Source organism: Zea mays, chromosome 10 (genome assembly GCF_902167145.1).
Source record: "Zea mays cultivar B73 chromosome 10, Zm-B73-REFERENCE-NAM-5.0, whole genome shotgun sequence".
NCBI classification, from domain to species: Eukaryota; Viridiplantae; Streptophyta; class Magnoliopsida; order Poales; family Poaceae; genus Zea; species Zea mays.
Window position 1 is genome coordinate 139,529,912 of NC_050105.1, and position 71,507 is coordinate 139,601,418.

Below are 71,507 nucleotides of genomic sequence, written 5' to 3' on the forward strand. Positions count from 1 at the left end.
TGTCCGGTGCACGCCACGTCAGCCGACCGTTGGCGCCTGTAGCAGTCGACCGTTGGATCCGACCGTTGCCGTCTGCCCGTTGGCACACCGGACAGTCCGGTGCACACCGGACAGTCCGGTGCTACAGCCAGAGAGCGCCTGTCTGCGGCCTCTCTGCGCAGACTGTCCGGTGCCTCACCGGACAGTCCGGTGCACACCGGACACCAATGTCCGGTGCGCCACCAGGCGCTGGCTGACAGCCCTTATCTTGGAATTCTTCGCTGATTTCTTCAGGCTTCTTTGTTCTTGAGTATTGGACTCCTATGCATCTTTTTTTGTCTTCTTTTGAGGTGTTGCATCCTCATTGCCTTGGTCCAATTCTCTTCGCATCTTGTGAACTACAAACACAAACACTAGAAAACTTATTAGTTCACGGATTGTGTTGTTCATCAAACACCAAAACTCAATTAGCCAAATGGCCCGGGGTCCATTTTCCTTACAATCTCCCCCTTTTTGGTGATTGATGACAACACAACCAAAGCAAGCAAATAATACAAGTATTTGAATGAAAATATGCATTTTACTTGCTAAGATGCATGATTGTCCCTACAATGTGAAATTATGGACTTAAGCCTCCCCCTAACTCCATAATTCACTTACTTCCTATTTTTGGACCAAATAACCAAAACCACTTAAAAAACCATTTGTAGATATAAAATTTAAAATTGGTGGTGTTTGGTGTTTGATATAGTTTTCATTGCTTTGGTCCCTAAACTTCTCCCCCTTTGGCATCAACCACCGAAAAGGAAGACATTAAAAGCATGTAGGAAGTAAATAAAAGCTTGCCCTCAACAAGAATTGTATCAAAAGATATCACTAGAAGGATATTAAATTAAGCCATGTGAATGATACCACTTGTAGGAGTCCTTAAAAGATTACTCCCCCTAAATTAGTATTCTCCTTTAGAAAGAGTTTTTCTCCCCCTTTAGAGATGAAGAAATACTCCCCCTGACAGAGATGCTCTACTTAGGAAAAAGCATGTGAAAAATTAGAGGTGCAAGACATGATTTGAAAAGACTAACTTCCCTTATGCATAGGTAACAGAATATGAGTTAACTACTTATGCATTTTTGCAACATGGAAGCATATGATATGAAATATAGTCTAATCAAAATTAGGAGAAGACATGTAAATGATACTGAATGTAGTCTCAAAAGATACCAATTGAAGATCAATGGCGAGCTTGAGAGACATGAGAGTTCTTGGAGATTTTGCAGTGGAAGATTGTTGTCTTTCTCCGGGGACTTCATTTTCCTTACAATGAGACTATCACATGAAATAGACTTGAAAAGGTGTTAGTCTCAAAGTGTTAGATTATAGAGTAACCTCCCCCTAAAGGTGTGCATACAAGTTTTGAATACTTGTAGGAGACATGCACTTTGATTTGATATCAAGAGAGGCAAATTATCCATAATCCAAACTTTGGCACATATAAGTTAAATGATACACTTTGTAGGAATCAAAATTTTCAATTATTGCATCATTTACTATAGAGTGATATAAAAGCTATGTGCCGTGCTTTAACTAAACATTTTAAGCCATGTAGGTTTGCTTAAGTATATGAATTTAAAAACTAGCAATCCTACCATATGATTTACCTAGTATGCATGATTTTGAACAAAAGTACATAACAAATGTAATACTAGACAAGAAAGGTAAACTAGATAAAAGATAAATAGATACGCATATCTAAAAACGAGAAATACAATGAAACTAGTTACCTTAGTCATGGGTGGGAAATTTGGGTCCAAAGTTTTCACTAACCCACTTGGCAATAAACTTGATCCAATATGATGTATCCCATGATATACATCCCAATTTTGCCAAGTCTCCAAATTTCCCGAAGACCTTCGGTCCACTCACTTCCCTTTTGGGATCCAAACCTTTTTGGTGCTTTTCATGGTTGAAATTATTTCCTTTGGCACCCAGATGCGTTTGGCCCCCTTTCCTTTGTTGCCTTGCTTGTTGGCCTTGATTGCTATCACCTTTCCATTCTTTTTCTTCTTGATCAAATATGGTGTAGCATCCTTTTTGTTCACCTTTTTGATGTAGGTGCTGGAGATTTTGCTTGATGGCTTTTGCTTGAGCTTTTGCCTTTGATTATCCCTGATCATCATCTTGCATTGGAAAGACTTGTGGCCTTCCATGTGGTATAGCCTACAAATCACAGTTTCTCCCTCTACAGGCTTGTTCACTCCCGCAGTGGTGTTATCCTGTGGAGGTCGGATTTGTTTGGCTTTGCCTTTCTTGTCATACAAAGCCTTTCCAAGGCGAGCCACTTCTTGCTTTAATTGTTCATTTTCCTTTGCAACCTCATCCGAACATTTCTCTACAACAATATTCTCAACAACGACTTGGTTGCAGGAGTTAGAATCATCAATTAAATCAAAGCAGGAAGTAGAAGCATCTTTCTTAATTATTTCAGGTATTTCAACTAAAGATGCTGCAGGGGTACTGATAGTCGCCTAGAGGGGGGGTGAATAGGGCGAAGCTGAAATTTACAAATATAAACACAACTACAAGCCGGGTTAGCGTTAGAAATATAAACGAGTCCGAGAGAGAGGGTGCAAAACAAATCCCAAGCGAATAAGCAAGTGAGACACGGAGATTTGTTTTACCGAGGTTCGGTTCTTGCAAACCTACTCCCCGTTGAGGAGGCCACAAAGGCCGGGTCTCTTTCAACCCTTCCCTCTCTCAAACGGTCCCTCGGACCGAGTGAGCTTCTCTTCTCAAATCAAAGCCGGGAACAAAACTTCCCCGCAAGGGCCACCACACAATTGGTGCCTCTTGCCTTGATTACAATGGAGTTGTGATCTCAAGAACAAGTGAGAAAGAAAAGAAGCAATCCAAGCGCAAGAGCTCAAATGAACACGGCAAATCACTCTCACTAGTCACTAGGGCTTAGTGTGGAATTGGAGAGGATTTGATCTCTTTAGTGTGTCTAGAATTGAATGCTAGAGCTCTTGTAGTAGTTGAGAAGTAGAAAACTTGGATGCAATGAATGGTGGGGTGGTTGGGGTATTTATAGCCTTAACCACCAAACTTGACCGTTGGCTGGAGGCGTCTGCTCGATGGCGCACCGGACAGTCCGGTGCACACCGGACAGTCCGGTGCCCCTGCCACGTCATCACTGCCGTTGGATTCTGACCGTTGGAGCTTCTGACTTGTGGGCCCGCCTGGGTGTCCGGTGCACACCGGACATGTACTGTTTGATGTCCGGTGCACCAGTATGGGCGTGCCTGACGTCTGCGCGCGCTGCGCGCGCATTAAATGCACCGCAGGGAGCCGTTGGCGCCGCAGGGAGCCGTTGCTCCGCTGGCACACCGGACAGTCCGGTGCACACCGGACAGTCCGGTGAATTTTAGTGGAGCGGCTGCCGCGCGAACCCGAGGCTGGCGAGTTCAGGAGGCCGAGCTTCCTTGGAGCACCGGACATGTCCGATGCACACCGGACAGTCCGGTGAATTATAGCGCGCCGGCTTCCGAGAAATCCCGAGGGCGAAGAGTTTGAGTCTGAGTCCCCTGGTGCACCGGACAGGTACTGTTCACTGTCCGGTGGCACACCGGACAGTCCGGTGCGCCAGACCAGGGGTGCCTTCGGTTGCCCCTTTGCTCCTTTATTGAATCCAAAACTTGGTTATTTTATTGGCTGAGTGTGAACCTTTTACACCTGTATAATATATACACTTGGGCAAACTAGTTAGTCCAAAGATTTGTGTTGGGCAATTCAACCACCAAAAGTATTTAGGAACTAGGTGTAAGCCTAATTCCCTTTCAATCTCCCCCTTTTTGGTGATTGATGCCAACACAAACCAAAGCAAATGGAGAAGTGCATAATTGAACTAGTTTGCATAATGTAAGTGTAAAGGTTGCTTGGAATTGAGCCAATGTAACTACTTACAAGATATGCATGGAATGTTTCTTTCTTATGTAACATTTTGGACCACGTTTGCACCACATGTTTTGTTTTTGCAAAATTTTTGTAAATTCATTTCAAAGATCTTTTGCAAGTAGTCAAAGGTAAATGAATAAGAGTTTGTAAAGCATTTTCAAGATTTGAAATTTTCTCCCCCTGTTTCAAAAGCTTTTTCTTTGACTTAACAAAACTCCCCCTAAAAGAGATCCACCTCTTAGTGTTCAAGAGGGTTTCTACTTTCTCCCCCTTTTGAACACAATAGGATACCAAATGATAAATACTTTTGGAAAGCACTAAGTTTTTGAATTTGGTGGTGGTGGTGCGGTCCTTTTGCTTTGGGCTCATTTCTCCCCCTTTTTGGCATGAATCGCCAAAAACGGAACCATTAGAGCCCTTGAAGTAAGTTCTTCCTCTTTGGTCATAAATGAATGAGTTAAGATTATACCAAAGACGAAGTCCGGTCCTTTTGCTTTTGAGCTTTTACTCTCTCCCCCAAGGATGAAGTCCTTTTCTTTGATGCTCATTTCTCCCCAAGGAATAGAGAGTTGCTCGGAGTGATGGCGAAGCATGAGTTACGGAGTGGAAGCCTTTGTCTTCGCCGAAGACTCCAATTCCCTTTCAATATACCTATGACTTGGTTTGAAATAGACTTGAAAACATATTAGTCATAGTACATAAAAGAGATATAATCAAAGGTATTCAAAAGAGCTATGTGTGCAAGCTAGCAAAAGAAATTTCTAGAATCAAGAATATTGAGCTCATGCCTAAGTCTGGTAAAAGATTGTTCATCAAGAGGCTTGGTAAAGATATCGGCTAATTGATCTTTAGTGTTAATGTAAGAAATCTCGATATCTCCCTTTTGTTGGTGATCCCTAAGAAAATGATACCGAATGGCTATGTGCTTAGTGCGGCTGTGCTCGACGGGATTGTCGGCCATTTTGATTGCACTCTCATTATCACATAGCAAAGGGACTTTGGTTAATTTGTAACCGTAGTCCCGCAGGGTTTGCCTCATCCAAAGCAATTGCGCGCAACAATGTCCTGCGGCAATGTACTCGGCTTCGGCGGTGGAAAGAGCGACCGAATTTTGCTTCTTTGAAGCCCAAGACACCAAGGATCTTCCCAAGAACTGGCAAGTCCCCGATGTGCTCTTCCTATTAATTTTGCACCCCGCCCAATCGGCATCCGAATAACCAATCAAATCAAATGTGGATCCCCGAGGGTACCAAAGCCCAAACTTAGGTGTGTAAGCCAAATATCTCAAGATTCGTTTTACGGCCGTAAGGTGTAATTCCTTAGGGTCGGATTGAAATCTTGCACACATGCAAACGGAAAGCATAATGTCCGGTCGAGATGCACATAAATAAAGCAATGAACCAATCATCGACCGGTATACCTTTTGATCCACGGACTTACCTCCCGTGTCGAGGTCGAGATGCCCATTAGTTCCCATGGGTGTCTTGATGGGTTTGGCATCCTTCATCCCAAACTTGGTTAGAATGTCTTGAGTGTACTTCGTTTGGCTAATGAAGGTGCCCTCTTGGAGTTGCTTGACTTGGAATCCCAGAAAATACTTCAACTCCCCCATCATTGACATCTCGAATTTCTGTGTCATGATCCTACTAAACTCTTCACATGTAGACTCGTTAGTAGACCCAAATATAATATCATCAACATAAATTTGGCATACAAACAAGTCATTTTTAAGAATTTTAGTAAAGAGTGTAGGATCGGCTTTTCCGACTTTGAAGCCATTAGCAATAAGGAAATCTCTAAGGCATTCATACCATGCTCTTGGGGCTTGCTTGAGCCCATAAAGCGCCTTAGAGAGCCTATAAACATGGTTAGGATACTCACTGTCTTCAAAGCCGGGAGGTTGCTCAACATAGACCTCTTCCTTGATCGGTCCATTGAGGAAGGCACTTTTCACGTCCATTTGATAGAGCTTAAAGCCATGGTAAGTAGCATAGGCCAATAATATGCGAATTGACTCAAGCCTAGCTACGGGTGCATAGGTTTCACCGAAATCCAAACCTTCGACTTGTGAATACCCTTTGGCCACGAGTCGAGCTTTGTTCCTTGTCACCACACCATGCTCATCTTGCTTGTTGCGGAAGACCCATTTGGTTCCTACAACATTTTGGTTAGGACGTGGAACTAAATGCCATACCTCATTTCTGGTGAAGTTGTTGAGCTCCTCTTGCATCGCCACCACCCAATCCGAGTCTTGAAGTGCTTCCTCTACCCTGTGTGGCTCAATAGAGGAAACAAAAGAGTAATGTTCACAAAAATGAGCAACCCGAGATCGAGTAGTTACCCCCTTATGAATGTCTCCGAGGATAGTGTCGACGGGGTGATCTCGTTGGATTGCTTGGTGGACTCTTGGGTGTGGCGGCCTTGGTTCTTCCTCATCCTCCTTTTCTTGATTATTTTCATCTCCCCCTTGATCATTGCCATTATCTTGAGGTGGCTCATCTTCTTGATTTTGCCCTTCATCAACTTGAGCCTCATCCTCATTTTGAGTTGGTGGAGAAGCTTGCATGGAGGAGGATGGTTGATCTTGTGCATTTGGAGGCTCTTCGGATTCCTTAGGACACACATCCCCAATGGACATGTTCCTTAGCGCGATGCATGGAGCCTCTTCATTACCTATCTCATCAAGATCAACTTGCTCTACTTGAGAGCCGTTAGTTTCATCAAACACAACGTCACATGAGACTTCAACTAGTCCAGTGGACTTGTTAAAGACCCTATATGCCCTTGTGTTTGAGTCATAACCAAGTAAAAAGCCTTCTACAGTTTTAGGAGCAAATTTAGATTTTCTACCTCTTTTAATAAGAATAAAGCATTTGCTACCAAAAACTCTAAAATATGAAATGTTGGGCTTTTTACCGGTTAGGAGTTCATATGATGTCTTCCTGAGGATTCGGTGAAGATATAACCGGTTGATGGCGTAGCAGGCGGTGTTGACCGCTTCGGCCCAAAACCGGTCCGGTGTCTTGTACTCATCAAGCATGGTTCGTGCCATGTCCAATAGAGTTCGATTCTTCCTCTCCACTACACCATTTTGTTGTGGAGTGTAGGGAGAAGAGAACTCATGCTTGATGCCCTCCTCCTCAAGGAAGCCTTCGATTTGTGAGTTCTTGAACTCCGTCCCATTGTCGCTTCTTATTTTCTTGATCCTTAAGCTGAACTCATTTTGAGCCCGTCTCAAGAATCCCTTTAAAGTCTCTTGGGTTTGAGATTTTTCCTGTAAAAAGAATACCCAAGTGAAGCGAGAATAATCATCCACTATTACAAGACAATACTTACTCCCGCCGATGCTTATGTAAGCAATCGGGCCGAATAGATCCATGTGGAGTAGCTCAAGCGGCCTGTCGGTCGTCATGATGTTCTTGTGTGGATGATGGACTCCAACTTGCTTCCCTGCTTGACATGCGCTACAAATCCTGTTTTTCTCAAAATGAACATTTGTTAATCCTAAAATGTGTTCTCCCTTTAGAAGCTTATGAAGATTCTTCATCCCAACATGGGCTAGTCGGCGGTGCCAGAGCCAACCCATGTTAGTCTTAGCAATTAAGCATGTGTCGAGCTCAGCTCTATTAAAATCTACTAAGTATAGCTGACCCTCTAACACACCCTTAAATGCTATTGAATCATCACTTCTTCTAAAGACAGTGACACCTACATCAGTGAATAGACAGTTGTAGCCCATTTGACATAATTGAGAAACAGAAAGCAAGTTGTAATCTAAAGAATCTACAAGAAAAACATTGGAAATAGAATGGTCAGGAGATATAGCAATTTTACCCAATCCTTTGACCAAACCTTGATTTCCATCCCCGAATGTGATAGCTCGTTGGGGATCTTGATTTTTCTCATATGAGGAGAACATCCTTTTCTCCCCGGTCATGTGGTTTGTGCACCCGCTGTCGAGTATCCAACTTGAGCCTCCGGATGCATAAACCTACAAAACAATTTTAGTTCTTGACTTTAGGTACCCAAATGGTTTTGGGTCCTTTGGCATTAGACACAAGAACTTTGGGTACCCAAACACAAGTCCTTGACCCCTTGTGCTTGCCCCCAACATATTTGGCAACTACTTTGCCGGATTTGCTAGTAAGCACATAAGATGCATCAAAAGTTTTAAATGAAATGGCATGATCATTTGATGCATTAGGAATTTTCTTCTTAGGCAACTTAGCATGGGTTGGTTGCCTAGAACTAGATGTCTCACCCTTATACATATAAGCATGATTAGGGCCAGAGTGAGACTTCCTAGAATGAATCTTTCTAATTTTGCTCTCAGGATAGCCGGCAGGGTACAAAATGTAACCCTCGTTATCCTGAGGCATGGGAGCCTTGCCCTTAACAAAGTTAGATAAGTTCTTTGGAGGGGCATTAAGTTTGATATTGTCTCCCCTTTGGAAGCCAATGCCATCCTTGATGCCAGGGCGTCTCCCATTATAGAGCATACTTCTAGCAAATTTAAATTTTTCATTTTCTAAGTTATGCTCGGCAATTTTAGCATCTAATTTTGCTATATGATCATTTTGTTGTTTAATTAAAGCCATATGATCATGAATAGCATCAATATCAACATTTCTACATCTAGTACAAATAGTGACATGCTCAATGGTAGATGTAGATGGTTTGCAAGAATTAAGTTCAACAATCTTAGCACGAAGTATATCATTCTTATCTCTAAGATCGGCAATTGTAATTTTGCAAACATCAAAATTTTTAGCCTTAGCAATCAAATTTTCATTCTCTAATCTAAGGCTAGCAAGAGAAATGTTTAATTCTTCAATCCTAGCAAGCAAATCATCATTACTATCTCTAGAATTGGGAATTGAAACATTACAAACATGTGAATCAACCTTAGCATTTAAACTAGCATTTTCATGTCTAAGGTTGTCAATCATCTCACGGCAAGTGCTTAGCTCACTAGACAATTTTTCACATTTTTCTACTTCTAGAGCATAAGCCTTTTTAACCTTAACATGTTTCTTGTTTTCTTTAATTAGACAATCCTCTTGGGAGTCCAAAAGGTCATCCTTTTCATGAATAGCACTAACTAATTCATTTAATTTTTCTTTTTGAGCTATGTTAAGGTTGGCAAAAAGGGAACGCAAATTATCCTCCTCATCACTAGCATTATCATCACTAGAAGATTCATATTTAGTGGAGGAGTTGGTTTTAACCTTCTTCTTTTTGCCGTCCTTTGCCATGAGGCACTTGTGGCCGATGTTGGGGAAGAGGAGTCCCTTGGTGACGGCGATGTTGGCGGCGTCCTCGTCGTCGGAGGAGTCGCTTGAGCTTTCGTGGGAATCCCATTCCCGACAAACATGGGCATCGCCGCCCTTCTTCTTGTAGTACCTTTTCTTCTCCTTTCTTCTCCCCTTCTTGTCGTCGCCTCGGTCACTGTCACTAGATATAGGACATTTAGCAATAAAATGACCGGGCTTACCACACTTGTAGCAAACCTTCTTGGAGCGGGACTTGTAGTCCTTCCCCCTCCTTTGCTTTAGGATTTGGCGGAAGCTCTTGATGACGAGCGCCATTTCCTCATTGTCGAGCTTGGAGGCATCTATTGGTTGTCTACTTGGTGTAGACTCCTCCTTCTTCTCCTCCGTTGCCTTGAATGCAACGGGTTGGGCTTCGGATGGGTCGCCAAGCTCGTTGACTTTCCTCGAGCCTTCTATCATGCACTCAAAACTTACAAAATGCCCGATAACTTCCTCGGGGGTCATTTTAGTATATCTAGGATTACCACGAATCAATTGAACTTGAGTGGGATTAAGAAAAATGAGAGATCTTAAAATAACATTTACCACTTCGTGGTCGTCCCACTTCTTGCTCCCGAGGTTGCGTACTTGGTTCACCAAAGTCTTGAGCCGGTTGTACATGTGTTGTGGCTCCTCCCCTTTTTGAAGCCGGAACCGACCGAGCTCCCCCTCGATCGTTTCCCGCTTGGTGATCTTGGTGAGCTCATCTCCCTCGTGCGCAGTTTTGAGCACATCCCAAACCTCCTTGGCGCTCTTCAATCCTTGCACTTTGTTATACTCTTCTTTGCTTAAAGAGGCGAGGAGTATCGTCGTTGCTTGAGAGTTGAAGTGCTCGATTTGGGCCACCTCATCCTCATCATAGTTTTCATCCCCTACGGATGGTACCTGCGCACCAAACTCAACAACATCCCATATGCTTTTGTGGAGCGAGATTAGATGAAATCGCATTAAATCGCTCCACCTAGCGTAATCTTCACCATCAAAAGTTGGTGGTTTGCCTAGTGGGACGGAAAGTAAAGGTGTATGTTTGGAAATGCGAGGGTAGCGTAGGGGGATCTTACTATACTTCTTGCGCTCTTGGCGCTTAGAAGTGACGGAGGGCGCATCGGAGTCGGAGGTAGAAGTTGATGAAGTGTCGGTCTCGTAGTAGACCACCTTCCTCATTCTCTTGTGCTTGTCGCCTTTCCGATTCGGCTTGTGGGAAGAAGATTTTTCCTTCTTCTCTTTGTGGTGAGAAGAGGATTTCTTCTCCTTCCCTTTGTTGGAGGAGCTCTTCTTCTTCTCCCTCCTTTTGGTGCGGGACTCTTCCGATGAAGTACTTCCTTGGCTTGTAGTGGGCTTTTCGCCGGTCTCCATCTCCTTCTTGGCGTGATCTCCCGACATCACTTCGAGCGGTTAGGCTCTAATGAAGCACCGGGCTCTGATACCAATTGATAGTCGCCTAGAGGGGGGGTGAATAGGGCGAAGCTGAAATTTACAAATATAAACACAACTACAAGCCGGGTTAGCGTTAGAAATATAAACGAGTCCGAGAGAGAGGGTGCAAAACAAATCCCAAGCGAATAAGCAAGTGAGACACGGAGATTTGTTTTACCGAGGTTCGGTTCTTGCAAACCTACTCCCCGTTGAGGAGGCCACAAAGGCCGGGTCTCTTTCAACCCTTCCCTCTCTCAAACGGTCCCTCGGACCGAGTGAGCTTCTCTTCTCAAATCAAAGCCGGGAACAAAACTTCCCCGCAAGGGCCACCACACAATTGGTGCCTCTTGCCTTGATTACAATGGAGTTGTGATCTCAAGAACAAGTGAGAAAGAAAAGAAGCAATCCAAGCGCAAGAGCTCAAATGAACACGGCAAATCACTCTCACTAGTCACTAGGGCTTAGTGTGGAATTGGAGAGGATTTGATCTCTTTAGTGTGTCTAGAATTGAATGCTAGAGCTCTTGTAGTAGTTGAGAAGTAGAAAACTTGGATGCAATGAATGGTGGGGTGGTTGGGGTATTTATAGCCTTAACCACCAAACTTGACCGTTGGCTGGAGGCGTCTGCTCGATGGCGCACCGGACAGTCCGGTGCACACCGGACAGTCCGGTGCCCCTGCCACGTCATCACTGCCGTTGGATTCTGACCGTTGGAGCTTCTGACTTGTGGGCCCGCCTGGGTGTCCGGTGCACACCGGACATGTACTGTTTGATGTCCGGTGCACCAGTATGGGCGTGCCTGACGTCTGCGCGCGCTGCGCGCGCATTAAATGCACCGCAGGGAGCCGTTGGCGCCGCAGGGAGCCGTTGCTCCGCTGGCACACCGGACAGTCCGGTGCACACCGGACAGTCCGGTGAATTTTAGTGGAGCGGCTGCCGCGCGAACCCGAGGCTGGCGAGTTCAGGAGGCCGAGCTTCCTTGGAGCACCGGACATGTCCGATGCACACCGGACAGTCCGGTGAATTATAGCGCGCCGGCTTCCGAGAAATCCCGAGGGCGAAGAGTTTGAGTCTGAGTCCCCTGGTGCACCGGACAGGTACTGTTCACTGTCCGGTGGCACACCGGACAGTCCGGTGCGCCAGACCAGGGGTGCCTTCGGTTGCCCCTTTGCTCCTTTATTGAATCCAAAACTTGGTTATTTTATTGGCTGAGTGTGAACCTTTTACACCTGTATAATATATACACTTGGGCAAACTAGTTAGTCCAAAGATTTGTGTTGGGCAATTCAACCACCAAAAGTATTTAGGAACTAGGTGTAAGCCTAATTCCCTTTCAGGTACTACCAATGTTTTCTAGCTTAGTAGTTAGCTCATTATTGTGTATGCTAAGAATTTCCATTTTCTCTAGCAAATTTTCAATAGCTTCTTGGGAGCTAGCTAACTTAGCCTTAAGTTTTTCATTCTTTTTAATAAGGCTATCATCGGTAGCAGTGGATGGAGCACTAGATTCTAATAGCTCAATTTTAGTTGACAGCTCACTATTTAAGTTTGCAAAAGTTTCAAATTTTTCTAGCAAACCTTTATAATCATTTTGGGAGCTAATCAACTTATTTTTCAAAGTTTTAAGTTGAGCTTTTTGCTTAGTGCAAACATCCTGGAAAAATTCTACGGCTTCCGCGAGCTCATCTACAGAGGGCTTTCCCTCACCTTCATCATCACTACTACTTTCATCACTAGAGGATGGAATGCTTTTGTTACCTCTTGCCATAAGGCATTTGTGTGATGACCGTGATGAGCGTGATGAGGACCGGTGGCTGCGCGTCCTTGGAGGTTCATCTTCACTTGAAGAGTCATCCCAAGTTCTAACACTTGTTAGCGCCTTGCCTTTGCTCCTCTCCTTTTTGGGTTCGGCCATAGTTGGACAGTTGTCCCTGAAGTGGCCCTTCTCCCCACATGCGAAGCATCCTCTCTTCCTTTGCTTTTTCCTGTCAATGTTAAAGAGAAGATCTTCGACCTGCAGGGGCACACCCATTAGATTAATCTTGCGGATCATCCCCATTACCTTTCCGACGCGTCGGATTGTTTCTTCGTCCTCGGAGGATGATGTGCATGGTTGATTATCTTCATCATCATCAATTTCTTCTTCTTCCTCTTCTTCACTTGAGGAACTTGGAGTGGGAGCCTTCTTTTTTCCCTTCCTTTCATCACATGCAAAAGCATATGGCCTTGAGGAAGTTGGCTCCTCTCCCCGACACATTTTTCGCGACATCTCAAAAGCCGCGATTTTTCCAATTACAATGGTTGGGGTCATGTTACTCAAGTCCTCCATGTTGTGAAGGATAGTGATGATGCTCCCATATTTTCGTTGTGGTAGTAGGGAGATAATCTTCCTCACAATGTCCGCATCACCTAGCTTATTAATGCCAATAGAATTGAGCTCATTGATAATTAGATTCAAACGAGAATACATGTCTCTAACAAGCTCATCATCTTTCATAGCAAAAGAATTATACTCATTTAAGACTAGGCAATGTTTTTGCTCACGGACATTGGATGTGCCGTCATGGAGCTCATGCAATTTTAGCCAAATCTCATTAGCAGTTTTCAAGGTAAATACTTGATTAAAAATATCCATGCTAAGAGATTCATACAAGCAATTTTTGGCTCTAGCATTTAAGTGAATTTCTTTTTCCTCACTCGTGGTTGGTTTCTCAGGATTCTTGAGGGGTTTCATCCCGTCACGAGTGACTCTCCAAACACCTAGATCAACGGCCTCTAGGTAGCAAGCCATTCTAGCACTATAATATGGGAAGTTAGTGTCGTCGAAGTGTGGTGGCCTATGGGTATCCATCCCTTCCTCTAAAAAGCGTCGGCTCTTTTAGCGGTGAAGCTAAAAACGTTTCAAATGAGCCAAACCAGGCTCTGATACCACTTGTAGGAAACGGGTGACGCCTAAGAGGGGGGGGGTGAATTAGGACTTCTAAAACTTTCGCTAAACTAGGCCACAATTAAATCCCTAGAGCAAAACCTATGCAAATAATCAAAACTAGAATGTGCAAACTTGGTTTTGTCTAAGTGTTGCTATCTCTACCGCAAAGGCTAAGTTTCAATCTACACTAAATAGGTATGACAATAAGATTGAAACTTAAATGCTTAATATAAATGCGGAATGTAAAGAGCTAAGTAGAGAAGCAAACTCTCGTGGATGACGCCGGTATTTTTACCGAGGTATCCGGAACCACGCAAGGTTCCGACTAATCCTCGTTGGTGCCCCTACGCAAAGGGAAGCCCATGCGAGGGCCAAGCACCACGGTCGAGTAACTCCGTAGAGAGCCACGGGCCTTCTCCACGCGCAAGTGGTGCTCCGCTTCCGGCTCCTCTCGGACGCTCCCCGCCGTCTCCACTATCGAGCTTCCGGCCGAAACGCCGCGGGCCTCGTTCCCTCCGGTACACGGTGGCGGCCGTGACACAAACGCGGTTGTCACGGTCTCGCAAGACTCTCGCCCCACTCGGTACAATTACAACGACTCACACAAGAGCCGAGGGGTTGTGTGGTTTTACAAAACTCACTCAACTAACTAGGGTTCACCTAGAGCAAGCGCTAAAGCGGTGTAACTAACCTAAGCACTTCGCAAAGCACCTACGCTAATCACCGAGTGATTCTATTAAGCACTTGGGTGTTTGAGCTCTTGGAAATATGCACTATGTGTCTTGGTATGTTGCTTGGGCTCCCACACATGAGAATGGCCGGTTGGGGTGGTATTTATAGCCTCCACACCCCCAACTAGCCGTTGGACAGAAAGCAGCAGCTTTCTGTCGTCGGGTGCACCGGACAGTCCGGTGCACCACCGGACACTGCACAGTAGATGTCCGGTGCACGCCACGTCAGCCGACCGTTGGCGCCTGTAGCAGTCGACCGTTGGATCCGACCGTTGCCGTCTGCCCGTTGGCACACCGGACAGTCCGGTGCACACCGGACAGTCCGGTGCTACAGCCAGAGAGCGCCTGTCTGCGGCCTCTCTGCGCAGACTGTCCGGTGCCTCACCGGACAGTCCGGTGCACACCGGACACCAATGTCCGGTGCGCCACCAGGCGCTGGCTGACAGCCCTTATCTTGGAATTCTTCGCTGATTTCTTCGGGCTTCTTTGTTCTTGAGTATTGGACTCCTATGCATCTTTTTTTGTCTTCTTTTGAGGTGTTGCATCCTCATTGCCTTGGTCCAATTCTCTTCGCATCTTGTGAACTACAAACACAAACACTAGAAAACTTATTAGTTCACGGATTGTGTTGTTCATCAAACACCAAAACTCAATTAGCCAAATGGCCCAGGGTCCATTTTCCTTACAGAAAGAAGTCAAGCCGGAGCAACTCCAATCCGACAGGCACCCACACCAGGTGTTAGTCCAAGAAGGGCGAGAGAATGCGAGTATCTTAACAGCACTTGACCCGCCGAAAACGACACACCACCACCACCAACTCCGTAGCATATGCGACTGCTGCCACGCTACGTGCCTTAGTTGTATAATATCTCAGACGTGGACTCCTCATCGCCAAATAACCTAAGTGTGGCAGGCGCCGCCATGTCCTCCTCGACGGCATGCACGAAGAAAGGACAGGAGCATGACCGACTCGCCCCGTACCCGCGTCGACGAGCGCCAGTCGGCTCGCGAATGCGACCGTGGGCGGGGGCAGCAGGTTGGGGGAGGAAGAACACGACCAAGGCCAGAAAGACGAATGGGACGTCCAACAATGACGAAAACGATGGTGCACACATGATGTGAAACGTCTTTGTCGACGTGCAATAGCCACTGCGCGAGTCGGTGTTGGGACTGGTGTCGAACGAATACGGGAATGAGGCGCCTGCTCTTACGCCCTCTGCCGAGAATGGGATTGCGCGAAGGTGGAGGCACGAGGGAAGAGAGAAAATAAGTAGAATGGCGAACGATGTGGTGACAACTGAGCCGAGGACCATCATTATCGTGCGGAGGTATAGATGGCCAAATGAACCGTGTCTGACGAGCCGGCCCGAGGCACGACCCATTTAATAGTGACTGGGCAAACCCGGCACGAGTGTCGTGCCGTGCTTGGACCGTAGCCTCGGCCCGTAGTGCTGGCCCGACACGATTATTTTTTTATTTTACAAAAAATCATATATACATATGTACAATTTATATTCAATATTATAAACCCCTGAGCATGATGTTCTACTTGTTAGACATATTTTTAACATTTTATGCTGAGTTGGTTTTGTAAAAAGAAAACGCAAGACGACCGTTGAAACTGGTGTTTTAAGTATAGTAGAGATTATAGAGTAGACGATATCACAGTAAAAGTTAATAATAATTATAATTTTTTTGAATAAGATGCGTACGTCAATTTTAAGTTAAAAAAGTCAAACAAATTATAAATTGTAACGGAGGGAGTATTTAATACTTGTAATTGCATCCAAATTCCAAATATCTAATGGGATACGGACAAACTTTTAGTCAGGAACCATGAGACTGTCTCTAACAAAGTCCTCTATATTCATCCTCTATATCTGTCCTTTACAGTCTCTTCTAAAAGATTTCATCCTCTATATCTCATTTCTCTCCAACAACGTCCTCTAAATCAAGTCCTCTATACTCAAATACCTATATTAAAGATATTTTTTAATTTTATTTTTTGTATATACGTATTTATCATACTCTCAAATGTATTGTACATATTTTAGTTTTACTAAACCGGTTATTTAAAGTAGTCACATGGATAGAGGACCGTTTAGAGAAACTCTATATATAAAGAATACAACAACGTCCTCTAAATTTAAAGAACCGTTTAGAGGACGTTGCTGGAGAGCGTAGAGGACCATTTGGTCCTCTATATTTAGGGTAGAGAACTCTTTAGGAGGCCTTGTTGCAGCCAGCCTGAAGCGAGGAGGCAACCACCCCAAATCATGGCTCATGGGATGTGTCTGTTAGGATTTATGGGCTTGGCCCAATTAAGAATTTCTAATAAATCCCAGGAAAATCTCAAAAGCCCATATAAGTGGATGACAAAGGGATAGGTGGAACCAATAGCACCATATTGCTAGCTCTTGTGGAGTAGAGCTAACTTAAATATGGAAGCCACACTCACTCACCAAGTCATGGATGAGAGGAGAGAGTGTGGAGAGCCACACGCGCGCGCGCTCGCTCGCCTGGCCGGGCCGGGGCGGGGCGGGGCGGGGCGAAGGGCGCGGGCGCACGACATGCGCGTGAATGGTCCGCCGAAATCCGGCCCCTCGCCTTGCGGGGGCGCGGCTACCTTTTGCCGTTTGATTTTTTGGTTTCTTGGCTGTTACGCTTATCCTAACCGATCGCTATAAAATCTCAACTGATTGCGAGATTTTCGTGGGCGGATAAGCACGGGGGTCGCGGACTCGGCCCTATAAAAGGAGCCCGGCAGCCAGCCTCCAAATCATCCCAGATCCCAGTTCGCCTTCGCCTCTCTTCATAGCTGAGCCGCCTTTTAGTTCCCTTCGTCCCGACCGCAGAGGTGCATCTGCGATCAGGAGAGCAGGTCTCCGGAACCCTTCGTCTTCTAGATCCTGCACCGGGAGAGGGCGAATAAGGTTTTTGGGAAGCGTCTTCACGCGACTGCTCGTGATCTTCTGACATCGTCGACCCAGCTGATCCTGGCGCGCGCCAACAATCAGTAAGTCTAATCAGTACGCATCATCTGATTTGGCTTTTATTTCAGTTCTTCTGATTTGGTCATGATTTATATTCGGAATTTAATTTGGAATTTGTCTAATTACTCAACAATCCAAAAACCTTATTGTAGACAATTTCCTAGTTTTTCTATGGCTGCTTTTGCCGATGCGCTCAAGCCAGAAAAGTTCAATGGTATGCACTTTAAGAGATGGCAAGTCAAGGCCACGCTCTGGCTTACTGCTATGAATGTCTTCCATGTTAGTAAAGGCAGACCTGAGGGTCCACTGACTCCTGAACAGGAGAAAGAGTACGACCATGCCAATACTATGTTCACGGGAGCCGTTCTTAGCGCCCTTGTTGACCGTCTGGTTGATGCGAATATGCAGTACACAGACGGGAAAGAGTTGTGGGATGCACTTACTACTAAGTATGGTGCATCAGATGCTGGCAGTGACCTGTATATCATGGAGAGCTTTCATGATTATAAGATGGTTGATAATCGCTCTATTGTAGAGCAAGCTCATGAAATACAGTGTATAGCCAAGGAGCTCGACCACCTTAAGATAGTCCTTCCTGACCGATTTGTGGCTGGGTGCATTATTGCAAAGTTGCCTTCTACATGGAGGAACTTCGCCACAGCTCTGAAACATAAGAGACAGGAGATATCAGTTGAAAATCTGATAGCGTCTCTGGATGTTGAGGAGAAAGCTCGGGCAAAGGACACGGGATCTAAAGGAGGCGAGGGCCACTCCAGCGCCAACATGGTTCAGAAGAACCACAACAAGGGCAAAGGAAAGCCAAAATCTAACAAGCCCAACAAAACTACCAACTTCAAGAAGAAGAAGAACAAGGCTGAATTGACATGTTTCGCATGTGGCGAGGCGGGTCATTTTGCCAAGGATTGTCCCGATCGAGCGGATCGCCGTGGCAAAAAGGGCAATGTCAACACAGTGGTCGCTAGCAATGAGGAAGACAAAGGGTATGATAATTTACCTTTCATCTTCTCAGTATTTCAATCACCTAGCTGGTGGCTTGATACTGGTGCTAATGTTCATGTGTGTTCTGACATCAACTTGTTCTCTTCTTATCAGGGCGCCCGGGATTCTTCCGTGCTAATGGGGAATGGGTCACATGCTTCTGTTCATGGCACTGGCACGGTGGATCTGAAGTTTACTTCGGGAAAGATCGTGCAGCTGAAGAACGTGCATCATGTCCCTTCTATACACAAGAATCTCGTTAGCGGAACCCTTCTATGTAGAGATGGGTTCAAGGTAGTTTTGGAGTCCAATAAATTAGTTGTGTCCATGTCTGGACAATTTATTGGTAAAGGCTATGATTGCGGAGGCTTGTTCCGCTTTTCTTTGTTAGATTTCAATAATAAGTCTGTGAACCATATTTGTGCTAATGTTGATGATCTTGCGAGTATTTGGCATTCTCGTTTGTGTCATATTAATTTTGGCTCTATGTCTCGGCTTGCAACCATGAGTTTAATTCCGAATATCACCATAGTCAAAGGTTCTAAGTGCCATAGTTGTGTGCAGTCGAAGCAACCTCGAAAGCCTCATAAGGCTGCTGAGGAGAGACACTTGGCACCGCTAGAACTCATACATTCTGATCTTTGTGAGATGAATGGTGTGTTGACAAAAGGTGGTAAGAGATACTTCATGACATTGATTGATGATGCGTCTAGATTTTGCTATGTATACTTGCTAAAAACTAAAGATGAGGCTTTAGACTACTTTAAAATCTATAAGGCTGAAGTTGAAAACCAACTAGAGAGAAAGATCAAACGTCTTAGATCAGATCGTGGTGGCGAGTTCTTTCCCAAAGTCTTTGATGATTTCTGTGCAGAACATGGCATTATTCATGAGAGGACTCCTCCCTATTCACCCGAGTCAAACGGGATTGCTGAAAGGAAAAACCGTACGTTGACTGACCTGGTGAATGCCATGTTAGACACTTGTGGTTTATCTAAGGCATGGTGGGGGGAGGCAGTCCTGACTTCATGTCATGTTCTGAATAGAATTCCTATGGGCAAAGAAGAGAAAACCCCTTATGAGAAGTGGGTTGGGAGAAAACCATCACTTTCATACTTGCGCACTTGGGGGTGCATGGCGAAAGTCAATGTACCAATTAATAAAAAGCGCAAGCTTGGTCCAAGGACAGTGGATTGTGTCTTTCTTGGATATGCTTCGTGTAGCATAGCTTATAGATTTTTAGTAGTTAAATCTGAAGTTCCTGATGTGTATGTTGATACTATTATGGAATCACGTGATGCTACTTTCTTTGAGCATATATTTCCAATGAAAGACATTCATAGCAATTCTAGATACTCTTCTGAGATAATTCCTGAACATAATACACCTATTGAGAGTTTTGAACAGCCACATGAAATTGTCCTAGAGGAGGATGACAATGATGCTCCTAAAAGGAGCAAGAGACAAAGGGTTGAAAAATCCTTTGGTAATGATTTCATTGTGTACCTTATGGACGATACTCCTACTACCATTGTAGAAGCATTTGCATCTCCAGATGCAGATGATTGGAAAGAAGCAGTTCATAATGAGATGGACTCCATTCTTTCAAATGGTACGTGGGAAGTCACTGATCGACCCTATGGATGCAAACCCGTGGGTTGTAAGTGGGTGTTTAAAAAGAAGCTCAAGCCTGATGGTACAATTGAAAAGTACAAGGCTAGGCTTGTGGCTAAAGGCTATACTCAGAAAGAAGGAGAAGACTTCTTTGATACTTACTCACCTGTTGCTAGAATGACTACTATTCGAGTACTACTTTCTTTGGCTGCCTCGTATGGTCTCCTTGTTCATCAGATGGATGTAAAGACAACTTTTCTTAATGGAGAGCTGGACGAGGAAATATATATGGAACAGCCTGATGGATTTGTAGTAAAGGGTCAAGAAAGCAAGGTGTGCAAGTTATTGAAATCTTTGTATGGTCTGAAGCAAGCACCAAAGCAGTGGCATGAGAAGTTTGACACGACTCTAACGTCTGCAGGCTTTGCCATTAATGAGGCAGACAGGTGTGTATATTATCGCTGTGGTGGGGGCGAAGGAGTTATATTGTGCTTATATGTTGATGATATATTGATATTTGGCACAAACATTGATGTGATCAATGAAGTCAAGTCTTTTCTATCAAAGAGTTTTGATATGAAAGATCTGGGAGAAGCTGATGTGATTCTAAACATCAAGCTGATTAAGGCAGATGGTGGGATTACTCTCTCGCAATCTCACTATGTTGAAAAGGTTTTGAAGCGATTCGGCTTCTCTGAGTGCAAACCTTCTCCAACACCTTATGATCCCAGTGTGACACTGCGAAAGAACAAGAGAATTGGTTTAGACCAATTAAGATACTCTCAGATTGTCGGTTCACTCATGTATCTTGCTGGTGCAACAAGGCCCGATATCTCGTTTGCTGTGAGCAAATTGAGTAGGTTCATGTCAAACCCCGGGACTGATCATTGGCATGCACTTGAGCGGGTTATGCGCTACCTGCAAGGTACAATGAGTTATGGAATTCACTATTCTGGTCAGCATGCAGTACTTGAAGGATATAGTGATTCGAACTGGATATCTGATGCAGACGAGCTTTATGCCACCAGTGGTTATGTCTTTACTATTGGTGGAGGTGCGGTATCATGGAGGTCATGCAAGCAGACCATTTTGACGAGGTCAACCATGGAAGCCGAGCTAGCTGCACTTGACACAGCAACCGTTGAGGCAGAATGGTTGCGTGAACTCTTGATGGACTTGCCGGTGGTTGAGAAACCAATACCAGCTATCCTTATGAACTGTGACAATCAGACAGTGATTGCTAAAGTGACGAGTTCTAAGGATAATGGAAAGTCATCAAGACATGTCAAAAGACGATTGAAGTCCGTCAGAAAGTTGAGAAACTCCGGAGTTATAAGTGTGACTTATATTTCAACAGATAAAAATCTGGCAGATCCTTTTACCAAGGGACTACCACGTAATGTGATAGAAATCGCATCGAGAGAGATGGGTATGAGACCCGAATAAAGTTGCCATGGTGGAAACCCAGTCTATGTGATCGGAGATCCCGTGAATTAGGTCCTGGGAAGAACAAGCCATTGGTGAACTGAGGAGAGTAACCTTTGACCCTCTCTAAGTAAAGATGCAATACTCTCAAATGCTGTAAGGCAGGTTGGCTTTGTGCCTTAATGTGTTCTGTTGGCTTGTATTAGCGAAGATGTTGTCCTGCAGAACATTCTTTGAAAGAACACACCTATATGAGTTAGACTGTCTAACGTCGCAGTCTATGAGATTTGGGTGATCTCTAGTAAACTCATGAAGAGACCTTGGAGTACGACGTATATGCTCCACCCGAGAAGGGGACTACTGGTAGCCAAGTACTGGTCATGACTTCAAGTGAAACCCATTCACGCAAAACTTGCAATTCAAGGCATAGTCCATTGTCCAAGTTGTGGGTTGGTGTAGCTTGGAGTTCTAGGCGGAAGTTCAACTTAACAGTCTCTGCTGAAAAACTAGTATATTAAACAGTAGTGAACAGTGGCGAAAACTGCAGATGGGCATTTGAGATCTGGTGGGGGATTGTTAGGATTTATGGGCTTGGCCCAATTAAGAATTTCTAATAAATCCCAGGAAAATCTCAAAAGCCCATATAAGTGGATGACAAAGGGATAGGTGGAACCAATAGCACCATATTGCTAGCTCTTGTGGAGTAGAGCTAACTTAAATATGGAAGCCACACTCACTCACCAAGTCATGGATGAGAGGAGAGAGTGTGGAGAGCCACACGCGCGCGCGCTCGCCTCGCCTGGCCGGGCCGGGCCGGGCCGGGCCGAAGGGCGCGGGCGCACGACATGCGCGTGAATGGTCCGCCGAAATCCGGCCCCTCGCCTTGCGGGGGCGCGGCTACCTTTTGCCGTTTGATTTTTTGGTTTCTTGGCTGTTACGCTTATCCTAACCGATCGCTATAAAATCTCAACTGATTGCGAGATTTTCGTGGGCGGATAAGCACGGGGTCGCGGACTCGGCCCTATAAAAGGAGCCCGGCAGCCAGCCTCCAAATCATCCCAAATCCCAGTTCGCCTTCGCCTCTCTTCATAGCTGAGCCGCCTTTTAGTTCCCTTCGTCCCGACCGCAGAGGTGCATCTGCGATCAGGAGAGCAGGTCTCCGGAACCCTTCGTCTTCTAGATCCTGCACCGGGAGAGGGCGAATAAGGTTTTTGGGAAGCGTCTTCACGCGACTGCTCGTGATCTTCTGACATCGTCGACCCAGCTGATCCTGGCGCGCGCCAACAATCAGTAAGTCTAATCAGTACGCATCATCTGATTTGGCTTTTATTTCAGTTCTTCTGATTTGGTCATGATTTATATTCGGAATTTAATTTGGAATTTGTCTAATTACTTAACAGTGTCACCGGCCAGTGACGTCATTGTAGTCTCACCGGCGCCCATCTCTCCTTTCCACCGCCAGGCCCGCGCACGCCTCGGCTACTAGTACTACCCAAGGCACCCTGCATTTATGAGGTGCAGTGCAGGCCCCTCTCCCGTCCCGTCTCCCCTTGGCTTGCCACCCGTCGTCTACGTGTACCATGGGCAGGCACCAGCCATTGCAGCTGGCAGATGGGCCAGCTGAGTCGTAAGACCACACCAACAGGTCAGGTTCGGTGTGCATATGGCACCTACACTGCTACAGCAACACCCGTCGAATTCTGGACCTGCACCAGCCAACACACGTTGCCGCTCCTCCCTTTCCGGTTTGACTCCGCTGTGTCCCCTCCGCGCAGAAACAAACAAGGACGCGGCCAACTGCCGAGCCGCGCGGCGGTCGTGAAAGGACGGGCCTGTGAGGAACCCAGGTCTAGGGTTTCGCCCACCCTTGGATCTGTGCCCAGATATGGTTTCCCCTCTCCCTAGGGTTCATCCGACGTGAGGTTTCCCCCTTGGCCGAATCAGACAAGAACCCTAAATCACACAGGTATGTGGTGGTGCTGGATTTCTGTTTTCTTTCATTCATAGCTTCTCCATTACAACTGCTCAGATTTATAGCAGCCCAAGTGGCTCTAACTGCTAATCAGTTATTACAGCTGGATTACAGCTAGATGACAGATCTAATCTGTTATTACAGCTAAATGCCAGCATCTTACAGCTGTATTATTCTATCCCCTCTGTACTCCTTGCCTGCATCTATGCATTCCTGGTAGGGTCATGACAATCCGCCCCCCCTTGAGAGCTTGCTTGACCCCAAGCAAGGGCCTTTGGAAATCTGGTCTTGGCCACAGTAAAATCCTCCCAAGTAGCACATGATGATGGTAACCCAGACCACCTGAGGAGCACTTGGACCACAGCCGTATTGCCTTTCTTGACCATTCTGCGATCCAGAATCTCTACCGGAGCCAGAGATCCCCTGTCCAAATCCATTGGTTGAGGAAGAGTATCAAAGACCGGAGTATAATTTGGAACAAATGGTTTGAGTTGGGAAACATGGAAGACAGGATGGATCTGAGCTTCTGGTGGAAGAGCCAAACGATAAGCAGCTGGCCCAATTTTCTCAGTCACTGTGTAAGGCCCAAAATACTTGAATGCAAATTTGGGACAAGGTCTATTGACCACAGAATTTTGAGCATAAGGCTGGAGCTTGAGCAAAACCTGTTCCCCGACCTGAAACTCCCTGGGAACCCGCTTCTTATCTGCAAAATGTTTATACCTCTGTTGAGCTCTAGCCAAATTGGCCTTCAACATCTCACTATGCTCAGCTCTGTGCTGAACAAACTGGACAGCTCCTTCATCCTCCTGCCCTGTGACCGAAGGAATTCTAAGAACAGATGCTTCATAGCCATAAAGGGCCTGGAAAGGTGAACAGCCCAATGATGAGTGGAAAGTGGTATTATACCATAATTCGGCTAAAGATAGCCAAGACTTCCATTTCTGAGGGTTGGAGTGGACAGCACATCTGAGATACATCTCCAAACACTGATTAACTCTCTCACTCTGCCCATCTGTCTGAGGGTGATAGGCTGTGCTTAAAGCAAGCTTAATATCCAAGAGCTTGAACAAATGTTTCCAAAAAGCACTTGTAAAAATCTTGTCCCTATCAGATACCACTGTTTTGGGCACCCCATGCAGCTTGATTACTGAATCTACCATGATTTGGGCCACTCCCTGAGCAGTGAAAGGGTGCTTTAAGGGAAAGAAGTGAGCATACTTAGTGAATCGATCTACCACCACCAAAATTGTATCATATCCTTCTGACCGGGGTAACTTCTCAATGAAATCCATAGTTAAGTCTTGCCAAGCTCCTGCTGGCACAGGCAATGGGTGAAGTAACCCAGAAGGATACTGCTTGGGACTTTTGGCCTGCTGACAAACCGCACATTGTTTCACAAATAATTCCACATCAGTTTTCAGGCCTGACCAACAGAACAACTTTTTAATTCTGTGGTAAGTAGCAGTGATTCCAGAATGACCACCCAATGATGAATCATGCAAAGCTGCAATAATTTTGGTTCTGAGGGCAGAATTCTCCCCTACCCAAATTTGCTGATCCTTTCTGATCACTCCCTGCTGAAGAAAATAGCCATCTTCATCAGGACTCTGTATTACCAATTTCTGTAAAAGTTGCTGGGCCTGCAAATCTGTGGCATAAGAGTTCAAAATTTCCTGAAGCCAAACCGGTTGGACCTCCGAAACCAGTGCTAAAGTCATGGCTGCCCCCACCCTAGACAAAGCATCTGCCACCACATTCTCTTTTCCCTTCTTGTACACTATCTTGAACTGGAGACCCATAAGCTTAGCCATAGCTTTTCTTTGCAATTCAGACTGAAGCTGCTGTTCTCCCAAGAAAGACAGAGACTGATGGTCTGTCATAATAGTGAAAGAGGACCTTTGCAAATAAGGTCTCCACCTGTCAACTGCCATGATTAAGGCCAGAAATTCCTTCTCATAAATGGATAGTTGCTTGTTCTTCATACCCAGGGCCTTACTCAAGAAAGCCAATGGTTTGTGCTCCTGCATAAGAACAGCTCCTATGCCTTCATCACAAGCATCAGTCTCAACCACAAAAGGTATCTCAAACCTTGGTAAAGCCAGAACAGGTGTTTGAGTCATGGCCTTCTTAAGATGTTCAAAAGCCTTCTGAGCTTCAAGTGTCCACACCCATGCCTTCTTGCCTTGAAGTAATATTGTCAAGGGCTTTGCCAGAGTACCATAATGCCTGACAAACTTCCTGTAATACCCAGTCAAACCGAGAAAACCTCTTAACTCAGTGACAGAAGTAGGCACTGGCCACCTGACCATGGCCTCAGTCTTGGATGGATCAGTAGCAACCCCTTCCTTAGAAATAATATGGCCCAAATACTGCAATTTCGCCTGAGCAAACACACATTTCTTCCTTTTGAGATAAAACTGGTGATGCCTTAACACAGTGAAAACTTGCTTCAAATGTTGAACATGATCTTGCAATGTTGGGCTGTAAATGAGAATATCATCAATAAAAACAAGCACAAACTTCCTGAGGAAGGGTTCCAAAATACTATTCATAGCACACTGAAAAGTGGCAGGAGCATTGGTCAACCCAAATGGCATTACTCTGAATTGATAATGCCCATGATGGGTTTTAAAAGCAGTCTTGTGCTCATCTTCTTCGCCCATTCGAATCTGATGGTACCCAGCTGTCATATCCAAACTGGAAAAATATTGGGTGCCTGCCAACTCATCTAAAATCTCATCCACCAAAGGCATTGGAAACCTATTCTTCACTGTCATATCATTGAGCTTTCTGTAATCTATGCAAAACCTCCATGTTCCATCTTTCTTTTGTACCAGTAATACTGGAGAAGCAAAAGAGCTTACACTAGGAACAATCAAGCCTGCTTTGAGCAATTCTGCCACTTGTCTCTCTATCTCATCTTTGTGTAGTGGAGAGTATCTATATGGTCTGGCATTCACTGGAACCGACCCTGGCAGCAATGGTATATAGTGGTCAAACTCCCTTTTGGGAGGTAAGGCTGCAGGCTGAGCGAATAAATCCTGAAATTCTGTGAGTAGTGCTGCTAACTGCCCCTTCACCTCTTCTGTCGTTGGTACCACCTGTTCCAGCAACACAAAAGCCCAGACCTCATTCCCTTTCAACCATTTCTGCACCTGAACAACATGCACTTGAGAAACTTCTGTAACCTTAGCACAGTCTCCTTGTATTTGGACTTTCTGTCCCTGATGGTAAAACTCCAAGGTCTTGTTATCCCAGTCACAGTTCATAGGGCTATGGGCCCTCAACCAGTCAAATCCCAAAATGGAATCATATACTCCAATGTCCAACACTCTCATAGGGAAAACAAAGGTGTGCCCTCCAGTCCACCATTTTACTTCCCTTACTCTCTGAGTGCTGACCATAATATCCCCACTAGCCACCTTGACCTTCACTGGGTCACATTCTTCCACCTCCAACTTTAACTTCTCCACCATCTGCTTGCTAATAAAACTGGTAGAACTTCCCGAATCAACCAACATCAATAGCAGCTGATGCTGAATCAATGCTCTAAGTCGGATACATTGAGAATCATCAGCCCCGTTAATAGCATTCAGAGACAGCTTCAGTTCCTCTTCTTCCTGTTTCTCCTCTTGCTCTATTTGCTCCAATACTTCAGGAGTTAAAACCTTCTCCATATCCTCAGGAACTAGAACATGTAACTGGACTGCATTCCCTTTCTGGCACCTTGCTTGATGACCAGGTTCAAATTTCTCTCCACAAGTGAAGCAGAGACCATTCACTCTTCTATACTCTTTTAGTTGTCTCTCCTTGCTCCATCCTCCCACCTCAACACCTTTACCATCTGCTCTATTTCCTCCTCCCAATCTACCAAGAACAGGCTGCTTGGTAAACTTCATTCCTCCCTTATCAATAATATCCTGCTGAACTTGAGCCAATAGTTGTGCCTTGTGAACAGTAGCAGGAAGCTGGGACATAACTGGATACTGAATTTCATTCTTCAGTCCTTTGACAAACTGACTGACATAAAATGTTTCATCCATCGTAGGATTATGAACAGCAGTAGCATATCTTGCTTCCTCAAACTCCTTCACATATTCTTCCACTCCCCCCTTTTGCCTCATATTCAACAATTTCCTCATCGCTCTTGGGTATTCCTCAGCTCCAAATTTGTCTAATACCAGTCTAGACAAATTCCTCCAATCACCCAACCCTTGCTTCAACCTTACTACCTGCAACCATCGTGCTGCAGTACCTTCAAAGTTGAGAGACGCCATAGTGGACTTAAAAAAATCAGGGACCCGGTAGAGGTTGAAATAATCTTCACATTGTATGATCCAAATGGCTGGATCTGTTCCTCCAAACTTTGGGAAGGGCATCCTTGGTATATGTTGTTGCAATTGTTCCCCATCTCTGTCCAGTTGCCCAGAACTCTCCTCTCTACCTCTGTGCATTCTTTCTCCTCTGTTCTGAGAATTTCTGTTGTCTCTTTCTCCTGCTTCTTCCTTCCCATAACGATCCATATCCCTTGCCATGGCTTCCAACCGAAGAAGAGAAACAGCCTTCCCGGTCTCCTCCATTTGCTTGCGAAACAGCGTCCTCTCTTCCTCCATGGCATCAACCTTCCCTGTCAGCTTCTCGATGGCCAGCATCATCTTCTCCCAGCGTGCTTCAGCTTGCTTTGCTTCCATGGTGACAGCCTCGATCACCAACCGAGACTGGGCCGACGGCTTAATTGAAGGTGCCGTGATGAACAAAATTTTTCTGAGCACCTCCCTTCTTTCAAACTTGTGTCAAACTGTCTTCCCGCCAATCTCTCCTCCAAGGATTCGATAGCTTTGATACCAATTGTGAGGAACCCAGGTCTAGGGTTTCGCCCACCCTTGGATCTGTGCCCAGGTATGGTTTCCCCTCTCCCTAGGGTTCATCCGACGTGAGGTTTCCCCCTTGGCCGAATCAGACAAGAACCCTAAATTACACAGGTATGTGGTGGTGCTGGATTTCTGTTTTCTTTCATTCATAGCTTCTCCATTACAACTGCTCAGATTTATAGCAGCCCAAGTGGCTCTAACTGCTAATCAGTTATTACAGCTGGATTACAGCTAGATGACAGATCTAATCTGTTATTACAGCTAAATGCCAGCATCTTACAGCTGTATTATTCTATCCCCTCTGTACTCCTTGCCTGCATCTATGCATTCCTGGTAGGGTCATGACAGGGCCCAAAGCCGGCGCCGGACGCGGCGGATACGCAGCAGCAGGCGGCGGAAGCCCAGAGCACGAAGCCGACGGGGGACGGGATCGCGTCCTCCGCGCGTAGCCCGTGCCTGCCGGACCATGCCAAACGCAGGCGAACACATCATTCTTTCACCCGTCTGTGCGTCCACGCGCGCGCGAGTACTACGCGACACACCGCCCGCCCCCGCATTCCGCATTCTTCTCCTGGACTGGATTGCACACTGCACCGCTTTTGGGTCTTGGCTCTTTTATCTGACGTTGACTTCCCTTCCCCTTCTATTCTACACCTTGTGTGTCTAAGCTGCAGATCCTCATCTCGTCTCTTTGGCAAATTTATACACGGTGCTGCTTAGTTATTTATTAGAAAAAAAGAGGTACTTACTCGGTATAAAAAGAATGTGATTGTAGATCTAAACCAAATCATTTTTTTATAAATCTAGCTAAAGTTTATACAGAGCACTATCAACATTTATATTAGATTTACTATAGAATATATTCAATGATTAATCTAACAGTAGTTATTGAGTATCATAAATGCTAATATTTTATACCCTCTTCGTTCATAAATATATGACATCGTTGATTTTTTTAAAAAACTTTGACCACTCGTCTTATTCAAAAATAATAATGATGAGTCATCGTCTATTTTTTTGATTTGTTTAAGGTATTTTATACTTGATTTAAAATTTTACATTTTTAAATAAATATATTTAATAAGACGAGTGGTCGAAGTTTTCGAACAAAAATTTAATAGTAAACGGAGGTAGCACTCTATAATCTAAGTAGGTAGTTATTGGGTAGTAGGTATCATTGTCGTCTCTACTCCCTCCATATGGGGGGAGAGAAGAAACTCTCTCCATATATGGTGTGAGTTCTAATCTACTCTCATTCTTTAATTACTTTATTTCTTTACAATATTAACCATTCTAAGTATCGTAACCTAATAACAATGTGAATTATGGTAGTACAAATAGACTATGATTTTTTAAACTTCCAAAACTGATGAAAAAAATGTTAAATAGCTGAATTATAGTATATAGTGGAGCTCGATAGAGTGAATAGTTGAAGAAGTCCTGGTGTCATAAAATATAATACTCTCTGCGCCTAAAATAGTAGTCGTTTTAACTTTAGATTTTTATTTCCATGTTCATATGAATGATTATAAATGTATATATATATATACACACGATACATATATTAAGTATTATATGAATCTAGTAAAAAGGTAAAACGAATTTTAATTTGTGTCAGAGATAGTAGAAAGTAAGGGCTTCTTTGGAACACAAGAATTTTACAGTAATGGTATAAGAATTTTAAAAACATAGGAAAATTTTCTTTTATTTCAAAAGAGGAGCCTTGTGGGGGAAACGTGAGGGAATGGTTGGAGATGGCAAATGCCGCTTGTGTGGGCGGAAGCTTTTTGGGAGTAGAAAAGGGAAAGCCTGCCACTGTCAGCAACCTAGGCGCTCCTGCAGTCCTGCTGCTGGTTCTTGCCTGTCTCCCGCTTGTTCTCCCTAGTTCCGACCCGAAGCAGGGAATGAGCTTCGGCGATCTCGACGGCGGCGGGTCCGCGGCCGGCTTGCAGTACCCGTACGGCGCCTTCGCGTCATCGCCGGTCCTCTCGCTCACCGTGGTACGAACTACACACGCGCACGCACGGCATTTTCTGTGGTTGGGCGATGCGGGACGAATTTCGTGTGGTTGAGTGATTCGGGAATGCGTTCGTGTTCTGTGGTTGATTACAGGTGGACGCCAGGCGCCGCCGCGGCGGCGGCGGGAACGCGAAGGACGCGTCGGAGGCGGAGAACGAGGGACAGTCGATGATGAGCGGACACCTCGACGTCGTCCTGTCTGGCGGCGGCGATGGCGAGGACGGCGAGGCCGCGAACCAGCGCAAGCCCAAGCGCAAGAAGCCGTACAACCGCCACACGCCGCGGCAGATCGAACAGCTCGAAGCGTGAGCGCCCCCGCGTGGTTCGATTCGTCGTGTTTTCTTGAACTTGCGTGAAGGCCCGCGCTCACGCGTCGATCGTTGTGCCGCAGGATGTTCAAGGAATTCCACCACCCGGACGAGAAGCAGCGCGCGCAGCTGAGCAGGCAGCTGGGCCTGGACCCGCGGCAGGTCAAGTTCTGGTTCCAGAACCGGCGCACGCATTTGAAGGTGAGCGACCGGGCAAACCCAGCTCTTTGAGGTGCGCCATTGGTTCGTGCCGTTTGGTGCAGTGCTTGACATGGCTTTCGCTTTTGCATGGTCCTGAACTTGGCAAGAACCAACTGGAGCGGCAGGAGAACGCGAGGCTGAAACACGAGAACGACAAACTGCGCGTCGAGAACCTGTCCATCCGGGAGGCCATAAGGGACCTGGTGTGCAGCTGCTGTGGCGGTCCAGCGGTGCTCGGGGAGCTGTCGCCCGAAGAGCACCAGCTGCGCCTCGAGAATGCGAGGCTCAGGGACGAGCTCGCTCGAGTCTGCACCGTCACTTCCAAGTTCATTGGCAAGCCCATGTCTCACATGGAACTGCTGCTCGCGAAGGAGCCGCATCCTATGACAGGCTCGTCACTGGAACTTGCAGTTGCTGTTGGTGTTGGTTCCAGCGTGCCATCGAGCAAAATGCCTGTCTCGACGATCTCCGAGTTGGCCGGCAGCACATCCAGCTCAACGGGAACAGTGACCACGCCCATGGTGACTGCATCCTTGCCGATGGTTAGCATTGACAAGTCCAAGTTCGCCCAGCTTGCAGTGAGTGCGATGAATGAGCTTGTCAAGATGGCGCGGATGAATGAACCGCTGTGGATTCCAACCATTCCCTCACCTGGCTCACCAATCATGGAGACTCTAAACTTTAAAGAGTACTTGAAGGCATTCTCACCATGTGTTGGAGTGAAGCCTACTGGGTTTGTGTCTGAGGCCTCTAGGGAATCCGGCATTGTCACCATTGACAGTAGCGCTGCTCTTATGGAGGTCTTCATGGATGAGGTTCTTCTTGTGCCTCCTTGCTCGTTGTTTTTGCTATTGCCTGTATGCTTAAACTCACATGGTTGTTTGAATTATTGCCACAGAGACGATGGTCAGACATATTCTACTGCATTGTTGCCAAGGCATCAATCGTTGAGGAGATCTTACCTGGTGTTGCAGGAAGCAGAAATGGTGCATTGCTGCTTGTGAGTGCTGAATAGTCCCTAGTGTTCTGTTGTTCAGAACATCTGTATCCTGTTACTGTGGTTAAGCATGGTATCTCCATATGGCTTTTGCTACAGATGCAGGCAGAACTACAAATGCTTTCACCTCTTGTCCCTATAAGGGAGGTTACATTTCTCAGGTTCTGCAAACAGCTTGCTGAGGGTGCATGGGCTGTAGTGGATGTTTCCATTGATGGACTGCAGACGGATCAGTGCCTAGCTACAAACACGAAATGCCGGAGGCTGCCTTCAGGTTGCGTGTTGCAAGATACCCCCAATGGCTGCAAGGTATGTCATAGCAATTCTTCTACATCTTTTTCTAGGAAGATTTCAAGTAGTTTTTTTATGTTTAGTTGTCTAGCAAATCCTTGTAGTATTGCCACGCGCCCACGCCTACCATTGATTCTGAAAGTCCTTAGTTTCCTATGTCACAGGCTCACAGCCCATGTATACGATTATGACTTGGGCGCTTCTTCAGAAATGCCCGTATTAGTTCCTGATAACTGTACGATACTCATGATAACGATAAGAATCATCATTGATTCCAATCCTCCGTGAGCACCATGACAATGTTGAACAGAATACTCGATGTTTAGTAGTGTCTGTACCTTTTATTTGTTATTTTATTTTTATTTTGCACTGATAGTCATGCGATATAGTGTTCAGTATTCACAAGTCATGGTTAGGCTCATGTCCCCAATAAATTAATTGTTGTTACGAGCGCACCACCCAAAATTAATGGATTGGTCAGCGAGAATGTTATAAACAATTGCTTCAGAATAATTAACTCATTTTCTAGATCTAGCACTTCTACCAAGCATACTCCCCTGCTTTTATTTAGTCAGAAGCTCTATCCAAGGGGATCAGATACTTCTAAGCTTGGGCTTGAGCCCCCTGGGTAGTTTCTTGTCTGCAGTTCATTTGATGCGTCTCGTTGAAACTTTGGCATACTGAGCTATCAGAGCATGGTTTATTTGGCCCTGTTAAACTAAGACATGCAGTACTCTACTACGTGTAAAAAAACATAGGTGCCTGGAAGCCTAGCATCCTCTAGGGTAATGTCTCTGTATTTATATGCAGGGTTCAACCCTTTATATTATGACATTATGTAGTATACAAATAGGACTTAAGTTAATGCAGGTTGTTACAAAATTGATCTATAACTCAGTCTACAAGAAAACCTGTCGTACAACCTAATATAGTAAACATTGTCGTACAAGAAAGGAATTGACAACAAAGTAATTGGCCTATACACATATCTTAATAGACCCCTTCAGTTACAACTTTTCAAGTTGAGATTGTACTTAAAGTTTTCTAGTTGACGCACTGAAAGAGCTTGTGAGGCCATCTGTAACCTGATCTCCAATAGATACAAATTCAACCTCATTAAGCTTCTTTGTAACCCTTTTCACAAAATGATAAGCAATCTCTATATGTTTAGTTCTGGCACGAAACACGAGATTGAAATACAAATATTTTGCTCTCATATTGTCACACCATAGATGCATTGCATTTGAACTTCTAATCTTTAACTCCTTCGATAGAATCTGAACCCACATGATCGTTGTTGTAGCATTTGCTCAAATCTTGTATTCTGATTTAATACTTGATTAGTTCTCTATCTTCTTGCACTCCTAGAGATGAGATTGGGGCCTAAAAATACAACAAAGCCTCATGTATGTCTTTTATCATCTAGGTAACCTACCAAATCTGCATCTGAATATGTACTCATAATAAAAAAGGATAACTTGAGTAGCTTCGACCTAACTTTTGAACTTGATTTGAGTTATCGTAGAATCCTCTTGATTGCAGCCTAATGAATAGTAATAGGAACATGTAAAAACCAACAGACCTTGTTGACCGGGAAAGTTATATCGGGCCTTGTCAACATGAGGTATTATTCGACCGTAACAACTCTTCAAGAACAATAAGTTTTCACTTGTCGACTGCGGGGTGCTAACTGGTTTGTAATCAACTATCCCAATCATTTTTAGAAGACCAGACACATTTTTCTTGTGTGAGCACAATGCCTCCGGAAATCCTTATCATCTCAATATCAAGGAAATTAGGGGTGGGCGTTCGGGTTACCCGAAAATTTTGGGTCGGGTAATTGAAATTTCAGGTTCTGAGAATCGATACCCGAAAGTATAATGGTTCTACAATACCCGAAAATTCGGGTACCCGGAATTTCGGATTCAGGTATTCCCGAACCACCCGAACTGTTGTGTAAGCTTCATAAAAACACATGCACCCTATTAATTAGTATAAAAAACAACTTGAATAATGATATACATGGACATAAAAAAAACACAGGCAATCTACAATCACAAGTCATGCACACTTACACATAATTACATATGCTCAAATTAATAATTAACAATGACCGGTATTTCGGGTACCCGAATTACCGAAATTAAGTTCAGGTTTTACAAGTTGCTACCCAAAATTCCCAAACGAAATTCGGGTTTTGGGTATTTCGAATTCGGGTTTGGGTATTCCAGGTTCGGATTTCGAGTTACGGGTTTTTGTGCCCAGACCTAAAGGAAATAGTGAAGTTCTCCTAAGGCCTTAATCTTTTTCTAAGTTATGTATGAGAGTGGACATGGCTTCTCGTTTGGTACTCACCACAATAATATCATCGACATAAACTAGCATAAACATGCTAACATCTCCATGTTTATAGAAGAACAACGATGCATAAGTTTTTGAGCTTTCAAAACAGAGATTACAGAGTTCCTTACTCAAGCATGATTAGCAAGCTCTTGGCGCTTGTTTGAGACCATAGAGCTCCTTGTCCAGCTTGCATATATACTCTGGTGATTTTGAGTCATATCCTGGCGTCTGCATCATATATACCTCCTCATGTATCCCATGAAGAAAAGTGTTATTCATGTCTAGTTGTCGTAATGTCTAACTCCTGGAGACACCAATTGACAATACAACTCTAATAGTGGTTGGTTTAATTACTAGACTAAAGGTGTCTTCATAATCTATATCATACAACTCTTTCAAATATTTGGTAAGTAGTCGAGCTTTGTATTTGTCAAGACTACCATCTTGCTTTCTTTTAATTTTGTATACCCACTTGTAGTCAATAACATTAATACCTTTTTAGAGGAACAAGATGTCACATGAAGCTATGTTTCGTTTTGTGGAGCTTCTCAACAACGGGATGGTTGGTTAAAAAATTGCGGCTGAGGAAGTATCAATGGAATTGTGGTGGTTGGATTATTGAGTCTAATTAGTGCTTCTGATTACCATATTAAAAAAATAAAGAACCAGATGTTACTGAAAGTGTTGCGCTCTTTATAGGCTTGAACCCTTTAGATGATGTAGTATATAACTAGAACTTAGTTGATATAGATTGTTACAAAATTGATTGATGACGTAACCTACAAGAAAATCTGTTATAGAAGAAATATATTGGCCTAGACACATGTCTTAATACTATACTATGTAGTGGAATTGTGTGGCAAACATCCCCATCCCCTCCTGGTGTATTACAACACCTCGAGACGTTTGCATGTGGGCATGCTTGAATGTGCTAACAGATGTAGCTGCATGTACACTGTAGGTCACATGGGTTGAGCATGCAGAATATCCTGAGGCGTCCGTGCACCAGCTCTACCAGCCTCTTATGCGCTCTGGCCTCGCCCTTGGCGCAGGGCGGTGGCTTGCAACACTGCAACGCCAGTGTGAGTGCTTGGCCATCCTCATGTCATCGCTTGCAGCGCCAGAGCATGACTCAGCAGGTATAGGAAATTTGAATACACAAGATTCGTGTACAAAAATCCTTGCATGTACCTGTGTCGCGTGCTAGAGACAAAACTGTAAAAATGTTTCACTCTTCTACACAGCGGTTTCTCTGGAAGGAAAATGGAGCCTGTTGAAGTTGGCACGGAGGATGATGGAGAACTTCTGCGCAGGGATGGGCGCGTCATCTTCCCGCGAATGGAGTATGCTGGATGGCTTTACAGGTAGCACGGGGAAAGACGTGCGGGTCATGGTGCAGAACAGTGTGGATGAACCTGGGGTGCCACCGGGTGTGGTGCTTAGCGTCGCCACAGCAGTATGGCTACCTGTGACCCCTGAGCGGCTCTTCAACTTCCTTCGCGACGAGGAGCTCCGTGCTGAGTGGGACATCCTCAGCAATGGTGGCCCTATGCAGCAGGTGCTACGCATTTCCAAGGGCCAACTGGACGGCAACTCTGTCGCTCTGCTGAGAGCTGATGTGAGTATTTCCTACCAAATATACTTCCTGATCCCACCTTCTATGTCCTTCATGCTTGTGCTTGTCCGTAAGTTTTTCTCATTTTCATGTCTTGAGCTGTCGATATCCTTAAAGTACAGTAGAATGTGATCTGCTCTTTCTGTTTCTACTGATTGTACAATCCTTAACATTAACGGCTCACATTATGTTTTACAGCATACAGACTCCCACCTGAACAGCATCTTGATTCTACAAGAGACGTGCACTGACAGATCTGGCGCAATGGTCGTGTACACCCCGGTGGACTTCCCGGCAATGCAGCTTGTGCTTGGTGGAGGGGACTCGAAGAACGTGGCGCTCTTACCATCTGGTTTCGTCATTCTGCCTGCTGGGTCTACCGCCAGTGGGCTCGGGCACAAGGCACGCGGATCGCTGCTCACAGTTGCATTCCAGATCCTCGTGAACAGCCAGCCCACAGCAAAGCTGACGGTGGAGTCAGTGGACACCGTGTACAGCCTCATCTCCTGTACCATCGAGAAGATCAAGGCGGCACTTCACTGTGACGTCTGTTAACTTGGGAACAGGAAGCTTCAGGCATGGAGGCAAGGCAACAGCTGGTGATCAGCCTGAGTCAAGAACGAACCGCGCAAAACAGTAGTGACCTTTGCTAGGTGGTACGGGTCCATAGGGCTGGCCCGTAGCACACAGCAATGGCGGTGGTTCGGGTATTGACTCAGCCTCCAATTGTTCTGGGTTAAATTTTGCATTTTGGACCTAAGCCAGGGCAATGTCATGGTTGGTTTTGGTGGTTTTAGAGTCATCTATGCTTTTTGTTGGCTGGCTCGTGGTTTTTGGTATCAGGTTTGCTTTTGTAACCATAGATGTAGGAGAGCCCCCCTTGATGATACAGTCAATATCAGACAAATGCAGCATTGTATCGTGAGATTCAGTCTCAGATCACTGTGGATTTACCTTGTATGGAACAGTAGTAGGAGTAGCGGCAGTTTATGAAGGATGTGTCATCCAAAACAAGCTTTCCTGTTTCGATAGAGGAAATCGATACAGTTAATGACTGGGTGTCACAGTTTCGTATGTTTCGGTGACTTCCAATGAAACAACCATTCTGGCAGGGAGACCAGCGTATGATCCAAAGTCACCTGCGACATTCTTCCGCTCAGTTTTACTGAATGCCTAAGTGCTGGACATGAAAGAAGCCAACCTGGTGTGATATGTTTGGCATTAAACAGATTTAGATAGAACACTCACAAATAGAGAGCGGAGATAGCCCTAGCCGGGCACACGGACTTCGCAATCAGCTTGATGTCTAGACAATGATCCTTAGCCTCAGAGGCACGCTCAAAATCGACGGTATGGTGAGCTACCTAGCAAGGCTAGGCTACCTACACGTTGAACCAAACATGCCCTCAAACAACTCCTAGCAGAAGCAAATCCTAACATAAGCATGTAATTCTGGACATCCAAACATATGATCCTGCACAGTTGGTTTTCAGGAATAACAATTTTAACATATGAATTGGTGTGGATACATAGACCTCTAAGCAAGGCCTTAGCTAATTTATTTTTAGCTAGCTAACAATCAACTATAGCTTACGTGAGCTCTATTTAGGTGCAAAGTATGTTTGAAATATTAGAGAAATACTGCTCGTATGGTATAGTCGTATTGCAGCCTCCCTGCAACTGGAGCAGCGAACGTTTGTAAAGTACTGATGTTTTCAAAACTTATTGAGTGTTTTGATACAATAATCTTCTAGTCTGTCTTTCTGAAACCATGGTTTTGTTAACTTGTGACTTCTTTTCAAACACAATTTTGTATGTCTTATAAAGCCATAGTTCTGTTCTGTGATACCATAGTTTTTGAAAACTAGTCATCCAAACAGGTACTTAATGGGATACATGATCCAGCACCAGTAATTCCGAAATGCATGCATTTGTCAAGTATGCTTAAGGAACTATAATTATAATTGGAGATACTGTTGTTTCTGTTACTCCCATCTCCATCACCCTCCCTTTCATGGTCTACATACTCAGTACAAGAAACACCAAGATAGGCCAATTCATTTTGAACGTAGGTGGCATTCGGGGCAACAGAAAACAATAAGGACTGATTTGGTGAATAGGGATTAAGAGGGGTCTATGGAGAGGAATTCTCTTGTAGCATAGATCCCTCGTGATCCCTATTCATCAAATCAGCCCTAAGGGCTTGTTTAGAAGTAAGAGGATATCAGAGGGGATTGGAGGGGCTAAGCAGCTCCCAAACAAGCCCTAAGAGTAAGGATGGGTGCCGCACAACAGCTAGATCTGCTACACTGGGTAAACATGATAGTTGTTTCTTCAGAAAGCACTATCTTACAGAGATACATCACGTCTGTAGACATTAAGCCACGCATGACAGCGCTATTAACTGAACTAGGTTACCATGATAGCACAGCATGACACAAGCTATTATCATCTGGAATACAACGAGTTCATGGTGCTTTTGCAGTTTCCCTCACAAGCGCAAACTTGGCAAGTAGACCAGAAAGCTGAAGAAATGATCCAACACCATCACAGATTCTCATGTGTGCAAATCCTGTTTCCTGTGCAAATAAACAGAATATGCTTGTTGAACGGAGGAGAAATCAACTGCATCTCTGTAAGTCCGAATGATGTAACATAGCAGTATCCAGATATGTTTTACTAGTTTTCTTCAAGAGAAGTTACAAAGTTATGAAGTTACCTTCAGCATTTCCAGCTTCAGATATTCAGCCATGTCATAATTCTTGACAACACGGAAGAGAGTAGTGATAATGTCAGTAGGAGAGTATCCCAGATCATAAAGTTGCTTCAGTGCAGAGCATGCCTCATCAAACTTTCCATCGAGCACGTTTTTCACCATGTTCTTGACATGTAAGGGATGTGGTTGATCGCACACCTGGCAGCATTACAGTGTCATTACTAACCGAAAATGCATTAAACATGCATAAAATGATAAATTGAGTATTAACCTTGAACACGTTTTCTTGATTAATAAAGCGGAACCCACTAAATGTAGCTTGCAAGTTGTTCAAAGCTTGTCTCATGTCACCATCAGCAGTAAATATGATAGCTTCCAGCCCCTCTGGCGCATAAGGCACCTGATTATACAGAAAAAAATGAAATTAAATTTGGAACCTGGCCCTGGACAGTGGGGGGGAAATCTCAAAACTGAGTCTCGCTGTTCAACTGTTATACATTCAGACAGAGTATAAATCAAACCACCACAGGTGTACCCAGACGTGGTAATAGATTAGGATCCAAATCCATATGAATACAATTAAAATCCAAGGGAAAAATTCCAGTCCAATCCTACTGTAGTACAAAATGACTAATATACCATCCAATTGCTTAAGTCCAAATTCATCTAATATGAATCAATAAGAACAAAACTATTATAACTATATATTGATCTTATGTCAAGCTGGACCTTAGAATTAAAAAACAGCATTCACACTTTAAAATTATTGACAAAAATTTGTTGTAGATGGCATGGTATGACTGCCTGCTAGTTTATGCAGATTGGTGTGACTAGATATTCACGTGTACGTGGGTCACACATCGAAAACCAGGCCTATAATTAAAAATTTTGTTAACGCAAAATTTTAGCAATGGATGAAATTTGCTGGGATGACTTAGTATAATTGACTGCTACATTGTGTAGATTGATGTGACTAGATATATACATTGACCCCACATCGTAAACTCAAAGGTAGACATTGAAGGCTGGTCTACGTCTCGGATCCAAAGAAATCCAATGAAAACTGGACCTTTTGACCTAATCTGGATTTTGGCTTTTATTGGATTAAAATGACGGTGTACATCCAAATCTAAATAGACCTTATCCAAGTGTATCCAAAGCAATTAGAGTCCAGTTAGACTTCGGATTATCCGAACCTACCTCCACCTTTAGGTGTATCCATGTTCAAATGGGTTTGAACTAGAAATCATATAGTGTTTAACTTCCATACATCAAGTAGACCCAATTTTGCTTTGTTTCGAGTTTTGGCCATCTAGTTGAAGGATCATTTGCTGGTTGACAGTTTAGCTTGATTGCAACAATTCTAGATGCATATGTTATTGTACATTTCAACTTAAAGTTTATAAATACAGTAGCACCTCAAACAACAGTTGAAATCTATGTCTATTTATAAATAAGAGTTTGTGCTTGTTTTCAAGTTCCAATACATCTGATCTGATATCACAATGTGCATATCATGGACAGTTTTTCTCCTAATTTTGCAAGGAATGCATGCTTTAGTATGTGTCAGAAGCATACACTCAACTATCACGACACACCTGGCTAATTTATTTGAAACAACATTAGTATTTCCAGATAAAGTATCGTATCAACAGCAAAACTTTCAACAGAACTGATGAATACCATATTCAGTTATTAGTAGAGTACTCCATTCCAAAATGTAAGGTCTTTGTCCTAAGTCAATGTTCTCTAACTTTGACCAAGTTTATATAATATATTAGCATACACAAGACCAAACAAATGCACGCGACATTTAATGGTGATCTATGGAGGCCATTTTCTTACTAAGACAACTTATGGAGAGATTCAGAGAACAAAAGAAAGACCTGCATATGGTCTTCATAGACTTGGAGAAGGCTTATGACAAAGTACCCAGGAGTGTAATGTGGTGGGCCTTGGAAAAACACAAAGTAGCAACAAAGTACATTAATCTTATTAAAGATATGTACACTAATGTTGTGACAAGTGTCCGAACAAGTGATGGGGACACCGATGACTTTCCAATTAACATAGGACTACATCAAGGGTCGGCTTTGAGCCCTTATCTTTTCGCTTTGGTGATAGATGAGGTCACAAGGGACATACAAGGAGATATACCGTGGTGTATGCTTTTTGCCGATGATGTGGTACTTATTGAGGAGAGTAGGAGTGGTGTTTCGCAAAAGTTGGAATTGTGGAGACAGACGCTGGAAGCAAAAGGTTTTAGGCTTAGTAGGTCTAAAACGGAGTATATGAAGTGTGATTTTAGTGCCATGGGGTATGAAGATGGCGATGTTAGTCTTGATGGGCAAGTGGTACCCAAGAAAGACACTTTTCGTTACTTAGGATCAATGCTTCAGAAGGATGGAGACATCGATGAGGATGTCAGTCATAGAATTAAAGCTGGATGGTTGAAGTGGCGGCAAGCGGCGGGTGTCTTATGCGACCCCCGGGTGCCACACAAACTAAAAGGCAAATTCTACAGGACAGCAATCCGGCCGGCTATGTTGTATGGAGCAGAATGTTGGCCCACTAAAAGACGACATGTCCAACAACTGTGTGTGGCAGAGATGCGTATGTTGCGCTGGATATGTGGCCACACAAGGAGAGACCGAGTCCGGAATGATGACATACGAGAGAGAGTAGGAGTGGCGCCAATTGAGGAAAAGCTTATGCAACATCGTTTGAGATGGTTTGGACATATCCAACGAAGACCTGAAGAGGCACCAGTACATATCGGAATAATTAGGCGTCCCGAGAATGTGAAGAGAGGTAGAGGTCGACCAACCTTGACGTGGACAGAGGCAGTGAAGAGGGACCTGAAGGAGTGGAATATTGATAAAGAGCTCGCCGTGGATAGGAAGGGGTGGAAGTGTGCAATTCACGTGCCAGAACCTTGATTTATAGTTCCGCTTTTCCTCCTTAATCGTTTGACCTTTTCTTGTGCCCATTTAGACCTTGCCGGTTCTTGTGGGTTTTATCTCTTTTATGTGTTCCCCCGTTTCGTCGTTTTCGGTTCTCCTTTGCCTTTGTTTCCCCTATTTTCTTTGGGGGTTGAGCTCTGAGGTTTTCATACGGGGTTTCATCTCTAGCCTACCCCAACGTGCTTGGTACAAAAGGCTTTGTTGTTGTTGTTGTTGTTGTTGTTGTAATGAAACTAATTTGATGTTGTAGATGTGGTGAATTTTTCTATAAACTTAGCCAAAGTTGAAGAAGTTTGACCAAAGACAAAATAAAACACCTTATGTTTTGAAACAAAGGGGTTAGGTACTAGGGTATAGCGGGTACCGAAACCATCAACTCAGAATTTCACAAGAACAAAAAGGAAATGATACGCTGATGCAGTAGGCAATTTACTCCGAGTTCTCCGAATTAACACTGCAAGGAAATGATTTCATAAAAGCATTTTTACATGTGTGTGTGTGTGTCTATATATATAATTCTTATGCTTCCCCCTCTCCTTTACACCTGAAGTTTTTTTGTACAAATGTGATCTCCTATGTAGGCCATTATAGGAGGATATTCAGCAGATAACATGTGGGAAACTATAGAAATACATGATAGGAACCATGCATGTCTTTAGGGTTCATACATGGCATAAACATGCATAGGACACAATCAAGGGGCTCTCTTAAGTCGCAACAGGTGATAAAGCTATATCGAAGCCCACATTGATAATACAGCCAGGAACAATAAAATGTTTATTAAACATATACACTTGACTGTAGAGGTTTGTATCAGTTGTTTTTCTATCTAATGCAACCAAAGATATACATTCATAGGTAAGCCCTTACAGTTCAAGAAGATATGGTATCTCTTCTCTTTTGCTTTCATTCAGCACTGGGACAATCTCCCTTTCACATGTTTAACAAGGTATTATCTAATCTTAGTACTTTATGATAGATCTACTGATATTTCATGTTGCAAACCAAAGTACTTTATTAGTGGCCAATGGTTAAAAAGAAGTTCATCTCACGAGTTCATGTATGAATTTATTTGGAGATAAGCAGTGCCAAAGATTACCTTCTCAGCTGCCACAACAATCATGAGGCGACCGAGGATCTCCTGATCAGAGAGCCTTGAGAACCTGACGATAGCACATCGGCTTTGAATGGGTTCAATTATCTTTGATGATGTGTTGCATGCAAGTGCAAATCTAGTGGTGTTTGAATAGATCTCCATTGTTCTTCGCAGAGCTTGCTGTGCTCCTGATGTCATGCTGCACACAGCAAGAGTGATGTTTAACCACATACTCAGATACTAATACCGGGTTTGTATTCATCCATTTGAGAAAATAAATTTAGGCTCAGAACTTTAAAACTTCTATTTGAAGTCAGGAAAATAATGAAGTCAGGGTTTGTCCACTCCACTGTCAACAAAGAAATTAATCTCCTAGTGCTAGTCTTAGGCTCTTGGCTCAAGTCCAAACAACGACCAATACTGAAATGAAATAAGAAAAAGCATGCAAACAACAACTTGTTTCAGTAAATACAGCACTGCACCTATAACACACTGATGGTGGAAACGCCCTGCGGATGGGCTTACCTGTCAGCCTCATCCAAGATCACGATTTTGTGCCGCCCTGGCTGTAGGGTGACCTTCTTCTGTGCAAACATCTTGATCTTGTTCCGCACAACATCCAAACCCCTGCAAAAGCACGAATCGACCATCAGGCATCCAACCCAAACACCACTCGAGGCAGCCCCGAATCGCCGGTACAAAATCACGTCACGGTGGCAGAAACCTGTCATCTGAGGCATTGAGCTCCAGCACGGCATCACGATAGCTGGGCCCGAGGAGCTCATGCGCCAGCGCCAGGATGCTCGTCGTCTTCCCGGTCCCCGGAGGCCCCTGCGCCAAAAGGGAAGAGGGTGAATCGCTGTTCCGTGCTGCGCAGGGAAGGTGTTCGACGGAATGGCGCTTACGGAGAGGATGAGGTTGGGCATGTTGCCGTCGCGGGCAATGACCTCCAGGCGGGCGACGGCATCGGAGTTTCCGACGACGTCAGCGACGCGGGAGGGGCGGTACTTCTCCACCCACGGGATATCATAGGCGTCGGCGTCGGGGGCGGCGGGGGCCATGGCGCTTGGGTGGGCTGCGCTTGCGCCGCGGGAGTCGGGGGAGGGAGAAAACCGCGCGGTTGTGGTTTTGTGGAATGGAAACAAAAAAATTGGGGAATTGGTGAGAGGGCCTTTGGCGCGCGAGGGTTTTGTTTGGCGTCTGACAGGCTGGGGGCACGGTCGTCTCTATGATTCGAAAAAAAAACGAAACCTGAAAACCGAATCCGAACAACTAGAACTCAAACTTGAACAACTCTAATCCAAATAATCCGAACAATTAAGGACCTGTTTGTTTCAGCTTATAGATTATATAATCTGAATTATAGTCTAAATTATATAATCCAGATTATAATCTAGATATATTATAATCTACATATAGTTGTTTGGTAGTTTATATTATATAAATATAGATTATTCACAAAGACAACAATACTCTTATTGTTTATTTGAGGTGAGAAAAGAATGATGACATATATTGTAATTTCTATTTACATAACAATGAGTAGTAGATCTTTTGCCAAAATAATCTCAAATAAATTAGTCTTGAGGAGATTATGAGATTATCATAATCTGGGGTTTAGATTATATAATCTGAATCCATAATCTAACTGTGTGTTTGGTTTGCAGCACGACATGGATACAGAGTGATCTGAACCTGTATCCGAGCCTACAAAATCGTTTGGATAGCGTCACGGAGTCTACCCATCCGTCGTTCATTCCAAAATACAACAGAACCCTAGCAGCGACTCATTCCTCCAAATCAACCGGATGAGCTCACTCCGGTTCGCATCTCGCACAGGGGCGGCGGCGGGGCAGCTCTGAGGGGATCTCTCGGCGGCGACGACGCGGCGACAGCGACCGCCAGGCTCGATTAGGGATGGCAATGGATGTGATTTATCCGCGTACCCGCGGATAAAAAACCCGTTAGGTACGGTTTTGAGTACGAGTCTGTACCCATGGATACGGATACGGGTAGCACTTGATATCCGTGGATATTTTTAAAACGGGTATGAAAAAACAGTATCCATACCCAAATATCCATTAAAATATCTCGTACTCCCGTCCTACAGGCCACAAGCCCAGGTTCCACCGTTCTAGGCTTCCAACGAAGCCCTCGCTCAGTCGCTCTCGCTCCAGACCCTCTCCATCTCTCTTCTTCCACTCCTACCGCCGTCGCCCACTCTATCTCTCCTCTCCCAAACTCCCGCCGCAGTCTGATACTCCGGCTCCTACCGCCGCCGCTACCAGGTGTTGTGCCGCGCCCGCCAGTCCGCCACCACAATCCCTGCTACTGGCTGCGCACCAGCCACCTCTCCTGAGTCACTGCGCGGCTGCACCCTGCGCCCACCACCTCCCCTCAGTCCCTGCGAGACAATTTTATATTGCTCGCTGTATGTCTTAATACATGTATCAGTTTTCATTTGCTGGACAAATTCTGTATGGTTGTATGTTTTTATCATATTTAAATTTGCTTGACGAATATGATATCATATTTGAATTTGTTGGATTTAAATATGTTGTATATGTAGTGGGCAAACGGATATATCCGCGGATATCCGTTACCCGCGGGTAACGGATGTGGATACTATTTGTTATCCATAGTGGGTAACGGGTACGGGTTCGGATATCGGATATAAGTCGCGGATATGGATGTCCAGAGACACTATCCGCGGATAGTTTATCCGTTGCCATCCCTAGGCTCGAGGTACTCACCCAACCACCGCTCCTCACACTACCAGATCTAGGCGTCGCACCTCAGGATTCACATCTCAGGATTCGCACGGAGTGAACAAGGCTGAGCGTCGCCTCATTCTGACTTCCGATCCCCGGCGGGAAGCGGAGCCAGGACCGGGAGCTGGAGCAGTTGTCTTCCCCCCTCGTCTCCGTCAACTGGTGAGCTCCCTCCTCCACCTCCTCTCCCTGCTCTTTGATCTCGCCCTCGCTTCTTCCTCCCCGGGCGGCCATCAGTTCCGGCGCGGCAGCTGGGATCCCTGCTTTCTCGACTCTGTTTCTCGAGCACCTTCTTGAACCAGCCGATCTGCACGCCGAGGGAGTAGGGTACCCCAGCCGCTGTCTGAAAGGGAATTAGGCTTACACCTAGTTCCTAAATAATTTTGGTGGTTGAATTGCCCAACACAAATATTGGACTGACTAGTTTGCTCTAGTGTATAAGTTATACAGGTGCAAAAGGTTCACATCTAGCCAATAAAAAGACCAAGTGTTGGATTCAACAAAGGAGCAATAAGGCAACCGAGGGCACCTCTGGCTGGGGGCACCGGACTGTCCGGTGTGCACCGGACAGTGTCCGGTGCGCCCGTAGACTTCGTTTTCTACCCTTCGCCCTCGGGAATTCGCGGAGGCCGGCGCGCTATAATTCACCGGACTGTCCGGTGTGCACCGGACATGTCCGGTGCGCCAACGAACCGCGGCCTCCGGAACTCGTCAGCCTCGGGTTTTCACGACAGCCGCTCCGCTATAATTCACCGGACTGTCCGGTGTGCACCGGACTGTCCGGTGTGCCAGCGGAGCAACGGCTCTCTGCGCCCAACGGTCGACTCTGACAGTAAACAGTGCAGAACAGTACACGCGGCAGGAGTCAGAGCAGAGGATCAGAGAGGCACCGGACTGTCCGGTGTGCACCGGACTGTCCGGTGCCACATGAGGACAAAAGCCTCCAACGGTCGACCGGCTCCAATCACAACGGCTAGGATGACGTGGCTGGCGCACCGGACATGTCCGGTGTGCACCGGACTGTCCGGTGCGCCCATCGCCAGCAGACTTCATCAACGGCTAGTTTTTGGATGGTGGCTATAAATACCACCCCAACCGGCCACTTCAAGGGGAGGGAGTCCAAGCAACATTCCAAGTCATCTAGTTGACATACTCAAGCCCTCCCAACCATCTATATTCATTGATCCATCCTATACACAAGATCTAGCCCACTACAACCAACACAAGTGCCACAAAAGAGAGAGCAAGCAATTGAGAGCTACTCAATTGAGTTTAGCCCTAGTGCCTTGTGAGATCCATTGAGAGATAGTGTGTGCTTCATCTTTGTGTTCATTTGTGCGTGGAGTTTTGACTCCCATTCAAACTTCCTCCAAAGTTTTGGAGGCTTGTAAAAGCTAGCAAGAGACACCAAAGATTGTGGTGGTCCTTGTGGGATCGAGAGTGATCCTTGAGAAGAAGAAGAGCTCGCTGATCCTTGTGTGATCGGGAGAGAGGGAAAGGGTTGAAAAAGACCCGTCCTTAAGTGGACTCCTCAACGGGGACTAGGCCTTCGAGGGCCGAACCTCGGTAAAACAAATCACCCGTGTTCATTGTGCTTTTGCTTGTGATTTGTTTGCTTTCCCTTACTCTAAGTTCTCTTGCACTATTCTTCGCTCATATCATTTGGTGTTGCTTCAAGTTAAAATCTTATTTAAGAGAAGCAACACTCCGCAAGAAAAGAACTTGAGTTAGTGCTCTTTTTCATCTAAGCTTTCTTGCTTTGTTATCATAGAATTATTAGTTGTATTGATTTATCACTTCCGCATTATTTGAAAGCTATACTCTTTACTAGCAAGAACTTAGTTTTTATACTCCGAAAATAGTTCATCTTGTTCTAACCACTAATCAAAGGATCTAGTTGGGGGATAAAGTTTTAATTTTCAGGTTTCGCCTATCCACCCCCCCCCCCCTCTAGGCGACTTTCAATTGGTATCAGAGCTAGGCACTTCATCTTGAGTCTAACAACTCGAAGTGATGGCTCGTAGAAGATCCCAAAAGAACAAGAAGACCCAGGAGAACCCAACTCGGAAGGAGGTAACTCTTGAGATTTTATTTGATGATTGTTCTAACTATGATTCATGGTCATCTAGTGTGATAAATGCTTTTAGAACCATAGATCCTCGATTAGAACAAATTATTGACAAGAGTATTTTTCCCTCTAGTTTTAATGGAAAAATTAATTCCGAGGAGGATCAAAGATGTTATCGCTTAAACTACCTAGCTTTTGACATCTTAAACAATTCTCTTAGCAAAGAAGATTATCGTGCCTTCATATCAAACTATGATGAATCCGTCCATGATGCGCATGATATTTGGACTAGAATTAAAATCAAGGTTGATGAGTCCAAACAAAATAGTTCATTTGATGCCTCTACTTCCTTTAGTTTTTGTGATACTAACCCTTGCAAGGAAGAAGGAGAAAATGAACGATGGAGACCAAACGATGAATCCACCTCTCCAAAAGGTTTGTCTTCCCATTTCGATTCCCACATGTGTTGTGTGGCTAATGAAAATGATAGCGGAAGCACAAATGAGGATGAGGAGGAAGAAAGAAGCTTTGTGCATCTCTACGCTCGCCTAAGCCAGGAAGATAAGGCGGTCATGCTCAAACTTCTAGAAAGAGCGAGAGAGCAAAGCGAAGCTCGTCAAAGGCTAGAAGATATTCTCTCCATAAAGATGCAACACTTTGACGAGCTGACTAAAGAACATGAGGAGCTAAAGTGCTCTCATGTTGATTTGGTCCAAAGGTATGAAACTATTTCAATTGAGCAAGACAACGCTTTACATTGTATCGCTCAATTAGTAAATAAGAATACCTTGCTAAAGGACCAAGTAGAAAAGCTAAAAATTGAAAATCTAGCTTTTCAAGAAAAATATGATATGCTTCTATGTTCTCATGAAAATCTTATGGATGATCATATCATATTAAACATTGCTCATGAGGTTGTGATAGAAAATTTAAAATCCCAACAACCTCACTCATGCACATGTATTCAAATTGATACTATATTACCATGTGCTAATGCTTGTTGTTTGTCAACAAGCAAATCTTCATTTGAGCTAGAATTTGCAGGAACAAATGATGATTCATATCAAAAGCTCAAAGAAGAAAATGAGAGGCTAAAGAAGAGCTTGACACAACTAAAAGGGAAATGCATTGCCCAACCTTCTCAAGATAACCGTGATCACATGGTGAAGAAGCTTGAGACGGGAACAACCGTGGCATGCACTACATCCCTTGAAGAAAATGTCAAGGATTTGAGGACTGCCATGAGGAGGAAACAAAAAATGAAATTCAACACCTCCTCCAAAAGCCTCAACCACGCCTCCACAAAAGGTAACATCCAAGGTAATGATCAAGCCACACTTCACATTAAGAGGTGTAGTGAATGCTTTGAAATGGGGCACTTGATTAGGTCATGTCCCTATATTAATGGCTTGATTATTAACAAGGATGATAGACTTTGTTTTAAATGCTCTAAGAAAGGACACTTGCTTAGATCTTGTCCCCATTTAAAACAAAAAGGCATAGGGTTAGAAAAGAAAGTTTTTACTAACCATGTAGCAGGCAACAAGCAAGGAAAGAAGAAAACTTCAAAACTTGAAAAACGCCTATGCTACACATGCCGAAGAAAGGGACATCAATGCAAGGATTGTCCCATTGGTAACAATTCCACTCCTAGCTTGTCAATTAATTTTCATGTAACTAGGCAACCCAAAATTGCAACTTGTGCTAGAAAGGTAACAAGTTTACCAAGCGCTAGCACAAAGGACACTTGGGTTCCTAGATCTTTGTTCACTAACCTTAACGGACCCATCAAGCGATGGGTACCAAAATGTGCTTGACAAGATTTGTAGGAGAAGGAGATGGTATGAACCTTTGGGGTGCTTGAGGGAGTTAATTCAATTCTTATCAACTCAAGCTGTCAATCTTCAAATGATCTACATATTCAAGATTGACCCAAGGTTACTTCAGTTTATTGTATTCAAAACTCATATCATCTCGGGAAGATATTAATGTTGTAGGAAATAAAGAATCATCATGTGCGGAATATCAAAGCCTACAACATGGAGGAAAGTCAAGGGATGGTAACATTTATATTCTTAAGTGCAATTATCTTAATTTGTCATGTGTCTTGTGTAGTCACATAGAAATAGAAAGCACTTAAGGATGTTTTAAAATTATGTCATCATTCTTTGAAGAAATTCCTCTCATATGGTAGATTGTGTATTTATCAATTCTATATTATGACAATCTACATGCTTTAAATTGTTGCAAGTTCCCATGGCATGTCTTTACATTAATTATTCTATTATTGCCATGTTCTAGGTATAAAGAGATATTTCATGTTCTTAAAAGAATAAGGTGTCATATAAGAAATTCAAATACTTAGGACACTTATAAAAAGAAAAATTCTCTCTATAGCTAGAAAAGTGAGACTAATGCTTTCATCTAAGTAATTTAAGTAGTCTCACTTGTAGAGAATAAGTTTCTCTTTGGAAGCATGTAATCTAACATGACAAGGAAAATCAATCCAATAATTTATGTTGTATGTTTTATTGCTTAAATTGGATATGATTCCTCTACATTTATCGCTCTCCATGTAATGAATTAGATTTATTCCCTTAAGTCTCAAGAATTTAACCATGCTTGTTTTATGAGTTTAAAACTAGGCATACTTCATGGAATAATCTAGTTCATATTATAAAGTTTCCATGCCAATAGTAATTCACTCTTCATTCTTTATCAAAATGATTACTAAATGGAAACTAGTGCTTGTGTTGCTAACGTATCTCTTGAGCTTACTTATAAATATGCATAGAAGAGAAAGTACACAAGTCTCATGGGTTGATCTTCACCCAAAAGAAGAAAGGTAAAAGCAAAGGTATGGGAACTCATCTTCTTAAGTTAAGTTTAGTTCCCATCTCAATGAGTATTTAATCTAAATTATCATACTCTACTCTTGAGAGGAATAGATTCTTTATTGGACCAAAATTAACTAAGTATGCATTCAAATATCATTTTCTTAATGCTTATGTCCATTAGAATCTATTTAATGCCTTTGCGATATTTATATACATGTTATCATATTGATTTGCTTCCAAGTGAATGATTAACTAACTTCAATATGATAAAGTAAAATCTCCAATGATTATTAAAATGCTTAAAAGGTGCTCACTCGTTTTTTCTCAAATGAAATGCACTTATGTTAAGGATTTTACTTCATGTCTATGTGACTTATGGATGATGAATTATGTATGCTAATTATCTAAAGTAATCATCCTTTCCCATATACTCCCTTGCACTGTTAACATGTCTCTTGAGTATTTTCAATAAGTTTGGAAGGAAAAAGAGACAAATACAAAGGGAGGACACTCAAATGAAAAGGGAAAAACATCAAGGATAACAACAGCTACTTGGACAATAAGGTCTTCGCAATAATCAATGGTGTGGTTGTAAGCATTCTAAATTCTCTTTCATTATGAGGTTACCAGGCTCAAGTTGTTTATTGCTAAATTTATGAGCCTTGATCAAAATGTATAATGCTTCTCCCTTTATGTTCTTAAAAGTAAATGCATCGAAATCAATTCTTTAAATTACTTGATGCATATCTGTAGGAGGAGTCCATTATTATATTTTGATTATGTTGAGACTATTGCTTTGTCTTAGAAATTTCATATAGTCTCTTGCATGAGAATAATGTTTCTCATATAGTATGCTACTTCACATCAATCCAACTTGTTAAAATAATGTCGCTTTTATCAAGGATTGTTGCTTTCATTTCTAAAGTAGCATGCTTATTGGATTCTCCTATTTTTAAGCTTGATTGAAAATTTAATGCCTTTGTTGTGATCTCATATTGGTTGATCATTGAACAACTTCAATTATCACTTATGCTCCTTAGTGCCTTATGTAATTTGAATTTGATTTCAATTGTAATATTAACTGACATCTATCTTGATATACACTAAGGAAAAAGGAGAATTCATGATTCAATTATGCAACTTGTGATCCATTTGATATATGCTAACAATAACTTGAAAAGGATCACTAGTTGTAGATCTCTCTCTTGTGCAAAGTATTTCCATATATTGTCATTGAGTATAGGTCTTAAGCAACTAAGACTAAGGACAAAGCACAATGAAGAGAGCGTCTCTATGAGAAGGTACAAAAGGGTAAAATCACTTCCTTTCATTTAAACTTGTACCTAAATCTTCCTCTTATAAGCATTCTTTGCATATCTTATACATAAGGAAGAGAAAGCATGTCTTTTGCATTTATCCCTGCTTCATACCTAGTTTAACCTCTTAAAATTTCACTCATGCATTATTGCATCTTTGCTAAAACTAGTTGAAGTGATTCTATTGTCAAAGAGCTTAAAGCTTAACCTTGTAACGAGGATAAGCTACCTTTGTTCCAAAGGTGGATGGTCCTTAAGTCTCTTTGAAATCCTTAAAGGAAAATGCTTAAAATGTTTGCAACATGCTTTCATAAGTGCATAAACTGTCTTGAGCATCACTCATATACTATGACACATTGCACTTCACATTCTGTATAATATAGATATGTTCTCATTAACCTAATTATGTGCAATTGGCATTTAAGGCCATAATATGTGCTCCTCTCCAGGCACATATTTAGGGGGAGAAATCTATATTATATAGAACTATGATCATACTTAATTAACATATCTCTTGATCATATCTCTTTCATTTTGGTACAAATGCACATATTCTATTATTCCCGTACCATGACTACGACTAATATGTTTCCAAGTATATTACTATGCTAAGTCGTAGATTGAAAGGGAAATGGAGTCTTCGGCGAAAACAAAGGCTTCCACTCCGTAAATCATACTTCGCCATCACTCCAAGCAACTCTCTATTCTTTGGGGGAGAAATGAGCATCAAAGAAAAGGGCTTCGTCTTTGGAGAGAGTAAGAGCCCAAAGCTAAAAGACCGGACTTCGCCTTTGGTATAATCTTAACTCATTTATTTATGCCCAAAAGGGGAAGATAGCACTTCGAGGGTTCTAATGATTCCGTTTTTGGCGATTCATGCCAAAAAGGGGGAGAAATGAGCCCAAAGCAAAAGGACCGCACCACCACCACCAAATTCAAAAACTTAGTGCTTTCCAAAAGTCTTTATCATTTGGTATCCTATTGTGTTCAAAAGGGGGAGAAAGTAGTATTTCAAAAATGGTATATCAAAACCCTCTTGAACACTAAGAGGTGGATCTCTTTTAGGGGGAGTTTTGTTTAGTCAAAGGAAAAGCATTTGAAATAGGGGGAGAAAATTTCAAATCTTGGAAATGCCTTACAAACTCTTATTCATTTACCTTTGATTATTTGCAAAAGAACTTTGAAAAGGATTTACAAAAGAATTTGCAAAAACAAAACTCGTGGTGCAAACGTGGTCCAAAATACTAAATAAAGAAAGAAACATTCCTTGCATATCTTGTAAGTAGTTATATTGGCTCAATTCCAAGTAACCTTTGCACTTACATTATGTAAACTAGTTCAATTATGCACTTCTATACTTGCTTTGGTTTGTGTTGGCATCAATCACCAAAAAGGGGGAGATTGAAAGGGAATTAGGCTTACACCTAGTTCCTAAATAATTTTGGTGGTTGAATTGCCCAACACAAATATTGGACTGACTAGTTTGCTCTAGTGTATAAGTTATACAGGTGCAAAAGGTTCACATCTAGCCAATAAAAAGACCAAGTGTTGGATTCAACAAAGGAGCAATAAGGCAACCGAGGGCACCTCTGGCTGGGGGCACCGGACTGTCCGGTGTGCACCGGACAGTGTCCGGTGCGCCCGTAGACTTCGTTTTCTACCCTTCGCCCTCGGGAATTCGCGGAGGCCGGCGCGCTATAATTCACCGGACTGTCCGGTGTGCACCGGACATGTCCGGTGCGCCAACGAACCGCGGCCTCCGGAACTCGTCAGCCTCGGGTTTTCACGACAGCCGCTCCGCTATAATTCACCGGACTGTCCGGTGTGCACCGGACTGTCCGGTGTGCCAGCGGAGCAACGGCTCTCTGCGCCCAACGGTCGACTCTGACAGTAAACAGTGCAGAACAGTACACGCGGCAGGAGTCAGAGCAGAGGATCAGAGAGGCACCGGACTGTCCGGTGTGCACCGGACTGTCCGGTGCCACATGAGGACAAAAGCCTCCAACGGTCGACCGGCTCCAATCACAACGGCTAGGATGACGTGGCTGGCGCACCGGACATGTCCGGTGTGCACCGGACTGTCCGGTGCGCCCATCGCCAGCAGACTTCATCAACGGCTAGTTTTTGGATGGTGGCTATAAATACCACCCCAACCGGCCACTTCAAGGGGAGGGAGTCCAAGCAACATTCCAAGTCATCTAGTTGACATACTCAAGCCCTCCCAACCATCTATATTCATTGATCCATCCTATACACAAGATCTAGCCCACTACAACCAACACAAGTGCCACAAAAGAGAGAGCAAGCAATTGAGAGCTACTCAATTGAGTTTAGCCCTAGTGCCTTGTGAGATCCATTGAGAGATAGTGTGTGCTTCATCTTTGTGTTCATTTGTGCGTGGAGTTTTGACTCCCATTCAAACTTCCTCCAAAGTTTTGGAGGCTTGTAAAAGCTAGCAAGAGACACCAAAGATTGTGGTGGTCCTTGTGGGATCGAGAGTGATCCTTGAGAAGAAGAAGAGCTCGCCGATCCTTGTGTGATCGGGAGAGAGGGAAAGGGTTGAAAAAGACCCGTCCTTAAGTGGACTCCTCAACGGGGACTAGGCCTTCGAGGGCCGAACCTCGGTAAAACAAATCACCCGTGTTCATTGTGCTTTTGCTTGTGATTTGTTTGCTTTCCCTTACTCTAAGTTCTCTTGCACTATTCTTCGCTCATATCATTTGGTGTTGCTTCAAGTTAAAATCTTATTTAAGAGAAGCAACACTCCGCAAGAAAAGAACTTGAGTTAGTGCTCTTTTTCATCTAAGCTTTCTTGCTTTGTTATCATAGAATTATTAGTTGTATTGATTTATCACTTCCGCATTATTTGAAAGCTATACTCTTTACTAGCAAGAACTTAGTTTTTATACTCCGAAAATAGTTCATCTTGTTCTAACCACTAATCAAAGGATCTAGTTGGGGGATAAAGTTTTAATTTTCAGGTTTCGCCTATCCACCCCCCCTCTAGGCGACTTTCACTGTCCGATCTGCATACAGTCCTTTGGGAACCAGCCGATCTGCATACAGTCATCAGTGGGCAGTGGTTTCTTTTCAGCTCTCGGTATCTCAACCCAAGTCCCAAGGTAGCTGTAGTTAAGCTCACTGTCTAAGACGGAAAAGTTAGCCACATCATCACATAGTGGATTAAGATTAACCTACAACACATTCCTGAGAGTTCTTCGTGGACTGTATACTTTTGCTTCCTGGAGATTGTATTTTCTATTCGTGTTGTCTAACTAATCTGGCTTTTTAATTCTACAAACCGAAGCATCTGATAGAGTGAGGACAATCATTACCTACTGCTAGGTGGCTCAAATGGTTGGTTCATTCAGTTCGTTGTGTGTGATGTCACAGTGGAATCATAAAATTGTCGTCTATGGTGCAATGATTGTACAACATTCTGGCTTAGTTTACATTAACTTGATTCATAACTTAGGTTACACATCTGAAAGTGCAGGTACATATGGTGTGGGTTATTCTGGAGACTTGGCTGGTCATGAGAGTAACAATGCAAGTCCAACTCGTGATAGTGGAGAATCATTGAACCCAAGTGGTCCAATTCGTGATGGTGGAGACTCATCTACTCGAAGTGGTGCAAGAAGGAAGAGAGGGCGCATGATGATGGAAGATGAGGATCCATTGATATGCACTGTCACTGAAGCTTTTAAGACTCTTTCAGATGCAATCAAGCAGTCAGCAGCACAACCACGTCCGATAATCCCACCCAACCTATGGACTATGATGAAACAGATTCCTGTTTTTGAAAGAGAACATATAGCACACTACTATGGCTACTTGTGTGAGAATCCAGCCCTTGCTTATGCCTTTCTAGAGATGGGACTAGATGATCAAATGGTATGGGTGTCTAGGTACATCAAGACTCATCTTTCTGATTGATGCATCAAAAAAGCGGATTAGCCTAAAACTTGTATCTGAAACTTTTTAGTTATTTCTATGATGGATGGAGTCTATGAAACTTATTTTTGAACATTGATATGGATGTTGGATAACTTCTCAATTTTATTTGTATGCTGGATAATGTTGAATATGTATGTTGGATAAATTCTCAGTTTTTAATGTATGTTGGATAATGCTGGATGGAATTGTATGCTGTATAAGTACTCGTGAAGATACAAGTTTCAATTTTCAGTTTTATCTATGTTATAACTTTCAGTTTTTATGTATGTTGGATAAAAATGCAACCTTTTTGGTGTGGTGAGTGAAAGCAGATTAAGCGTCGCTTGATGACTTGCTTCTTCAAAACAAACAAAAAATGGATTCACCTGCTTCCTCAAAACAAACAAAAAATGAATTCACCTCATTTCTCTAACCAAACATAAAGAAAGAACCATTCAATCCTGTGAGGAATGAATCCATTCCGGATCGGCGGGTTCCGGATGGAGCCAATCCCCTAACCAAACACGACATAAGTGTTTGTTTAACTATTGGATTATTTACGCTGGATTATATAATCCAGAGACATTATAATCTGAAACAAACGGTGCCTAACTAGACCGGTACCCGAAATTATCAAAGCAAATTCGTGTCAAGGTTGCCGGTACCCGAAGTAGCAAATATACCCGAACACCGAACTCCACGTACCGGAACACGGCCATCGGCCCCAGCCTGCCAGCTCCAGCAGTCCAGCACATCGCCTCTCACGGCCTCGCCTGCCGACCTACGTGTTGTTCCTGTCATCCTGTGTGCCGTGTCTGCGTGCTGCTCCTCAGCTCCTGCGTGCAGCTCCACATTCACCTGCCGAACTGTGTGCTGCTCCACATCCATCTGAATTTCATCGCCAGTTTTTGGTGGTTCTAAGAAACATGCTACTGCAGTGCTGCTCTCATCTGGCCCATGCTAAATGCAGTAGCAGAGCTAGAGCCTAACACAACAAAAAGAACACAAGGTAATGAAGCCAAATCTTCAGTTGCAGCTTGCTACTCACATTACGTGTGCCTTGCAACAAGAACTAGTCGCTGTCATCATCGTATTGAACTATCCAGTGAGTGCACAAAATTGGATGGAAAAGCTGTCTTTTGCCTTTGGATTGCAATATGAAAATTATGTCAATTAATTAGCTACAAGAATGGGAAAAACAGAAAAACGTTTTGAAAAAATTGAACTCACTAAAATATCGGGTGCCCCAATTTAACCCGATCTCGAAATTTAGGGTACCCGAGTTTTCGGTTTCGAGTTTGCGTTCAGTTGCTAGTTGCTAGATATCCGAAATATAAAAAAAACTGAAGAGCCCAACCCCAAATTTCAGGTAAACTCGAATGCCCACTCCTAGACATCCCTCGGCTCCCGTCTTTCTTGGACGGTTGAGATCAAACAGATGTCTATGAATAGAAAGAGAATTTTAGCTCTCTCATATCTTATTCAGTAGCAAGATGATTGTAGAGGATTGAAAAAAATAACTGGCTTTTTTATTATTAAAATATAATTTAAAATACAATTAAAATTTAAGCACAAAATCATCATAACTGTTAACATTATATTAAAGTATAATTTAAGTACTATTAAATTTAAGTATTGTTTAAACTAAAGTAAAAATTGCTTTATGTATACTTTCTTCTAATCTTTTTGCTTTTAAACATGCCCTTAATTCCTTCGAGATCCCTTGATGCCAGATATGTCTCTACAGTTTGTTTAGTTAGAAGGGGATTAATAAGGATTACTCAATTTCCTTCTAGCCAAATAAACACCCACCTATATATAAAAACAGGACGAGAAAATCTCGACCACTGCTGTTTATCATTTTTATCGGACGTTTACCATATTATTAGAAAAAAACTAAAACACAAAAATTAGGAAAAACTAAATGGCTATGGGAATGAAAAAAGATAGGCATGCTTTCCGACCATATTCGTGATTATCATATGTACACAAGAAAATATCGACGATATTTCTTTATTTACAAGGTACCCACTTATTACTAGCACTAGAAGACATTTATTTTTTTAAGCACAAAGGCTCACTTATCTTTGGTGGGCAGGTAAGATGGTGATGGTCTAAACTAACACGGAGGATTGCAGCCATGATTAGGTCGTCTCAAGTTTCCATATACTATCCCATATCTCTAGAAATGAAAATGACAGAAACAATCGGAAAATCACTCTCTCATTTTCATTAATTTTAACAGAAAACAAGAGTAGACGGTATAGTCGTAAACATAAACAATTGCGGTATATATATAGTTACACGAGAACGGATTAAAACGAACAGAAACAGACGGTAACTTAACCGGAATATGCAATATTGTACAATCACTCATTAAACTATAATGTTAAGAGTTTAGGACACTGTAAATCATAACTTTAAAAGTTTAAAAATCGGCAAAAAACATATGTTTTAAAAGATCAACAACGTGTGTAAAGACAACATTTTTTGCCCGCAACCTTCATTCATAAACCCCAAACTTCTGGATATATAAGACAAGAGGGAGTACTCTATAAGGTTGTAACATGCTAACATGATAGCATCAAAGATTATGTAAGTATGCCACAGAGAGTAGGGCTAAAGGCATTACTTTGTTGTATATTATTTTATGCGCTACCTAAAATGGGAGTTTGTAAACAGCAAAAACGGAAATATCGCGGAAAAATGAGATTTTGAAAATACGGACGAAAACACTGAACCGTTTTCGTTCCTGCAATATATCATCTGTATGTGTCTCGTTTTCTGCTTTTCCCCGCAAAAACGAAAACAATCCGAGTAAAACGGAATACAATACCGGACGAAACATGATTTTCCCGTCTGTTTCACCATACCTATCTCATTCCCGATTTCAATTTTCACTTTGCAAACAATGTCATCTACACTCTGTGCCCCATAATTTTGTTCCCACAGGAATCGAAATAGGGAATTTCGCTATTAGGGGGCGAAGATGGTATTGTTAGAAATAGAATCAGTTATTGGAATTTTTTTTATCGAAAACAATATCGAAATCGATGGGACATTTTACCGACCATTTCTTTCGGTTACCGAAATTAGTCGACTTTTTTCTGAATCTAGGTCTCAAAATTTTCCGGAATTCCAGAAACCGTTTTGATTTTTTCGATAGGATTCATCGGCAAGGGTAATTTTTGAAAACAAAAACATTTATCAGAATTTTGTGAACTTGTTATATTATGAATTGTGAACTTGTGGTTATTGTAAATTTGTTAACTTGTGAAATGTGAGTATGTGAACTTGTGATCTTTGTGAATTTGTGATCTTTAAGAACTTGTCAACTTATGAATTGTGAACTTATAATCTTTACTTTATGAACTTGTGAATTGTGAATTTGTATTTTTTATGAACTTATCTTATTTTTAACTTATGGCGATTATGATCTTGTTATATTATGAACTCGTTATATTGAGATGCTTTCATATTAGTATGTTTATCAATTGTATTTAAATCCCAATCATTACCAATTTATTTACGTACCGAAAGTCCGTTTTCGAAATACCGATTTCATTTCAGTTTCAAGAGTTAACGTTTTTATTTGAATTCTCATATACAATCGTAAATGTTTTTAGCCTTTATGGACCGTTTCCGATCATTTCATCCTTATTGGTACTATAGTCTGTTCACTCGAATTCCTGGTCCCAAATTCACGTAATCTGTTGCAATGATATATTTTTTTAGTTTTATTGAAAAATAGGGAAAGGCAGAAAAAACGAGAAAAGATTCGAGTTTCTAAACCCGTCACGGCGTCTTGTTCAGAGGAATTCCATTCCTACGAAGAAAGTATTTCCTTCCTCCTGAATCCTGATCTCTCACGGAGTTCCCCTGTATGGCGACGCCTCGCTCACCGAGCCCCAGCGCCGCCGCGCGTCTCGATTCTGCGCCGCTGCTGGGCGGCGCCTCCGGCGGCGGGTCCCGTCGCCGAGATGGAGCGCTTCGCCGGCCCTCCCTCCGCGGCGCGGCGCGGCTGCTGCGTCGCGGCGGGCGGCGGGCCATGCGGGAGCCCTCGGTGCTGGTGCGGGAGGCCGCCGCAGAGCACCTCGAGGAGCGGCAGGCTGACTGGGCCTACTCCCGCCCCGTCGTGGCGCTCGACCTGCTGTGGAACCTCGCTTTCATCACCGTCGCTGCGGTCGTGCTCGTGCTCAGCCGCGACGAGGACTCGCCCATGCCGCTCCGGACCTGGGTCGCCGGCTACGCCCTTCAGTGCGTCGTACACATGATTTGCGTCGCAATCGAGTACAGGATGCGCCACGGCCAGCGCGGCAGCGCCGTCGCTGGCGCAGCGCCTGCAGACGTGGAAAGGGGCAGCGACGCATCGTCCTCATCCAGTGACGAGGATGACAGGGAGCTCGATCTCCATGGTCGCCGCACTGATTACGCCAGGTAATTTGATGGATCTGCTTGGAAAGGTTTCTAAAACTGTTTATGCATAGTACATGTACGGTAATATCCATGCAGGAGAGCGTGTTATTTCTTATCCCAACTTAAGTGGACCAATACTGGCGGGTGGTAGTGTAGCTTCTAGTGAAATATTCAGTGTGCTCATCTTAGCTATAGTCTCGCTGAATAGAGTAAATTGGAGAATGGCATTGGGATCAACCTGGACATAATATTCTGGATGCAAGGGCAAACGAAGCAGATAAAACATTGAATTGAAGTTCAGTATTACGTGCCTAGAATTTTCACTTTGGCCTTCTTTTTTAATTGGGTTCTATTGCACTTTTTGAGTCAGCAGTTTCTCGTTCCTATGATGCTAGGATTGTAAGCTACATCAATAATAAAGTAGAGTATTTTGGCTCAGCACTGAGTAGTTAAAGAGTCAAGGCAAGTATACTGGGTCCAAAGAGGCCCAAAATTCTTTTACACAGTTAAAAAATGGTTCTGTGAGTTCTATCCTAAATTTGAAGACTAAAAAGAAGGGAAATTTGGATCCATACCATTAAAAGATCACCACTTTGGATCCATACCATTACTATCTCACTTACATGTGGGTCCACATGAGTCAATGACATGTGGGGTCCATAGTATATATCTAAAGTTTGGATCTTTTAATGGTATAGATCCAATTGTTCCTAAAAAGAAAGCAATGACTAAACGATGTGAGTCTTATTGCTACACATCAATTCTGTGTTGCGTGTTCCATAGAATTTTGAGGCATAGTTAGCGATGCAAGCGGAACCTGAAAAAGTTAAGCCTATTTGAGGGCTTGCAGATAGGCCCGCTTGCATCCCTAGGCATAGTATATTTGGTAATGGCTTTTAATTTTAATATGGTCAAGAAATAATACTAAATGGACTAAGGAACTCCATTGGGATTAATGTTCTGAAAAATAAAAAATGTAGAAGATATTCACCTAAGAGATGGATTGTGTCCTATATGATTTCTGTTTCGAGATGCCAAGTAAATGATGACAGCAGCCCCAAGTGCTTCATATGTACCCCCCCTCCCCCACGGCCAGAAGCGCTCTTCGCTGCTGCTGCGTTTGGTGCAGCTCTGGTGCTAGAGGTAGTGGAGGACCGGTGTGGAAGCCGCACCAAACATAGCAGCAGTGTAGAGCGCTTCTGGCCACGAACGGGAGGAACTGGAGCCGTCTTTCGTGTACGGTGCCAGATCCACAATTTGTGGCTTCGTCTTGGGAGCTCCACCTCCAGCACCGGAGCGGCGCGGGCGAAGCCCTCCCAAACACGGCTTGAATATAAGCATGCTTTAGTCATGAGAACCTTATATTTCTTACCACATTGAGAAATTGAGAAGCATGCTTTCTTGGCCACTCTGAACAGAAATCATACTTCTATAGTATGACTGCCACATATGCTGGTTCTAGTTGCACACTCATTATAATGTAGCGTTGCTTTTTTCATGTAGAAGGGCAGGCTTGGTGGGGTGGTGAGACCTGTCTCACTGAGTCACGAGGTCACCGCTCACCGGTTCAAAGCAGCCCCTCCGCTTCTGCGGGGGTAAGGCTTGTCTCAGTTTATCCATTCCCCAGACCCCACTCATGTGGGAGCCTCCGCAACTGGGTCTACCTCTTTGCTTTTTTTCACGTCTACATAAATGACATCCGGTTTCGGAATTGTTCTTTGTTCCAAAAAATAATGCATTACATAGGAGCTGTCTCAATTATGTGTCGCAGTAAACCTTGTAGTCAACTGGGCCTTTTTTATTTTCTCATTTGTGCCTCTCTTGCATACTTTATCCTAGTAACTGGTTTCCATATCTCATACTTGACGGTTGACGCGCATCCACACTTCATGATAGCTACCGTTATTCTCATGTCAGCTTGAAATCCACCTTTGGTCCCTTTTGCATAAAATGGTCTTTTTGGACATCTAACAAGTTCAGTATTTCTTTAACCTGGTGATGTTATTACTGGTTTAATCTGGCAGTATTGCGAAGCACTTGGAGTCTGCTAATACAATGTTCTCCTTCATATGGTGGATAATTGGATTTTATTGGATATCAGCTGGGGGTGAGGAGGTTATTCAGGATGCACCTCAACTTTACTGGTACCTATGTTTCTTAATTTAATAATATTTTTTTGATAGTGTTCTCATTTCATTTGTTTATAATGTAAACATTTTTCTGCTATGACTTACTTTGCAGGCTTTGCATAGTCTTTCTGGCATTTGATGTGTTTTTTGTTGTATTCTGTGTTGCTCTGGCTTGTATTATTGGTATTGCTGTCTGTTGTTGCCTTCCTTGTATCATAGCAATTCTCTATGCAGTATCTGATCAGGTATGGCTTTTCAAGTCTTGTGTAATGTACTACATAACTCAAATGGTGGAGTTGACACGGCATTCTTGATTAGATAACTATCTACATCATCTCACTGAATACAGGAAGGAGCATCTGAAGATGACATTCGTCAAATCCCAAGATACAAATTTCGGCGGACGGATGAGCCTGAGAAGCAAGATGTTGACCCCATGGGTCCTTTTGGTGGAATAATGATAGAGTGTGGCACCAATCAACCTATTGAGAAAGTGCTTGCAGCTGAAGATGCAGTAAGTTCTGATGCTTGGATTTTTTAAAATAGATGCTGCATAGTTTTAGCCTTATTGATGCTTGAGTTGCTACCACTGAAGATATTTTGAACTACAGTTTTCACAAGCACATGTTATATTTTCCCTTCATAACGACTGATGTAAGAAGGGCAGACTTGGTGCAGTGGTGAGAATTGTCTCACTGAGTCACCAGGTCATGGGTTCGAAGCAGCCTTATGGGGGGTCTGCCCTTTTTTATTCATAACGACTAATGTAGTGATGTGTGTTGTCTGTCTCTTGAGTGTGGTGGTGTGGGGCCATGATTAATTGATGTCTTTATTGAACATTACTGTCTTTGGTGGATGCACCTGTTGGTTCTGAATTTCTGATCACTGGCCATGTGTAAAATCTTATCTGACCTGCATCACAAAGATTCCGATGTATTGTACCATTTATTTGTTGTACACTTGGTACTGATACATATTATGTGAACTGTCATGTTAACATGTAAAGACTGATTTTCTGCCATCATTATTATGCAATCCCATTAAGTTGGTTTTGCTTTGAATGAGCTATCTATTGCAGTGCTGCCAACCTATGTTAGAGCAGAAAGATGCACACACCATTTTGTTCAATATGTACTGTGCGTGAATTAATGTTTTATGTGATCTTTGCTCACTTTATCTGTCCAGGAGTGTTGTATTTGCCTATCGGCTTACGATGACAGTGCAGAGTTGCGCGAACTCCCCTGTGGGCACCATTTCCACTGCACCTGTATCGATAAGTGGCTTCACATCAATGCAACATGCCCCCTGTGCAAGTACAACATTCGGAAAAGCAGCAGTAGCAGTGGAAGTGAAGAAGTATGAATGCAGTCCGCTTGACAATGCCAATCTGTTTCAACTTCTGTTCCGTTGCTAATGTAACTCCAGGCCTTGATGAGTGTAAATTTTTGTATCCAAAAAAATGTGCTGATAGAGTCAGTTATTTATCAAAGTTACTCAAAGTGCTGTCAATATGTCATATAAGTTAATAAACAGTTGGGTATGCTTCTGTATTTACTGTCAGGAATATATTATTAGTTGCATTGTAACTTGTGTCCTTTTGAATGATCCGGGTGTTTTCCTGCTTGGTTAATGATGACAAAATGTCTTGCATGGTTTCTTATGACAAGAAACTTCCGACTTTGACCATTATTTACAGCAGCAACATAGCTGATGAAAGGAACTAATGGATGATGGATGCTTCGGGCATGTAGTCTGTGAGGTGCTGTCATTTGCATGCAGAGTAGCGTTTGCTGTGTCTCTTATAGTGTACTGTTGTCGTGAACATGGATAACTTGAAGGAGGCGAAAAGGGACGAAGTCTGAATAACAGGAAGTTAACGAAATTCAGTTGGGAAGTTTTGTCCTTATTTCAGAAATGCCTTCACTAATTGAGTAGGTTCCAACGCGAATAGAACTCGATTGGTGGCGTGGGGGGCGATGGTCGATATTGGCTCTAACACCGGTTGGTTTGACCGACCGGTTGGTGGGTCTGTCAACGGATTGGTTTGATCGGTACCTAGAGCTAGACCGGTGGATGATCTAAACCAGTCGGTACAGACCATTAGTTTTCACGTGTCATGTTTTAATTATTTCATGTCATTTTAACTATTTAACTAACATTTTTAAAAACAATATTTTTTTAAAAAAAATCCTAAAAACCGGCCTACAAATAGAGGGATTGATTGGTTTCATTAACATCGCCCACTTAGTTTTTGCTCGTCTTCATATCCTCCCACACTATTTGAATATGGGTTCTAGGTAAAAACTAAACTTTTAAGTTTTCATCGAATTGATAGATGACTACCCTCCACAACTTCTCGACACGCCTCCTGGTATGGAGGTTTTCTTCGATACCATTTCTAGCATCAGGGAAAGCCTTTGAGGGCCACACAAAACAGAGGCGTATGAGAATTGTTGGTGAGTTGGATGGCATGGCATTCTGGCATCAGGGGTGTACAGTTCGTTGGTTAGGACTGGGCAGAAACAAGCCACAACTTTCCATGATGTCTGCTAGCACGGACCAACTGGCAGCCTTGCTTAAGTGCTTCGTCCAAGGCCTATCCACGTTGTGGTGTCCTCCTTTGGACCAGCGTTGCAATCAATCCCTCTCAAGTGATCACTAAGATCAATTTAAGTGCCACAGTTTTCTTTCTTATATCAATATCTCGTTTACAAAAAATTCCTACAAATTGAAATCTCTCACAGCCTTACAAGATGATCACAATTAAGACTTAGAGTAAGGGAGGGAGAAAGAACATGCACACAAAAGCACAACATAGCAACACACACAAGAAATCCAAAGAAACGAGCGCAAGAACACAATATCACAGTTACAACTCAAAACCGACGCTCAGATCTCGCTAGAATCACTAGAATGCGTGCTTGCAAAGATTTGTAGTGTTGGTGTGCTCTTAAGATGCTTGAGTACTGGTATGAGGCGCCTAGGGGTCCCTTTTATAGTCACAAGGGGCCTAGCAGCCGTTGCAAACTTAATATGGAAATCGAAAAACATCTTTATCTGCGGGCGCATCGTAATGGGTCAGTGCACCCCTAGTCTGGGATCTGATTGGCGCTTTCTTATACTGACGGGCACCAAACCTGGTCTGTGCACTACCAGACCGGTCGGTGACGTCAGCTAGCCGTTGCACCGAGGAGAACCATTGGATAAGTGGTCTAGTGGCACACCGAACCATGAATAGTAGTGGTCCGATGAATTTAAAAATAAAATTCTCAAGAGCGCATTGTTCACGCACGGAGTGGTCTAGTGCACCACAAATCTGCCAGCTGGCCTGGTGCCTAAGTCAAGGCCCCTCACGGAACCGGTCCGGTGAGGCCTAGACCAACAGAACATTGGCTCTTTTGAGCCTATCTTCTTCAAATCTTTTTGGCTCCGCTTGGTAGCTTCCCTACGACTTAGACAAACATAGTTAGAACTTAATACAGTTGACTAAATGTGGAAAACATACCTTTCCTCCTCCATTTCACCAGGGTTTGTAATATGCCCAAAACTAAGAGAGTTAGAAGGTGCAAGAAACATATTATAGGATGAGTGCAACTTATCCAAACACTTAAACCTTGTGTTTATGCTGGTTTATCCAAAGTAGGGATGACAATGGATGTGATTTATCCACGTACCCGCGGATAAAAAACCTGTTGGGCACAGTTTTGGGTACGAGCCTCTACCCGTGGATACGGATACGAGTAGTATTTGATATCCATGGATATTTTTAAAACGGGTACGAAAAATCAGTATCCATACCTGAATACCCGAATATCTGTTAAAGTAACCTGACATGTGGTGTCATTGGAGTTTGGAACCACTTCACGGACCACAGCCAGCCCAAGTCCCGTCGTGACCCGCCCATCTCCTGACCGTCTAGCCTCCTCAAATCCCCAATCTATCAAGGCAAGGCAGCAACGCGTCTAGGTCTAGCCACAAGCCCACAACCCTAGTCCCCACCCCCACCCTCCTCGATGCCTCGACGGCCAACCGCCACCCGGCCAGGCGGCCACCACGACTACGGTCCGGCGCCCGGCGGTCCTCACTCCTCGTGCATGCCAGCGACCCAGCGTGTGCGGACTGCGGACGACCGGTCCCCACTCGCACTCGTAGCTCAGATCAACGCGCCGCCGCCGGCTTCACTGTTCGCACACGCCACCGGAGACCGGTCGTCCTCATGCAACTCCATTCTCTGCTAGCCACTCACGACCGCGACCTTCCTTACTCTCCACGCCGAGCACTGTGCAGGGGGATCGATCTTCTCCGCGCGACCACATCGAGCATTGCACAGGACATCGCTAGCTCGCCTAGCAGGTCCAGTGTCTTTGTAGATTCTTGTAGTTTTTCAGATTCTTGTAGGCTTTTCAGATTGGAAAGACCCTTATCCTAGTTACTTTTATTAATTCAATGCCTTACCCAGATTCTTGTAGGCTTTTCAGCTGGACAAATTCTGTATGGTTGTATGTTTTTATCATATTTAAATTTGCTGGACAAATATGTTATTATATTTGAATTTGCTGGACTTAAATATGTTGTATGTGTAGTGGGCAAACGGATATATCCGTTACCCGCGAATAACAGATGTGAATACTGTTTTTTATTCGTAGCGGGTAACAGGTACGTGTTCGGATATCAGATATAAGTCGCGGATATAAATGTCTAGAGACACTATCCGTGGATAGTTTATCCGTTGCCATCCCTAGTCCAAAGTTGCACTTTTGGCCCTTCAAATCAACTCATATGGATTTGATCTCTTCACTTTGCCTTTTATGCACTTGTACTCATTCTCATATCAAAGTGGTTAGTTCAATATGGTGTGTTGAGCACTCAGTCACCAAAACAAGTAGAAATGTCCCTATGGCGCATTTCCCTTTCAAGGCGACCATCACAAATCAAGTCAAATCGACCCCCTAGCTAGACTAGAGCATCGAGCATCTACCATACGTCCATACCACTCGCCCTCCCCGTTTGAGCACTTGGCACCGGAAGCTCCAGCCGACCCCTACCACACCATTGTGCACTGCCTCCTAGACCACCTAGCTCCCAAATCAAACCCACACCACAATCAGTAGGTTCCCGCATGCTCCCCTTGCTTCCACTTGCCCTAGAGCCGAATCATCGGTGGTGCTCGGTCATCGGTGACCCCGCGTGAGCACCACCGGTTCTCTTGAAGTATTTGGCTACCGCCCTCTCCCTCGTGTTGTTCCTGAAAGTCGCCTAGAGGGGGGGTGAATAGGGCGAATCTGAAATTTATAAACTTAAGCACAACTACAAGCCGGGTTAGCGTTATAAATATGAACGAGTCCGAGAGAGAGGGTGAAAAACAAATCGCGGGCAAATAAAGAGTGAGACACGATGATTTGTTTTACCGAGGTTCGGTTCTTGCAAACCTACTCCCCGTTGAGGTGGTCACAAAGACTAGGTCTCTTTCAACCCTTTCCCTCTCTCAAACGGTCACTTAGACCGAGTGAGCTTCTCTTCTCAATCAAACGGAACACAAAGTTCCCGCAAGGACCACCACACACTTGGTGTCTCTTGCCTTGGTTACAATTGAGTTTGATCACAAAAAGGAATGAGAAAGAAAAGTAGCAATCCAAGTGCAAGAGCTCAAAAGAACACAAATGTCGCTCTCTCTAGTCACTATTTGATTTGGAGTGATTCCGGACTTGGGAGAGGATTTGATCTCTTTGGTTGTGTCTAGAATTGAATGCTATAGCTCTTGTAATGTGTTGAAGGTGGAAAACTTGGATGCCATTGAATGTAGGGTGGTTGGGGTATTTATAGCCCCAACCACCAAAATGTGGACGTTGGAATTCTGCTGTCGCATGGCGCACCGGACAGTCCAGCCACGTCAGCAGGCCATTGGGGTTCGACCGTTGGAGCTCTGACTGGTGGGGCCTCTGGGCTGTCCGGTGGTGCACCAGACAGGTCTTGTAGTTGAGAGCACCTAGAGGGGGGGGGGTGAATAGGTGATCCTGTAAAACTTAAGCTTATAGCCACAAAAACTTGTTAAGGGTTAGCACAATAATTGCCAAGTGGCTAAAGAGGAGATCTTGCACAATACGACAATCACAAAGAATTCAACACAGAGAAGACACAGTGATTTATCCCGTGGTTCGGCCAAGTACAAAACTTGCCTACTCCACGTTGTGGCGTCCCAACGGACGAGGGTTGCAATCAACCCCTCTCAAGCGGTCCAAAGACCCACTTGAATACCACGGTGTTTTGCCTTGCTTATCTTTATCCCACTCGCGAGGAATCTCCACAAATTGGAGTCTCTCGCCCTTACACTTAAGATTCACAAAGAAGCACGGAGTAAGGAAGGGAAGCAACACACACAAATCCACAGCGAAATGCGCACACACACGGCCAAGAGTCGAGCTCAAAGACTATCTCAAAGTTCTCACAAGAACAGAGCTCGAATCACTTAGAATGACAAACGGATGCGCAAAGACTGAGTGTGGATGATCAAGAATGCTCTAAGGTTGCTTGGTGTGCTTGGTGTCTCCCTCCATGCGCCTAGGGGTCCCTTTTATAGCCCCAAGGCAGCTAGGAGCCGTTGAGAACAAATCTGGAAGGCCATCTTTGCCTTCTGTCGTCGGGCGCACCGGACAGTCCGGTGCACACCGGACACTGTCCGGTGCCCGATTTCCTTCCATAAACAGCGCAGTCGACCGTTGCAGATGCGGGAGCCGTTGGCGCACCGGACATGTCCGGTGCACACCGGACAGTCCGGTGCCCCCTTCCGACCGTTGGCTTGGCCACGTGTCCCGCGCAGATCGCGCGGCCGACCATTGGCCCGGCCGACCGTTGGCTCACCGGACAGTCCGGTGCACACCGGACAGTCCGGTGAATTTTAGCCGTACGCCGTCAGCAAATTCCCGAGAGCGGCCTCTTCGGCCGAGGCTGCCTGGCGCACCGGACACTGTCCGGTGCACCACCGGACAGTCCGGTGCCCCAGACCGAAACAGCCTCTTGGCTGTACACAGCCAAGTCTTCTCTTCTCGTCTTCTTTCTGTTTCTAACACTTAGACAAATATATTAGTACACAAAACCAATGTACTAAGACTTAGAAACATACCTTTGCTCTAGATTTGCACTTTGTTCATCCATGGGCATTGATTCACATTTAAGCACTTGTGTTGTCACTTAATCACCAAAATACTTAGAAATGGCCCAAGGGCACATTTCCCTTTCAATCTCCCCCTTTTTGGTGATTTATGCCAACACAACATAAAGCAACTAGAACAAGTGCAAAATCACTTCAAATAAAACTCAAATTGATTTTGATTCAATTTTGACATATATGGATCATCCTTTGCCACCACTTGGTTTGTTTTTGCAAATCAAACTCAAATCTCTATCTCTAAGTCAAACACACATGTTGAAGCATAAAGAGAGTCATTCCAAAAGAGATTGATCAAAGATTTCAAAAACTCCCCCTATTTCCCATAATCAACACTTCTCCCCACAAGAAGCCAACTTTTGACAAGAGAGACAATAAAAGCATTTGACAAAACAAAAACTCTATTCTATTATTTTCAAAATCTCTCAAGTGGTAGCTGATCCATTTATCGCTTTGGCCTTTATTTTCTCCCCCTTTGGCATCAAGCACCAAAACGGGATCAATCTTGGCCTTTTAACCCCATTGCCTCACCAAAGTCTTCAATTAAGAGCAAATGGCAATAAGATTTCATGAGATGAACTTGGAATAAGTTACCCTCTCATCGGAGTGCAGTGGAAGTCTTTCATGGTCCAAGTCCACCTTTTCCCTTTCAATCCTCCTTCGAGACTAAATCATCAACTCAAGCACATGGTTAGTCTCAAAGGGTCAAGTTGTAACACATCTCCCCCTAAACATGTGCATCACTTTGCAACGGACTTGTGAGGTCCAGGGAGTGTTTGTACAACTTGAGCACCATAATAAGCAACAAAATGCAAAAAGGAACATGATCAAAAGCATAAATACATGTATGCTACAATTCAATCCAGGTTCCGCGAATCTAAGACATTTAGCTCACTACGCAACCTGCAAAAGGTCTTCTCATCTAGAGGCTTAGTGAAGATATCGGCTAGCTGGTTCTCGGTGCTAACATGAAACACTTCGATATCTCCCTTTTGCTGGTGGTCTCTCAAAAAGTGATGCCGGATGTCTATGTGCTTTGTGCGGCTGTGCTCAACAGGATTCTCCGCCATGCGGATAGCACTCTCATTATCACATAGGAGTGGGACTTTGCTCAGATTGTAGCCAAAGTCCCGGAGGGTTTGCCTCATCCAAAGCAGTTGCGCGCAACACTGACCTGCGGCAACATACTCGGCCTCAGCGGTGGATAGGGCAACGGAGGTTTGTTTCTTAGAGTTCCACGACACCAGGGACCTTCCTAAGAATTGGCACGTCCCTGATGTACTCTTCCTATCGACCTTACATCCAGCATAGTCGGAGTCTGAGTATCCAACTAAGTCAAAGGTAGACCCTTTTGGATACCAGAGCCCGAAGCAAGGCGTAGCAACCAAATATCTAAGAATTCGCTTCACCGCCACTAAGTGACACTCCTTAGGATCGGATTGAAATCTAGCACACATGCATACGCTAAGCATAATATCCGGTCTACTAGCACATAAGTAAAGCAAAGAACCTATCATTGACCGGTATGCTTTTTGATCAACGGACTTACCTCCTTTGTCGAGGTCGGTGTGTCCGTCGGTCCCCATCGGAGTCTTTGCGGGCTTGGCGTCCTTCATCCCAAACCGCTTTAGCAGATCTTGCGTGTACTTTGTTTGGGAGATGAAGGTGCCGTCCTTGAGTTGCTTCACTTGAAACCCTAGGAAGTAGTTCAACTCGCCCATCATCGACATCTCGAATTTCTGCGTCATCACCCTGCTAAACTCTTCACAAGACTTTTGGTTAGTAGAACCAAATATTATGTCATCGACATAAATTTGGCACACAAACAAGTCACCATCACATGTCTTTGTAAAAAGAGTTGGATCGGCTTTCCCAACCTTGAAAGCATTAACAATTAGAAAGTCTCTAAGGCATTTATACCATGCTCTTGGGGCTTGCTTAAGTCCATAGAGCGCCTTAGAGAGCTTACACACGTGGTCGGGGTACCGTTCATCCTCGAAGCCAGGGGGTTGCTCCACGTACACCTCCTCCTTGATTGGCCCGTTGAGGAAAGCGCTCTTCACATCCATTTGGTACAACCTGAAAGAATGGTGAGCGGCATATGCTAGCAAGATACGAATTGACT

At 43.8% G+C, this 71,507-nt stretch overlaps 5 protein-coding genes across 5 annotated transcripts; 3 read left to right on the top strand and 2 right to left on the bottom strand.

Annotated features, from left to right (window-relative positions):
- Positions 1 to 23,435: 23,435 nt before the first annotated feature.
- On the bottom strand, positions 23,436 to 28,016 carry LOC118473527 (uncharacterized). The gene is made up of 3 exons (XM_035963269.1): positions 24,869 to 28,016; positions 23,987 to 24,184; positions 23,436 to 23,453 (listed from the first exon to the last, which is right to left on the bottom strand). Exons 1-3 carry the CDS (start codon positions 28,013 to 28,015, stop codon positions 23,436 to 23,438), a joined length of 3,363 nt encoding a protein of 1,120 aa, XP_035819162.1. The 5' UTR covers position 28,016.
- Positions 28,017 to 29,944: 1,928 nt separating this feature from the next.
- On the top strand, positions 29,945 to 36,957 carry LOC542668 (outer cell layer 2). Its single transcript, NM_001349505.1, has 9 exons — positions 29,945 to 30,195; positions 30,308 to 30,519; positions 30,606 to 30,723; positions 30,831 to 31,538; positions 31,622 to 31,723; positions 31,820 to 32,029; positions 35,316 to 35,493; positions 35,599 to 35,972; positions 36,168 to 36,957. The coding sequence occupies exons 1-9, from the start codon at positions 29,950 to 29,952 to the stop codon at positions 36,522 to 36,524; spliced, it is 2,505 nt and encodes an 834-aa protein (NP_001336434.1). The 5' UTR covers positions 29,945 to 29,949; the 3' UTR covers positions 36,525 to 36,957.
- Positions 36,958 to 38,265: 1,308 nt separating this feature from the next.
- Positions 38,266 to 43,907, bottom strand: LOC100282678 (uncharacterized). The gene is given in 7 exon segments (NM_001155586.1): positions 38,266 to 38,548; positions 38,689 to 38,883; positions 38,957 to 39,085; positions 42,748 to 42,943; positions 43,270 to 43,371; positions 43,469 to 43,575; positions 43,650 to 43,907. Coding segments are annotated over 7 exon segments (996 nt in total). The 5' UTR covers positions 43,806 to 43,907; the 3' UTR covers positions 38,266 to 38,437.
- An 11,252-nt stretch (positions 43,908 to 55,159) lies between these two features.
- LOC118473528 (uncharacterized) lies at positions 55,160 to 55,680 on the top strand. Its single transcript, XM_035963270.1, has one exon. It carries the CDS (start codon positions 55,160 to 55,162, stop codon positions 55,670 to 55,672), a length of 513 nt encoding a protein of 170 aa, XP_035819163.1. The 3' UTR covers positions 55,673 to 55,680.
- A 3,689-nt stretch (positions 55,681 to 59,369) lies between these two features.
- Positions 59,370 to 63,800, top strand: LOC100284185 (uncharacterized). The gene is made up of 5 exons (NM_001367009.1): positions 59,370 to 60,109; positions 62,113 to 62,232; positions 62,330 to 62,462; positions 62,567 to 62,731; positions 63,403 to 63,800. Exons 1-5 carry the CDS (start codon positions 59,556 to 59,558, stop codon positions 63,577 to 63,579), a joined length of 1,149 nt encoding a protein of 382 aa, NP_001353938.1. The 5' UTR covers positions 59,370 to 59,555; the 3' UTR covers positions 63,580 to 63,800.
- Positions 63,801 to 71,507: the final 7,707 nt, after the last annotated feature.

Coding starts and splice junctions, on each gene's coding strand:
- LOC118473527 (XM_035963269.1), bottom strand. CDS start 28,015: ATGGAAGCAAAGCAAGCTGAAGCACGCTGGGAGAAGATGATGCTGGCC. Junction 24,185..24,868: donor GAAAGGATCAGCAAATTTGG/GTAGGGGAGAAT, acceptor TCACCTTTCCAG/GCCCTTTATGGCTATGAAGC.
- LOC542668 (NM_001349505.1), top strand. CDS start 29,950: ATGGCAAATGCCGCTTGTGTGGGCGGAAGCTTTTTGGGAGTAGAAAAG. Junction 35,494..35,598: donor GCCAGAGCATGACTCAGCAG/GTATAGGAAATT, acceptor TCTTCTACACAG/CGGTTTCTCTGGAAGGAAAA. Junction 35,973..36,167: donor TCGCTCTGCTGAGAGCTGAT/GTGAGTATTTCC, acceptor TATGTTTTACAG/CATACAGACTCCCACCTGAA.
- LOC118473528 (XM_035963270.1), top strand. CDS start 55,160: ATGATTGTACAACATTCTGGCTTAGTTTACATTAACTTGATTCATAAC.
- LOC100284185 (NM_001367009.1), top strand. CDS start 59,556: ATGGCGACGCCTCGCTCACCGAGCCCCAGCGCCGCCGCGCGTCTCGAT. Junction 60,110..62,112: donor CGCCGCACTGATTACGCCAG/GTAATTTGATGG, acceptor TTAATCTGGCAG/TATTGCGAAGCACTTGGAGT. Junction 62,463..62,566: donor TCTATGCAGTATCTGATCAG/GTATGGCTTTTC, acceptor CACTGAATACAG/GAAGGAGCATCTGAAGATGA.